Source organism: Callorhinus ursinus, unplaced genomic scaffold, assembly GCF_003265705.2.
Source record: "Callorhinus ursinus isolate GAN/ISIS: 27379988/994484 unplaced genomic scaffold, GSC_fseal_2.0 scaffold57, whole genome shotgun sequence".
NCBI lineage: Eukaryota > Metazoa > Chordata > Mammalia > Carnivora > Otariidae > Callorhinus > Callorhinus ursinus.
Window position 1 is genome coordinate 6,512,006 of NW_027397119.1, and position 70,013 is coordinate 6,582,018.

The 70,013-nt window shown below is 50.5% G+C and overlaps 2 protein-coding genes across 13 annotated transcripts in view; one reads left to right on the forward strand and one right to left on the reverse strand.

The window, feature by feature from the left end:
- Positions 1 to 5,980: 5,980 nt before the first annotated feature.
- On the reverse strand, positions 5,981 to 24,402 carry CHIT1 (chitinase 1). Of its 12 annotated transcripts, none has more exons than XM_073884545.1 (12): positions 24,204 to 24,399; positions 21,497 to 21,607; positions 18,107 to 18,136; positions 14,889 to 14,973; positions 14,183 to 14,239; positions 12,482 to 12,647; positions 12,124 to 12,248; positions 11,275 to 11,398; positions 8,953 to 9,138; positions 8,539 to 8,652; positions 6,950 to 7,076; positions 5,981 to 6,435 (listed from the first exon to the last, which is right to left on the reverse strand). In XM_073884545.1, exons 1-12 carry the CDS (start codon positions 24,358 to 24,360, stop codon positions 6,191 to 6,193), a joined length of 1,527 nt encoding a protein of 508 aa, XP_073740646.1. In that variant the 5' UTR covers positions 24,361 to 24,399; the 3' UTR covers positions 5,981 to 6,190. The 12 variants fall into 12 exon arrangements, with proteins under 12 accessions (XP_073740646.1, XP_073740644.1, XP_073740643.1 ...); XM_073884543.1 differs by lacking the exon at positions 14,889 to 14,973 and adding an exon at positions 15,047 to 15,248 and having other exon boundaries at positions 21,497 to 21,583; positions 24,204 to 24,398; XM_073884542.1 differs by lacking the exon at positions 14,889 to 14,973 and adding an exon at positions 15,047 to 15,248 and having other exon boundaries at positions 24,204 to 24,398.
- Positions 24,403 to 69,006: 44,604 nt separating this feature from the next.
- BTG2 (BTG anti-proliferation factor 2) overlaps positions 69,007 to 70,013 on the forward strand; it is a 2,069-nt gene continuing 1,062 nt past the window's right edge. Inside the window, exon 1 of the mRNA XM_025855134.2 lies at positions 69,007 to 69,289. Coding sequence (XP_025710919.1) covers positions 69,136 to 69,289 — 154 coding nt within the window. The 5' untranslated portion in view covers positions 69,007 to 69,135. The remainder of the gene's footprint in view (positions 69,290 to 70,013) is intronic.

Genomic DNA, 70,013 nt, shown 5'->3' on the forward strand with positions numbered 1-70,013 from the left:
AGGGTCCACTCAGTTTCCCCCAATACTCAGTGGCAGCCGGCCCTGGAGTGAAGGGAGATGCAGGGCTCTCCCAGGTGCGGGCCTTACAGTGTAGGGAGAAGGGCATTTCTAGGCTTTCGCCTTTTATGTGTGTGCGGGGTGACAGGGTGGTCAGTGCGGAGGAAGGAAGCTGAGAGGAAGGAGGAAGATGCTGCACTGAACTTGGATCCCCCGGGGGGAAATCTGTGGACTCCCTCAGTGGCTTCTTGATGAACAACATTTCCAGGAGATGACTGTCCACAGACCTTCAACAATGTAGGTCCTGAGACCTCTGGGAAAATGGCAGGTTTACAGCCTGATCCAACCCCCTGCAGGGCCACTTGGGAGGGACAGATGGAAGGGAGAGATGGCCAGCAACCTCCCTGACTTTCTCTCAAATAAGGGCTCTTCTCCGGGGAACACAGAGATACTGAGTTCTGAGTAAAACAAAAGGAAGTCTCATGCCACCAACTATCACCCATAGGCCCCTTAGATCCTTAGTAAGTTCAGCTCTCAGCCTACTCAAGGGAAAATTGGAAATGCGGTGGCTCTGTGACCACTAAAAGACACTGAATCAGCAGTTACAAATTATCTTCGAGGAAGCATGGAGCCAAGATGGCTTTCCCTTGGTGACAGCTGCCAAACATTCAAGGAACAGATAAGTTCTGTGACACAACTCTTCCAGAGAGTTTTATGAGGCTAGCAAAACACGGACACCCTAAATCAGTTTATTATTAGCCTGGATGGCAGTGGTGATGACCACAGCATCCTAGAGTGTAAGAAAGAAAACACGCAGGCCCATCTTACTCGTTAATATATAAACAAAAAATGTGACACACAAGATCAGCCAGATCCAGCAATGTACAGAAAAGATAACCTGTCATGACTGAGTTGGATTAATCCTAGGAATGCAACATGAACTTAACGGGAAAACTGATGAATATAATTTACTTCATTAATAGAATAAAAGCAAAAATTTATTATAAATAAAAGCCACTTGACAAAATTCACAGTCCTTCTTATGGAAACTCTCAGGAAACCAGGAATAGAAGCAAACTTCCTTAATCTTATGAAAGACATCTGTGAAAAACCTACATAAATAGCATACGTAACATTGAGATGTTGCAAACATCTCTTTACAGGCCAAAAATGAGATAAAATACCCATTACCCCTGCTTTTATTCACCACTGTATTGGAGATCTTAACTGCCACAGTCAACCAGAAAAATAAATGAAGGCATCAGGTTTGGAATGGAAGAAGCAAACTTATTTGTGTAGATAGTATGATCGTCTATATAGAACATGGCAGAACAATCATTACAATTAATAAGACAGTCTGAAAGTTTTCTGGAAACAACACCAATAACCAAATGCCAATGATATTATTATAAGTTAGCAACAATTAGCTAGAAAATTTAGTTTTAGAAAAGAGAAATTTATAACAGTAATCAAAAACTTAAAAAATATAGGATAAATATAATAATAGATGTATGAGATTTTAAAGAAGAAAATCATAAACTTTTATTAAGATATATTTTAGAAGTATAAGCCAATAAAGAGATATACCATGTTTTTAGATGGGGAGACTCAATATCATAAAGATGTCAATTCTCCCCAAATTGACCTATAGGTCAATGAGACTAATCAAAACCTGAACAGAATTTTTAATTGAACTTAGCAAGACAATTCTAATATGTACATGGAAAAGTAAGGGCCAGGAATAGCCAAAATGTCCCTAAAACAGAGAGCATAGTACATAGAAGGATTTGCTCAACTGGATTTCAAGACTGATCATAAAGCTTTAGTAATTAAGTCAGTCAGGTACTGGGGCAGGGATAGAAACATAGATCAAGGAACAGAAAAATGACCATGCATATTTAGAAATCTATTTGTATGAAAAGAATAGATTATTCAGTAAATAATGCCAGGAATTTCCATATGGAAAAAAAATAGGAATAGTATCCCACCTCATAGCACACTTGAATGTCACTTTCAGAAGGATTAAAGACCTAATGATAAAGAACTATAAAACTTTTAGATGGCAATTTAGGAAAATAATCTTTTTGGTCTTAGACTAGAAAAGGATATCTTTTTTTTTTAAGTTTTTTTTTTCCTCACCCAGCATGGAGCTTGAACTCACAACCTTGAGATCAAGAATCACATGCTCTTTTGACTGAGCCAGCCAGTCACCCCTAGAAGATTTCTCAAACAAGATGCAGGAAGCACAAACCATAAAGGATAAACTTTGTGAATTTAACTACATTAAGCAACACTCAAAGAATGAAAAGCCAAACCTCAAACTGGGAAAAGATACAGCAAAACCTGTAACTATCAAGGACCTGAGTTCAGAATATGTATAGAACCCCTACATTTCAACAAGAAAGAGACAAACAACATGAACATGGGCAAGCGACACAACAGATTATTCACAAAAGAACAAACGCAAATAGCTTGCAGACATAGAAAGATACTGAAATAACAAGTAAGTAAGGCAATGGGATCTTAAACCGAAGTGAGATGCCATTTATCACCTCTTAGAATGGCATAGAGTAGGGGGTAGGAATGGTGAGGATGGGGTGCACTAGGAACTCTGCAATGGTAGGTACATACACTTTGGGAAAACATCTGCCCGCACCTAATAAAGTTGACCTTACATGTGTCCCAAATTCTACACATATGTACCAACTGACATGCTCAAAAGTGTTCATAGCAATGTTGTCCACATGAGCCTCAAACTGGAAACAACACCAATGCCTACTGACAGCAGAAGGTATAAGTCATGGTTTAGGCACACAGTGGAATACTATACAGCAGTGAAAAGGAGTGGGTTCCAGCTAAGTGAAGATAAAATTGAGCCACAACAAACACCACACAGTATGTTTCTACATAGGTCAAAGACAGTCTAGACTAAACAATATCTTGTTTAGGAATATGTACACAGTCGGTAAATAAGAAAATGAGGGACTGAATAACCAAAATCTAGCTAGGCGTGTATAGGATCAGGGAGGGGCGCATCAGGAGCTTGGAAAGTACTGGTAATGTTGTGTTTCCTTACTTGGGTAATGGATTCATGGGAAATATGGAACATACATATTTTATTTTTTTATTTTTTTAAAGATTTTATTGATTTATTTGACAGAGAGAGACACACAGCGGGAGAGGGAACACAAGGAGGGGAAGTGGGAGAGGGAGAAGCAGGCTTCCCACTGAGCAGGGAGCCCGATGCGGGGCTCGATCCCAGGACCCTGGGATCATGACCTGAACCGAAGGCAGACGCTTAACGACTGAGCCGCCCAGGCGCCCCGGAACATACGTATTTTAAACACTCTTTTGTCTACATGGTAGATTTCATAATTAAAACAAAATAAAAACAATAGAGTTTCAGCTCTCACTGCTTAGGTAGGGTGTGGCACGTTTGGAAGTGGGTGCAGGTGGGGGCAGGGGGCTGTGGGCCCACCAGGAGAGCTGGGTCCCGGTTGGGAGAAGGGATGAGGGTTAAGTATTTGTCTGGGGTTCTGGCAGGTGTATTAGTCATGGTGGTAAATGCTATGAACGTGCTCAGAGAGAAGGCCAGAGGGACCTGTCCTTTATAGGGCTGAGTGGTCATCCCTGTTAGGTAGAGTGGCCAGACATTCATGGGTTAAGTCACATGAGGGATACAAAAATTCCTTTCAAACGATATTGCTCAAAGCTGATCCCACCAATAATCGAGGGGCATTTGCACCTGACTCAAAGGCCTGCTCCACACAGGGGCGCATCACCTAGTCTATAAGTAAGTGTTGGGGGGCTGGTGGGGCAGGCTGATGGGTAAAGGGAAAAAGTTTAGTTTAAAAAATTGTATTTGCTGGGGAGCCCAGGTGGCTCAGTCGGTTGAGTGACCGACTCCTGATTTCAGCTCAGGTCATGATCCCTGGGTCATGCGATCGAGACCCACATTGGGCTCCTTGCTCAGGGGAGAGCCTGCTTGAGATTCTCTCTCTCCCTCTCCCTCTGTCCATCCTCCCCTCTCAAATAAATAAATAAATCTTTAAAAAAAATTTTGTTTTAAGCAATATTTGCTTTGGGGCTGGGGTTCAAGGCTAATGGGGTGATGACAGAAGTCTGGGGGTTTCTTGTGAGAAGCTGGCATGGCTGAGGTTAAACGCGGGCGTCTGGGGACCTGACCACCAAACTGGGATGGGATGAAAGGAAATGAGACCAGGAGACCAGGGGCCTGATAAAGCGTTTTGACTCTGTGTTCATGATGGAGACTGGGTTCTCTGGCCAGTGGAAGTGGTTGGTAGTTACTAAGCACAGGGAATGCTAGGATTCGATCCAAAATTTAGAAAGATCGAGCTGGTGGCTGTGTGGAGGTTGGCCAGGACAGGGGAGGGACGGGAAGCAGGGAGACCAGTGAGAAGACCAGTGACAGGTGGCGCTGGCCTCAGCTGACACGAGGACCACGGGTTTGGAGAAGACCAGAGAGAGGCCGCGGTTAATACTGTCCTGAGAATGAAGCTAGCACCAATGTAATACTGCGTATTTAGGTGGACTTGGGCTTTAGACACACGTGCAAGAGCTCATTCTGCCAAAAGGAGACTCTGATAAATTCTTTTTTTAAAAGATGTATTTATTTAGTAGAGAGAGGGGGAGGGGCAAAGGGAGAGAAGCAGATTCCCTGCTGAGCGCGGAGCCCCTCACGGGGCTTGATCTCAGGACCCTGAGATCATGACTTGAGCTGAAATCAGGAGCCGGATGCTTAACCGACTGAGCCACGCAGGCACCCCTCTCTGCTAAATTATTGACTTATCCGGCCCCCAGGAGGTAAAGAAAGGACAGAGAAAGGAGGAGGAAGGGAAGGCCTGAGTGCTGATCACGAAGAGGAGGGCTTAACACCACCTGACGGATGAGTTGATGAGGTTCTGTTTCTTTGCCTAAAGTCAAACAACCAGTAGGTGGTGGAGCCAGAAGTCAGTCTGCACTACCCAAAAGGAAACTGCCACCCAGGCCCCCATTCTGACCACTTAGGAGGCTCATGTCAGGCACGGATGTGGCATATTTCCTTGGAGTTGAGACCTCAAAGGAAGGGAATGTGTGTAAGAGCAGACCGGCGCCCTGGGCTGAAGAAGAACAGACTTGAGAAGGCTTGAGGATGGGCGGGGCATAGGCCTGAGGATGGGCGGGGCATAGGCCTGAGGATGGGCGGGGCGGAGAAGTGCGAAAGTCATTTTTCTGGGGATCTGATACTGGCTGTACTCAGGTAGAGGGTTAGGCCAAGTCCTCTCTCCCACCCAGCCCCAACTCCAGCTGCCTGCCTGAGTCCCCCCGCAAAACCCAGCTCGGGTGAGTGCAAGGCCAGATGGGCCATCAGGTGACGTGCAGATTTTCTTCAACCAGAATGATCAAGCTTCGACCCAAAGCCGCAAGGACCATTGGGATAGCTCAGTTATCCAAGGGGCTGCATGTGTGTACTCTCCTGGCCCATCCTGACCTCGGTAGGCCTCAGTTCTCACCCAGAACTGGGTGAGAATCAGTCTTTGGTTTAAATTCCTGTAAAAAGGATAATATCGTCCCTGCCTCATCTGCCAAATAGGAGCAGTAGGTGACATAAGGCAGGGGAGGGGCCTGAAACAGGATTTATCTCAAAGTGAGCCCTCAACTCCTACCTACCTGGGGTCTGGATTCCCGTTTTCTTGCTGAGCCAAGAAAAAGCTCTTCTCTGCTGCCATCTAGTGTGAATCTTGGGAATGACACCTGAGGGGAGGTGAGTGGGGGGGAAAAGCTCTCCGGTGAGGTCACCTGGGCCCTAAAAGCTGCTGGTTGGAAGGTGGTGAGACGTGACGCAAGGCCTGTCACGCCCGGAATGGGCCACCTTCTCACCTCTGCATGCCTTATGCTACCCTCTCCTCTTGGCTTCCCCACCTCCCCAGTTTTGAACTAACAGTGTGCTTAGAGAGGCGCTGTAAGTCACCACACCCAGGGCTAGTGGGGTGCAAACCACAGATTTATTTTGCAAGTAAAAGAGGCATCCCAGCAGGGCCAGAACAAAAGGAACCATGGCTGAGAGCAGAACGCTTGGATACGGAAAGACCAGAGAGGTCCACGGGATTGCAGCCCCTGGGGAGAGCTGGGGAGGCAGGCCGTGGAGTGACCCCAGGGGCCTGGTGGCTGGGGCTCCAGGGGCCTCGGGCGCTCAGCTCCACGTGCAGCATTTGCAGGAGGAGCTGAACACCAGGCTCTGAGGGCAGCTCTGCTGGAACAGCCTCCCCGCTACACAGCTGTAGTAGCTGCTCTGGTCCCAAGGGTTAGGGTAGAGCCCGTCGGCTTTGCCTTGGCAGAAGGTGCCCTGTTCAAGGCTGGGGCCATGCTCAGGTTCAGAAGGACGGGGTGGTGTGGGGACTTCCGGTTCTGGGGTGCCTAAAGGCATATAGGGAAGACCTGGGGAAAGAGGGAAGATTCAGCCAAGTCTCCCCCAAGGGATCCCCACCCACAGGCAGAGAACAGTCCGACAACGCTATGCCCACGGCTGCGGCACAGCTCAATGGGCCACACGGGGACCACACGTGTAAGAGGCAGTCGATGGCCACCCACCCTCTGCGCAGACCAGCCACGCACTGGCGAGGGCCCCCGGGGGTCTCGCACTGCGGGCGGAGCGCAAGCTTTCCCTTTGAAGAGAGGAGCAAGCTGCGGTTCCCAGGCTGAGGGCCCCCAGAGAGAAGCCCCGGTTACCGACACCCCCCATGGGCATTGCCACAGTTAGAAAGGGGAAGAATAGCCTGGAAAGAGAATGGTTTCAACAGTTTCCTTAGCCCTCAGGGGTGCATGATATTTGGGAAATCGCAGTATTGGGACAAGGTTATTTCCTCAGAAGGAGCCAGGACCTGCAGCTCAGGGCGGGGGTGTTGGTACCCTAGCCCCGAATTCTGCCTCTGGTCCCGCACCCCTTACTCACTCAGCTCCAGCTGCAGTGCCTTGATGAGGGGGTAGAGGCCCTGCTTACAGAAGAAGCCGGCGAAGTCGTCCATGTCCAGTGCCCAGACCATGGCCCCGCCCAGGCCCTTCTGCTTCAGGTAGCTGGCCTGTGAGGGGAGTGAGACCACAGGAGGAGTCTGGGGCAGCCCGGCCAGGCCCGCCCCAGCGCCCATCCTCTGGCTTCTTCATCAGAGACAGGGCTCTTGTTTCCAGCACCCCCAGGCCATGAGTGGTCTGGGCTTCTGGACACAGCCTTGGGCTAGAAGCCCAGGTAACCGAGTCCTGATCCCTACTGGGCATAAGTCATTCTAGAATCCTCCTGCCTCAACAGGAGCATGGCCTGGGGTGGGCATGAGGGTGGAGGTGTGAGGAGTAGATGCGTGTGAACTTCCGTAGGTTGGAAGCTTTAACATCTCTGTCTTTTCTGGGCTGAGCTGCTGTGTTTGCGGGCACTGCCTGCTGGTTGTGATTAATCCAGTTACCAAAGGGATGACGAAACTTCCCCAGAGATCTGAACAATTTCCTGTCTTTAGGTCTTTGTCCTCCCTCGAGGGCCTTCTCTCCTCCACTAGATCCCCAAGTCGTCCCCCGGAAAGGGTTGTGTGTTCCCTTAAGGGGGCTTCCCTGTCCCCTAAGCCTGCCAGGGGGCCCTGGCATGAGGCAGGGTGTTGGAAGGTAGGGCCGGTCTGGGGCCTGCCCACCTTCTCTGCTTTCAGACTTTCTCAAAGACCTTTTTCCACCATGACCCCTTCTCCCATCTGTCTCCTCCAGCCAGGATCACTCTCCCTGCTCAATTCTCCCAGAGCCCTTGATCTACCCCTCTAGGAAGACCTGCCATTGTCTGCCCTGCATCATAAGGGATGTGACTTGTCCAGATGAACAGGCGCGGGTGCCTCTGCAGGAGGTCACAGTCTCATGGGGGACAGAGGCATGGAAATACATAAATGCAGGGGAGGGGGTGGAGAGATGGGGTAACTGGGTGATAGACATTGGGGAGGGTATGCGATGTAATGAGCACTGGGTATTATATAAGACTGATGAATCACAGACCTATGCCTCTGAAACCAATAACACATTATATGTTAATTAACTGAATTTGAATTAAAAACTGTAAAAGAAAAAGAAATACATAAATGCACTTGTTTTGAACCACCAACATTGGGCAAGAGTTGATGGGGGGATGGTCATATAAGTAAATCAAAAGGTCTATAATTTGAACATGCACCAAATATTGTCAATGAGCTGAATAAAAGGATACACCTCACTGTATGTCTCCTCTTCATATGTCTGTAGAATCTGCATTTTGTTAAAAACAAATACAAGTATGTAATAAAATGCAAATTCTTCCAAGAGTGGTACTCAATGTAGAGCAACTTTTGGTGATCATGTCTTTTCTTAATCAATAGGTGGTAAAAATACAAAATACTATCACCAGAAGATCTGTGACATGTTGAGATATTTTAAAGGAGACTCCTCTCTGAAGAGGTTCTGAATGTTATCATTCAGTGTTATTGACAGGCTCGGGCCCACCCAGGACCACCCGCCACTCCCAGCAGGGCTGGGCCTCACCTTGGTTTTGAAGCTCTCCACATCATCGAAACCTACCCACTGGTTGCCTTGGAAGGCATAGGGTACCTTCTGGTCCTTGATTCTGTGCTCAACGGCCCCCTTCCAGGAGCAGACCTGTAGGAGCAGAGGGCAGAGCTGGGGAGGAGGCACCTGTGCCCCCTTGCCAAGAGGAGACTAGAGAGTGGAAAACTCCTGCCTGAAGGAGTCTGCAGGACCCGGGAGGTTCTAGATTGAGTGACCTAGGACCCTGGATTCAATGAGGCACTGGGGCTTAACGATAATCCAAGATGACAGATAATGGATAGGATTCACCAAGCCGGAATTCGCTATGCCTGACATCCTCATTCAGAAACTATGGGAGAAGCAGCAGCCCCCACCCCACCCCATATTAGGGGTGGCTGTGGGTTCTCCTACCTCGTAGTAAGCCAGCAGCCCTCCCTGTTTGGTAAAGGGGCCAGGGGCTCCAGGCCCCGTGGCTGGGGCCCCTACTCCGGTGTCTGATGGGGAGGCCAGGGTGAAGGATCGTCCATAGGTGGGCATGCCAAGGATCAGTTTGTTGGCAGGGGTCCCCCTCTGCAGCCACAGCTGCACAGCAGAGTCCTGGTGAGAGGCAAGGAGGGGCAGGGTTAATTCACCTTGCCTCTGGCCTGGTTCTGGTCTTCCAAAGCTGGGGGCCTCAGAGAAGCTTCACAGTGTTCCAGCCTTACTAGTGTTCCAACCCTGGCCTGTCTTCTTTAGGTCCTGTCTTAGATTCTTGACCCCAGAGAAAGAGAAGCTGCATGGCAATCTAGCCAAGAGCGTGAGCTTTGGAGTCAGACAACCATTCACGGAGCCAATATTTATTCACGGCCCATTGTGCGCCTGGCTAGATGCTTGGGATACGTCAGGGAGCAAAGCAGCCGAGATCGCTGCCTGTCTCAGCAACTTACTACTTAACCTTGCTGAGCCTTGGGCTTCCGGTCGGTTACATAGAAACAACTAAAATTGCAAGAATTACAAGCTATGACGCAGGTATAAGGTCCAGCAAAACGCGGTAACGAATTGCTGTGATCATGCTTGTGCTCTTTGCGGTCTGCTTCATTTATCTCTGTGTTCCTCATGCCTAGAACAATGCTCAACACTTAGATGCTCAGACAGAAAGAATAAATGAGTACATGGTGTCCTCATGTGTACCTGACCAGGGCCTTCCCCCTCATGTATGACTTGACGTGACATCCCCAGCCTGTGACATGCGGACGTACCCAATCTAAGGATGTGGAACAAATAAATAATGACGACTCCTCCCTCAAGCCAGGATTACGGGGTTCCCCCAGGAAGCTTTCTGTTCAAATCTAAGTCCTCCTGTTACTCCATACTCTCTTAGCACTTAAGTAAGGAACACTTTTCACCTAATATATCCATATTTATTTCTTTTTGCTGGTCTACATGATTTATCTCTGATCAGACTGGACCTTTCCGAAGGCAGAGGGCAGGGCCCCCTGCTGAGGTCTATAGCACTTTGTGCAAGTTTGGACAAGTCACCTTCTGGCCAGAAGCAGTCCTGGGCACACAGTGCAGAGAGTAGAAGGCCTCTTTGTAAGAGGAGAAAGGCCTCCCTTCCCCATGTGGATCCAGGGCACACAACCTGGAGAACATAGTGCTGCTGGTGGGCTTTAGGGCCCTCGCCTCTCAGCTGAACGTCTCTGGGTATTTCCTGGCTGGGCTGGGCTGGCTTCCCCGGGACCCACAGTTTTCCAGATAGGGGTGCAGGGGCTGGGCTCAGTGTGAACTACGGATGCCTGACTCAAGTGCTCAAAGATGTGTCCCTTATTTGTGAAAGAGCCCCAGAAGTCTAAGATGTTCTACCCAAGCTGGTACACTTAAGATTCAGGCTCCTCAAAATTAAAAAGCATTTTTATTTAAGGTTTTTTGTTGTTGTTGTTTACTTTTTAAAAAGAAAGAATAAGACTGTTCTTAATTTTTAAAATGCAGAGTGGGCTTATAAAAACCCTCTGGGCGGCTCCACCCGGGTGAGCCAGGCAGGAAACCTCCACTCACCTCAGCCTGAAAACCACACCAGCCCTTCGCAGGGGCTGGGACTGGGGTGGAGGGGCGCTGCCCCGAGGGACATTTCCTGATGTGTTATCAGCTTAGGAAAGTTTCCACCTCCGAAAGCACCTTCAGAAGGTCAATCGGAGTGACCAGGAGGGAAAGTTTACCCATTGTCTTGAAGGAAATGGGGTGGGGGGTAGGGAGGAAGCAAGAAGCTATTTTCGCTGGACATTCAAGCTCAAAGGCAGCCTCCTAATGAGTCACTGCTTTGTTTGATGTCGTTAAATTGGTTTGTTGTGTCTAATATCAACCAGGATGCTACACAGAAGTAAGGTTTCCCCTCAGAACTGGCATAGGAGAAGAAAAGAAACAAGCAAAGAAACAAAAAGTCCTGGCTACTCTGTGTCCTGCTTTGTTACGCTGCTTTTCCCTTCCAGTAGGGCCTCAAGGCTCAAAAGAGGCCACCTGGGGGCGCCTGGCTGGCTCAGTTGGTTAAGTGTCTGCCTTCGGCTCAGGTCATGATCCCAGGGGCCTGGGATCAGGCTCCCAGCTCAGTGGGGAGTCTGCTTCTCCCTCTCCCTCTGCCCCCACCCCCACCCCCGGCTCTTGCTCTCTCTCAAATAAATAAATAACATCTTAAAAAAAAATGGCCACCTGACAGGGCTTGTGGATGGGGAGTCCTGCCTCGCCCCTGCAGCCACTCACCACGTTCAATTTGGCTGCTGCCCTGCTCTCCCCCTGCCTCTTGTAGAGGGGGCTATTATGTCCTGTGGTCTTCTCATAAGAGCCATGGAAGTCGTATGCCATGAGGCTTATGAAGTCCAGGCTCCTGCAGGAGGGGTGGAGAGAGGGGTGAGGGACTAGTGAGCAGCCCCTCCTTGCTCCTTCCTGCCCTCACTGTGGGGCCGAGAACAGGACCTCATGGTAAGAGACAGGGGTGCAGGCTCACCCCTGGTCTGTAAGAGGTGATCAAACAGCACTCCCTAGTTCCCCTCCAAGTCCCCAATATTGAGGTCATTGTCATTCCGACTGTGGGGTTGGCGGCTCCCGTCTTTGGCATCCTTCCCACAGCAACCTCAGGACACCTCGTGCCCTTACCATTTTGGAGGCAACTCTAGCTCAGTGTTGCTCAAACTTTCGTGTGCACATGAATCACCTGGGAACCTCATTCAAATACAGGCTCTCATTCAGGAGGCCTGTGGTAGGGCCTGAGATCCCGCCTCTCTAACAAGCACGCAGGTGCACCCTCAACACTTTGGGGTGCCAGAATCCAGATGACTCATCCTCTGGCCTTCACTCTTGCCCTCCCAGGGTGCTTGATGTTAAGACTGAGTTCCCAAGGAAAAGAGCAAGGATTCCAAAAGAGAGGATCTGGAACATTGGAGTAGCTGACACAGTGAGCAGATGCTGCCTGGGTCTGCTGCTGGATGGTCGGCCTTTCCCAAAACGATACCTCGCAGGTGAGCTCCTGCTCTACTCCCGGGGCAGCTCAGCCTGCTGTGGCCTCTCCCACCTCGGAGAACACGGCTTCCCTATCATCTGCCTGAGACTCACTGAGCGATTTTGTCCACCTCATATCCAGCATCTATGTCCTTTCTCCTGGCCGGCGCGGCTACACTCAGAAGGAGGCGTTCCTTCCCCGAAGTCTGGGCTTCCTGCTGGAAGGCGCTGGCCAGGTCCTGCAGGGGCAACTCAGAGTAAGCACAGAAACAGGGACCAGACAGGCCCTTGGGGGCTCCAAGCAGATGCTCACTCTCAGGAGTCTGAAAACCGACCACAGGGCTGGTCTGTGCTATGCTAACACATGAAGCAGTGGGCCCCGGGGACATAGCAGCACCCACATGTCCTGTGAGGCCACCGGTCCGGGCCCCCCCTGGCCAGTGGGGTGACACTCTCCCCCGCCCAGTCATACCTGCACCAGGGCTGTGAAGCGCTGCTTGTCTGAAGGAGGGCTCCCCCGGCTTCCTGGGTACTCCCAGTCAAGGTCAAGCCCATCAAAACCATAATTGCGCAGAAACTTAATGGCTGAGTTGACAAAGGTCTGACGGTTGTTGGCTGTCGCCACCATATCTGTGAACCTGTGGGGTGATGAAGGACAGTGTGGGCCTGCCTTGCTGACAGGGGGCCACTCTCTCCCTCAGACACAAGCGAGAAACTCCTCAGGCTATAGGTGGCCGGCCGTTTGGGCCGGGAGGATGCTGGGAGGGCTGCTTCAGAGGCTGCTGAGATATTTGCCGTGGAGTTACCAGCCTGGCCTCAGAAAGAGACAACCCAGAAGTGTGTCCTGTCCCCAGGGCACATTGCCTTGCCTGGAGCTCTGCCTCCTCGAATGCCCCCCACCAGCCTACTGCCATGTCCCTGCTCAGAGAACTGTCCTACCCTGAGTCAGAGCTGGCTGTCACCCCAGCGTGGAGGTTTAGAAAAGAAGAGCAATCAGTTTCTAAAACGAACAGAGAGAAGTACAGCAAGGTTAGTGAGGATCTGGGTAACCCGAGAGCCTGCGGTCCTCACTCCCCGGTGGGTTAACACGGTCATTTTCTTCAAACTCACATTCGTAAAATGCTTGTGCTATTACTAGTCCAGAGCTCCTTGAAATCCTGAGCTGCCCGAAGAACCCCCTCCCCACATCGTCCTGATGCCCAGGATCCCTCCAAGAAGTGTCTCAAGGTTTCTGATCCTATTTTAATTGGTTTTCTATTGACTCATTAATTTGATTAATAGCAGCAGTTCTTAAGTGGGTCCACGTGCTGGGATCCCCAGACGAGAAACCCCTGAATTCCAGGAAAAAATCTGCGTATAAACAGTATTTGGGGAAGGTGGGTCATAAATTTCATCAGGTTTTCAAAAGGGCTCATGATCCAAAAAATTTTAGAAATGGGACGCCTGGGTGGCTCAGTCGGTTAGGCGTCTGCCTTCGGCTCAGGTCATGATCCCGGGGTCCTGGGATCGAGCCCCGCGTCGGGCTCCCTGCTCCGCGGGGAGCCTGCTTCTCCCTCTGCCTGCTGCTCTCCCTGCTTGTGCTCTCTCTCCGTCAAATAAAGAAATAAAATCTTGGGGAAAAAAAACCAAAATGTTTTAGAAAGAGTGGTTTAGAACTTTGGGAACCTTATATTCTGGACTTTCTAGGAAAAGTCTAGGTTCAAATATCTCATTCCATTATCTCCATAATTCCTCAAAAATGTCCTAGAAATGCCAATATTTTGGGCAGCCAAGCTCACTCTCAGAGGTGGAACAAAAATTCTCAGATAAGATATCCTGTTTCAGAGCTCCGGAAATATAGACACTACATGTTGTCTGGGATTAGCTGGGACTCTCCCTCTACCCATTTCTTGGAGGAAGAGACTGAGACCTGGAAAGAGGCCAGAATCTCTCCTGCACTCCTGGCAAGACTGGATGTGTAACAGTCTGGAGCTAAGCCCCCTCCACAGCCCTCCGAATGAGGTACCAAGAGCCCAAGAAGAAGGTCAGCCCTCAGAGTCCAGCCTCCCCTCCCGACTCCCTCACCCTGACTACACTTCAGCCTGGCCTGATTCCCTGACCAGGGCTCTCCCTTGCCAGTAAGTCGGGTCTCCACCCACTGGCTCTGCCGTACAGGTGCCCACGGCCAACTCACTTCCGGGTGCCGAAGTTCCAGCCCCCAATGGCAAGCAGCGTCTTCAGCTTGGGATTCCTAGGAAAGACAACACAAATGCTGGAATTGACAGAATTTAATGCCTAGCCAGCTCCCGGGGCTCACCTCACTGATGGGGAAAGCAAGGGGTGGTGGGTGCCCTGATGGGCGGCTGATGGGGTGGGGGTTGTGTAAGTCCCTATGCATAGAGCCTGGATGGGGGAGCTCTAGATTGGGAAAGAAAAGGCATGTTCCTGCCTTCAAGGGCCTCCCATCTGGCTAGGGAGATATACAGACAAAGAACTCAGGAAGCAGAGATAAGGGCGGATCCATAGAGAGGTTTTGTCAAGGTGGCGATAACACTTGACCTAAAGGATGGATAAACTTTAAGAAGAAGAAGGGCATGCATACCCAGCAGAGGGAAACAGTTTCCCAACCCAGACCCCACTTAGACCTAAACTAGAATGGCCCTTAAGGAGTCCCTCTCGGGTGCCTGGGTGGCTCAGTTGGTTGGGCGACTGCCTTCGGCTCAGGTCATGATCCTGGAGTCGCGGGATCGAGTCCCGCATCAGGCTCCCTGCTCAGCGGGGAGTCTGCTTCTCCCTCTGACCCTCCCCTCCTCGTGCTCTCTCTATCTCATTCTCTCTCTCAAATAAATAAATAAATAAATAAAATATTAAAAAAAAAAGGAGTCCCTCTCTACCCCTACCTCTTCCATATAAGCACAGGAAAGCCCAGAGAGGTGATGCAACTTGCCCAAAGCCACATAGCAGGTCTGTAGCTGAATTGCAGCCCTGGGGAAGATTTCTGACTCTGAGAAGAGGTACCTGCCTTCTCTACCTCCCATCCCCCTCCAGAGCAGCTCACATCTTCTTCAGGCCATTGAACTCCTGGTATAAGGCCTCATCGTCCCACTCTGTAGAGCTGAGCTGGTGGTTGTTCATGCCCGCAAAGGCATAGACGAGGTGGGTGCACAGGTTCGGCTCCACATCCTTGGGCAAGAAGCAAGTGACCCCCTGTCTATACTGGGCCCAGTTGGTGAAGTAGCAGACCAGCTTTGCGGCAGAGCCTGGCCATTGGGGACAAAGAAAAGAAATGGCAGTCATAAGGGTCTGCTGAGGACTGTCATCCTCTGCCCAGGAGCAGAACCTACGTAATGCCAGAGAGTGTTAACGATGACTCTTGACCTGCTGAAGGCAGGTCGGCAGAACTTTCAAAATGCAGCTTGGAATACTTCAGAAGATTCATTAAAATGCAAATACGTGAAGTAGCAGAGAAGAGACCTCAGTTACATGCCTGCGTTTATGTTTTAAGTCTTGCTTTAAAAAAGCTTTATTTCAGGGCGCCTGGGTGGCTCAGTTGTTAAGTGTCTGTCTTCGGCTCAGGTCATGATCCCAGGGTCCTGGGATGAAGCCCCTCATCGGGCTCCCTGCTCCGCAGGAAGCCTGCTTCTCCCTCTCCGACTCCCCCTGCTTATGTTCCCTCTCTCGCTGTCTCTCTCTCTGTCAAATAAATAAATAAAATTTTTAAAAAATAAAATAAAATAAATAAATAAAATAAAAAAGTTTTATTTCTTGCAGAAAATCTATGTTAATATCGCTGATAAGGTTCTAATGAAGAGTTTGTTTTATCTAGGAAAAGGCAGGTTGTTTCTGGAATCCCCAGAAAGTTTGGGAATTTTGGGGGGGTGGGGCGTCTTGTTCCTAGAAGTTTGATCTAGCAGTGATGGCCCCCACAGAGGTCAGTGCTATGCTAGGTTGACCAGATAACCAGACAGCAAGAAGGCTGACTTTTATTCCTGCATCTGTCAGAAATGCACTTTGGGCCGATTGCTTCTTCAGCTCTGGCCCAGGGTCCCCAGCTGAAAATGACGGGTTGGTCGCTGAGGTTTCTTCCAGAACTTGCGGTCTATGAGGGTGTGGTCTGCATGAGCCAACATTTTATGCCAGGGACTTGCCAGAATCGTGGGTTTGTACTGGAGTACATCTATGGCCAGTGTCTAGACCTGAGGACTTCCTTTAGCCCCGACAGGGTCTCTCTGCAATCGCCTCTGCCTTCCATGTGGCCAGTAAGAGGTCAGGGGAGAGGGAAGGGGGTGCAAAGTGTCTACAGGAGGCTGTGTGGAAACCCAGAGCATGAGGAGCTGTCTGAGACTCCCCTGGGAGAAGCTGGAGTCCTTGGGTCATCACTGGCTCTAGCCAGAGGCCACTCAGGAGTAGAACTTGCCAGTGGGGGCTGGGAATGTAGCCTGCAGTGATATAGGAGGAGGAGGATTGGTGAACTCCCCAAAGCAAAGGGTTAACCCGGGGAACAATACATCCTAGGACCTACCATCTAGGAGGAAGCCTGGAGGCTCTTCTTACATCATACCCTGTTATATCAAATATTGTCCATGGATTTTTGTACTAGAGAGGCAATAAAATGTGGTGGTTAAGAGCAGGGTCTCTGGAATTTTAATGCCTGGGTTGAAATCCCAACTCTGCTGCTTTTCAGCCAGGTTACTCAGTTTTTTGCTCCATATCATGAGAACGATCATCATTTCTACCTCAAAGTACTGTTGTATGGATAGTTAAGATATTAAATACTCAGAACGGGGGCGCCTGGGTGGCTCAGTCTTTAAGCGTCTGCCTTTGGCTCAGGTCATGATCCCAGGGTCCTGGGATCGAGCCCCGCATCGGGCTCCCTGCTCGGCGGGAAGCCTGCTTCTCCCTCTCCCACTCCCTCTGCTTGTGTTCCCTCTCTCGCTGTGTCTCTCTCTGTCAAATAAATAAATAAAATCTTTAAAAAATAAATAAATAAATAAATAAATAAATAAATACTCAGAACGTTGCTAGCAGACAGCAAGCTCTGTTCTAAGTGCTTTACATATATGAACCCTTGATTCACACAAGACTCTGTTAATATATATACCATATATATACCAATATATATACCATACCATAAACCCAGAAGTAGCTTGGACTTCAGCTTTTGGGGAAATCTTCAACCTTTCTTCCCCATGTTTGTTATTTCTGTGGCCTCAGGCTGTTGCCTCCTGGGAGACCAAGAGGAGAACTATTTGTCTAATGTCACAGCCCCGCCTCAAGATGAGGGTCTGAGGAGCCAGCATTCCTGGGGCCACGGACACACAGGGAGTGGGGTGGGGTGGGAAGGGAACCCCAGAATCCAAGTTGCTGAGCATCCCCCAGAGATCTCTCTCCTGTCTGACACGGGAAGTAGCCCTTCTTGGCTCCCCTGAGCCCTACATGCCATCAGTCCAGCAGAAACGGGAGTATGTTGTCTAGGTGGAGCTAAGGGGCTGGGATGTGGAGCTGGGTAAGACTTGAGCTCCTTCCCTCCAGGAGCTCACCGCCTGGTCGGGGAGACATCTATGCCAATAATTAGCAACACTGACATACATACTGGGAAATGTGTTCAGCTCTGTGAGAGCACAGAGGTTGGAGCAAGTGACCTCAGGAAAGACCTGAGAGAGCTTGACAGTGAAGCTGGCCCCATGGACATGCAGTTGGGCTAGTAGGTAAGGCGGCAAGAACTTTCCCTGAAGGAACGGCAGGGCTGTTTGCGGCACAAGGACACTTGCAGGGGCCTGAGCTTTGGAGGAGAAGCCCCACGGAAATCTGGCAAGAGCTCTTGATGTGGGGGGTGGGGGTCGGGGTCAGGGTTGGGGAGCGAGTGGGGAAGGCAGCAGAGCCCAGGGAAGGGGCTGAGGGGATCCAGGGCTGGCCTCAAGAAGGTACCACTTACCCTCCCTGCCTCCAAAAAAAGAGAGCATCCAACTCTTGATCTCAGCTCAGGTCTTGATCTCAGGGTCATGAGTTCAAGCCCCGCGTTGGGCTCCACACTGGGTGTGGAGGCTACTTCAAACAAACAAACAAACAAACAAACACAAAACAAAACAACAAAACAAAAAAGAAAGGCTCCACTTACCCCACTGGATTGTCAGCAGAACTATCAAACCTAAAGCAGCACAAGAGAGAAGGCAGAGGTTAAGAGGTCATTCGTATTTTCCCCGGACCCTATCTGCCTCTTGAAGCCCAGGAGGTAGAGATGGTCAGAGAGGGGTAGGCCCAGGGTGGTTTCCTCCAAATCAAACTTCTTCTGTCCAAAAGGGACCCAGGAGGGCACTGTGTCCATCCTTTCACCCCGGCCAGACATCAGGGACCCTCCCTGGCCTGAACTAGTCCCAGAGCTGATGGGTTTCTGAGAACAGAGGCTGCCCCTCCCTAGAACATCAATATTTAGGAAGATTCTAGGAAAACCCGTGAGGAGAGAATGTTTCTTTTGGAACAAGCAGAAAAACTGTCCTGGGGCTGGTGAGAGCCAGTGTGGAAGGGCTAGGTCAGAGATGCCATCTCTCGGTGAGCCCTCTGCACCTCTGTTCACCCCCACTAGTTCCCTACTTCCTGCTGCTTTCCCACTGCACCTCATTAAGAGCTTGGTTGAGTTACCAGCATCCTTGGAGACCTAGGGCCCAGCAGGACTCCTTTAGAAAGATTTATTTCAGCTTTTTGGTGACCTTGGATTTTCCTGTTAACCTAATGGAACCTGTGTGAACACTTTTTAAGGACACCCAAAGTCATGGCCTCCAGGCTGCCCTCTTTCTTGCAGGACAACCAGCACAGAATTAGGGAAGAATTCTTTGGCAGTGGGCATCCCTTGGAAAAGGCCAAAGGCAGAAGACTAAGAACATGGGAAAGATAAAACCACCCACTGCAGTGGTGTTTGCTGACTCTGGGCTTGCAGAACAGGAGGAAAAGTCCATTTCAGCCTGTTGAGAAAAGCCTCTCCTTGCAGCACGAAGTCTCTTGGATTAAAAGAGTCCAGGGGGACCCCACAGGAACGGAATGACCCTCTGAAGTTCTCCCGCTTCCTTGCAGACAGCACCAAGAAGCCACCTAATAACCACATGCTCACCTCCTCACAGCTCCCTGGGCCCAGCCCACTCTCCCAGACAGTGCCCACGCACCTGCCCAGGCCATGGACCGTGCCATGGTGCTGGCTCGGCACCAGACTCCAGCCTGTGCCACCAGCTCTCTAGACCTGCTCTCCTTTTATCAGGCTGCCCTGATCCACCGTAGCCTGAAGTGTTGAAATCAGACGGTGGCGGTGCGGGAAGAGAGGGTCTGGGGTGTGGCATGAAGCTAGGGTGTCACATAGCATGGATTGGGCAAACCTAACTCAATGGCCTTTAGCAATTCTTGGTTTTCTGGAACAATCACAGAGTGTAAACTGGGCCCTTGGCATGACCAAAACTGGGAGGCAGAGAGAGGGAAGCAGGAAATGTTTCTAAGCCTCCTGCTGGACAAGCACGGTTCTCATTTCCTTGGTGGGAGTTGGTGAAGACTGTGAGTGACCTATAACTTAATGGGCTTGGGAGGAAAAGGGATGACTCACAAGTCGGGGGAACTGGGCTCCTGACCAGCCTGCTTGCTTGCTTCTCCACTGCCCCCTCTGGAATTCACTTGCCCTCTCTGTAAGATGATAGGGTTGCAAATATAATATGTATTTCATGAAAGTTCTATTTTATTACCCTCTACATGATACTAATATATTTTATAGTCATTGATTGAGAAAAATACCTAATGGCAAATGACAACTATGAGCTTGTTAGTAGATTTAAGTGCCTTGGTTTTCTTTGTCTTTTATTTATTTATTTTTTAAATAAGCTCTATGCCCAACGCGGGCTTGAACACAGAACCCCGAGATCAAGAGTCACATGCTCCACTGACTGAGCCAGCCAGGTGCCCCTTGAATGCCTTGTTTCCTATAAATTATATATATATTAATTTCCTATGGCTGTTGTAACATATTCCCACAAATCTGGGAGGCTTAAAACAACAGAAATTCATTCTCTCTCAGTTCCAGAGGCCGGATGTCTGAAACCAAGGTGTTGGCAGGGCCATCTGTCCTCTGAAGTTTCTAAGGAAGAATCTTCCCTTGCACCTTCCAGCTTCTGATGGCTTCTGGTATTCCTTGGCTGGTGGTGGCATCACTTTGATCTCTGTCTCATGGCCTTTCCCCTGTGTCTCTGTGTATCTTCTGTTACCTCTTACTAAGACACTTGTCATTGGATTTGGGGCCCACCTTAATCCAGGATGATCTCCTCTTGACATTCTTGCCTTAATTACATCTGCAAAGACCCTTATGCCAAATAAGGTCACATTCTGAGGTCCTTTTTCAGGGGCGGGTGGCATGGGGAGGAGTACCGTTCAACCCACCATAGGACCTAACTGTGTTCGTGTTACTGATTCTGTCTGCAGACAATGTCTGGTGCGTGCATGAACTCCAGGGTCCCAGGCGAATGGCAGCTCTTAGGTGATCAGATCTTTGATCCTTGACCTTAATATGAGTGGCCTGGATGGCTGAGTGGGAATGTCCAGTGGCAGCAGGTTCTGGGGTCAGGTTGCCTAGATTTTAATCCCAGCTCTGCCATTTACTCTCTGCACAACTTTGAGCCAGTTCCTTAACTTCTCTGAGCTCCAGTTTCTTCATTTGTGAAGTGAAATCCTCAGAGGATTATTGGGAAGGCATTACACATTGGCAGCTCTTACTCCTGGTTCTGCCGTGTGTGTGTGTCAGAGCTCAGGGTCCTGGTAACCTCTGTGAGGTCCCTAAGAGGGTGGGAACTTGGTACCCAGATGGGCAGGCCCTGTGTTCTCGCCTTCCCTGCGGCAGCCGTGGCCTTTTTTTTTTTTAAGATTTTTTATTTATTTATTTGACAGAGAGAGACACAATGAGAGAGGGAACACAAGCAGGGGGAGTGGGAGAGGGAGAAGCAGGCTTCCCGCGGAGCAGGGAGCCCGATGTGGGGCTCGGTCCCAGGACTCCGGGATCCTGACCTGAGCCGAAGGCAGACGCTTAACGACGGAGCCACCCAGGCGCCCCAGCCATGGCCTCTTTTTTGATCATTTCTGTTCCCTTCCCTTAGGGATCCTTCAAAGGAGCCTGCTCAGGGTCCCCTGAGATCTGCAGCTCCTGGGATGTGAGCGAGAAGGGGAGGGTGAAGTGGTGCCTGCCTCTCAAGTCGCTCTTTGTTCTGTTCTGCTGATTTGTTTTCTGTCAAGTACTTCCAGTCATGCAGGGTGAATGCATGAGTGAAGATCGCTTCTCCAGAGAAGCCAGGGGCCTCCTTCACCTTCTGGCCACCCCCACAAACACAACTGAGCTGTCAGCTTGGAGCTTCTCTGACTCAGCTTCCTGTCCCCAAGAGGACGCTGAACAGCAGGGCCCAGCATTCTGAGTTGCTCCAAATACCCATCTGGCCCAACTCACGTAGGGTTTCCACTATACCCAGTAGCCCACCATTAGCATTGCTACCTTGGTTAATGCAGCTGATTCTTCTTCTTCTTCTTCTTCTTCTTCTTCTTCTTCTTCTATTGTTTTCTTTTTTGTTCCAGACCATTTCTTCAAGGGAAAATAAGTAGGAACCTATTATATGAAACAAGCTCCTCTAAGTTCCTCGGGGAAAAATCTGATGAGGGTCAGGGGCTCTGACTCTTGCCCCCTCGACACTAAGATCAACATGTCCTCCACATCAGCTCCATGGCACCTCTGCGGGGGAAGGATTTGCCTTCAGTTGGGGACACTGGCAAATGCAGCTATGTGCCCTATCTCCTAAAAACCAACAATACATGTCATAAACTTTGAAATGCTAAAGGCATTTCCATTAAAATAAGTAATAAAGAAAGCTTGAAGGCTACGACCACAGTTGCTCAGCATTGTTTTAAAATTTTGCCTATTATAGGGGCACCTGGGTGGCTCAGTCAGTTGAGTGTCTGACTCTTGATTTCGGCTCAGGTCATGATCTCAGGGTCGTGGGAGCGAGCCGCATGTGGGGCTCCACACTCAGTGGGGAGTCTGCTTTGGATTCTCTCTCTCCCTCTCCATCTGCCCTTCCTCCCGTTCCCACTCTCTCTCTCTCAAATAAATAAAAATAAATAAATCTTTAAAAAAATTTTTTGGCTATTATACTAAGAAAAGGGGAAAATATATATAGTATACGAATGATATAACTGCCAATAGTTGTAGATATGTTTGGATATCTACAAAACCCTTCTGTTTTCTAGACTCTCAAAAAAATAGACCAGGAATAAAACAGAATTTGCTGGATTTAAGGTGAATTAATAGCTTTTCTCTATATTAGCAGAAACCAATTAGAAATAGAAACGGGGGCAAATGTCTGATCTACAGAAGTGTCAAAAGCTATAAAACACTTAGGACTAAATTTAATAACAATAAATTTGATAGTAAAATCTATACAACTTATTGCAGGACATAAACAAGATCCAAACATGTGTCTGCACAGGGAAACTATATCATTAAAAAAGTGTCAGTTCTCCGTAGGGCGCCCAGGTGGCTCCGTCCGTTAAAGCGTCTGCCTTTGGCTCAGGTCATGACCCCGGGGTCCTGGGATTGAGCTCTGCCTCGGGCTCCCAGCTCAGTGGGGAGTCTGCTTCTCTCTCTCCCTCTGCCCCTCCTTCCCGCTTATGCACTTTCTCTCTCTCTCAAATGAATAAATAAAATCTTTAAAAAAAAATGTTAAGTCTCCTCAAGTTAAAAAAAAAAAAAAAGATAGTAATGATGAGGGACATACTATACAAAACTTACTATAAATCCATTGGGATCAAAACATGGAATAGGCGCCAGAGCAGACAAACAGGGGTAGATCTGAGCATATATGGAAAACATATGTCCAACAAAGGCAATGTTTCAACTGGGCAGGAAAAAGATGTTTCATAAATGCCAATGACTTAATTGTCTACCAAACTAGAAAGAATCAAGGTTGGGCCCCCCACACCATATATAGTAGTGAGGACGGGGTAGGATGAAAGGGTGTCCTGGAAGTAAAGGGGGGTGGCCAGAACCCAGCCAGAGAGGGCGAGGGGAGGCCGGGGGAGTGGTGCTTGAACAGAGCTTTGAGAACTAGTAGTGTGGCAGGCAAAGAGAGAAAGGCAGGATGGTTTGGGCAAGCATACCAGATATTCAGTGATAGGTCGTCTCAGACAAAACCGCCCATCATACTGCAGGGACAGTGAGACAGCATCCCATCAGTTGAGAAGCACCGATTGAGGAAAGCAGACTGGGGGTGAGCTCTGCTAAGGGGCTCTGCGGGGGAGGGCACTGGACATGCCAGCAGGGGAGGAAGGGGCTGCGTTGCTTTATCAACCTGGAATTCTTCGGCAATTGTGTCTCAGACTAGGTAGGGTATATCTGAGGCTGACCTGATAGGCCTGACCCAAACTGCAAAATATCAAGGAATAGAAAGCTACAGCCTGGGGTCGAGGCCTGAGAAGCAGAAGACAGGCCCATGTCCGGCGAAGCCCAGGGAGTGACCCAGAATACCCACCCGTGAATTTCTAACTCAAGTAAGCAGGTCTCGGCCTCCAGTGCAGGTGGCCCATGTCTAAGCTGAAAGATCCCTGGTACCTTCAGCAAGCGCTAATCAACAGCATGCCATGCCTCTGCTCCTTGGCCTTCTGCCTCCCGGGGCAGACTTCCTGGCCCCTCACATCTTACAGGGATCCATCTGAGTCAAGCCTTGCCTCTTCCCCAGTCATGCTGGTCCACACCAACTCCTGCCATGTGGGAGCCATTCCTTCTACCCAGAGCAGGAAGACACTCCGCTTGAAGACCGAAAGGCCTGGGTGTGCCTCAGTGGATCTCCCAAGAGATGACATCAGGGGGCTTTATACCCTTTCTTCCATCCCCATTGGCTTCTCTCACCCTCTCTCAGCCACACCTCCCCCCCAAAAAAACAAATTCAGGTAAGGCCAGTGCGCTTGATACACAATAAAACTTCAAGATAAACCCCCAGCCTGCCCCACCCCAGAGCAGACTCTTCTCCAGAAATTCTGGAGCCTGCTCTGGTTCACACACATCCTAGTTGTCTGAGCCGGGGCGAGTTACAATGTCTCCAAGCCTCTGTTTCCTCATCTGCAGAATGGACACAACGCTACCTATCTTCCTGGTGAAGTGAATCGAGTAGAGAATGTGTGGAAGGGCTTGTAAGTGACCGAGCACCAACCGGATCTCAGCATGAGACCCCGATCACAATGGGTGGCGTCACGCTGTTCTGCCCTTGCCGCCGGCCGGCGTCCCATCTGCACTGTGGCACCGTCCCCAGCCAGGCGGGCCCGGGCCTCTCCCCGCGACGCCGCTCTGTGCCTCCCCACGCTGAGCATGTGAGGAGCCTTCACATAAGTCCGTTAACTGCTCCTTCCCACATTCCAGTTCTTCCCCACCACCCAGCCGGTTCCTCCAGGCACCCAGGAAGTACCCCTGACCCCCCCTTTTCCCCCACCCTCACATGACCGGGTGCTACGAAGAGCCCTCCCTCCTGTTCCATCTCCTCCGCCATCCCCAAGCCCCGTCAGCTCTCGCCCTGTCCCCTGGAAGCCTCGTAACTGCCCCCCCTCCTTCCTTCTCTCGTCCCCTGCCCTCCATTCTCCACACGGCAGCCAGGGCAGGCTTTGAGAACCTGCAATCGCATCCTGTCACCCTCCTGCTAAGACCCCTCCGGGGTTGCCACTGAACTCAGAATAAAATACAACCTCCTTAACTGTGTCTCTTGAAAATTCCAAGACTGCTCTTTCATTAAGGCCTTTGCACCTGTCATTGCTTCTGCCTGGAATGTTCTTCCCTGTGATCTTCACATGGCCGGCTCCTTGTCCCCATTCAGTCTTCTCCTAAACGTCCATATAAAGTGGTGCCTGCCTCTCAAGTCGCTCTTTGTTCTGTTCTGCTGATTTGTTTTCTGTCAAGTACTTCCACAAGCTGATTCTACCCATGGAGCATCTATCTATCTATGCACACGTGCCGTCTGTTGCCTATCCCTGGAGCGCGGGCTTTGTGAGAGGAGGGGCTTCGTCCTGCTTATTCCTTTAGCTCTACTGCCTAGAACATATCCCAGCACACAGTAAGTGCTTCATCCTTGTCTATTGAAAAAAAAGAAAGAGGGGCCCCTGGGTGGCTCAGTCGGTTAAGCCTCCGACTCTTGATTTCGGTTGCGATCATGATCTCAGGGTCGTGAGATGCAGCCCCACGTCATTGGGCTCCGTGCTCAGTGAGGAGCTGGCTTAAGATTCTCTCTCTGCCTCTCCCCCCTCCCCTGCTTGTGCTCTCTCTATCTCGAAAGAAAGAAAGAAAGACAGGAAGGAAGGGAGGGAAGGAGGAAGGGAGAGAAGGACGCAGGAAGGGAGGGAGGGAGGGAGGGTAAAGGAAGAGAGAGAGAGAGAGAGAGAGAGAGAGAGAGAGAGAGAGAGAGAGAAAGAAAGAAACAGAGAGAGAATATGGCCTCCAGGGTGCTGCATGATCTGGCCCCAGCTTTCAGGCTCACACTGATCACCATACCCCAAGTGCTCTGGTGCTACTTCATGAACACAAACATGACCAGCTCTCTCCCACCTCAGGGCCTTGGCACATCCTGTTCCCTTTGCCTGGAATGTCCCTTCTTCCCTCTTCTTGTCCTCTAAGTGTTGTCTCAACTGTCACCTGTTCTAAAGGCCTTGACTACCTGATTCCTGATACTCTCTCCTGAAGCAGCATGCTCTTTCCTTTCCAACCCCTTATCCTAATTTGCAATTATATACTTATTTTGTGAGTTTGTGTATTTAATGTGTATGTGTGTGTATCTCACTAGGCCAGAGGCTCCAAGAGAAGGGACCGTGTCTGTTTGTCCACTACTATGCATCAACAGCCCCAGGGGCTGGCACATAGAACAGGAGGCCTCAAGAAAATATCTGTTGAGTGAGCTAATTATTGAATGTTATTTCCCAGGCTCCTTTAATACTCAATGTCAAGTGCTCATGAAGTAGCCACTTGATGTGAGAAACGCAAACCTCCCCCTCAATATACAAATATACATATATGGTCTAAATATACAAATCAAAACCTCTTAATGTATTAGCAGAAGCCGTTCTCCCCAAAGTGTGGGTACCCAAAGCTGGATAAAAGAGGATCCAGAGTAGAGTGGAAACTCCTGAGCTCTTCCCTTTCCTATCTGGGCACCTTTGGATGAGCCTGAGTCCTGGACAAGGGTGAAGTTCATGGCTGCTGGCTGATGTGGCCTTCAGTCATGCTGACACTCAGGTCTGGGAGTCAGGGCACCCTCTGGGGACAAAGGACATACTGAGTCCACTCTGGTCATGTGGACTGTGGCATTGCCCATCCAAATGTCAGCTTATTTTCGGATCCTGGTGGACCACATCCCAGGGGAAGCTGCTTCTCTTAGCAATAACAGGTTTGAGCCTGAGGCAGTTGGCATGCAGTGGGTACCAGAACTGAGAGAGAAGGATCCGGTCCAGCTAGAGTGGGTCAACATGGGAAATACAGTCTATTCACCCCCCAAGGCTCTCCCCTACCTGTCTGCTTCAGATGCTCGGAGACACCAGCTCCTTTCCTTCTCTTTCCTTTTCCTGTTCTTTCTCTCTCTCCCTCTCTTCTTCCCTCCCTTGTATATTTCTACACATAATTTTTGATATACAATAATGTCCACTGCATTCCTTGCAACATTCAAAAACATAACATAAACCCAAAACAGGCTTAGGTGTTGCCTCTTGGAGCTTGGAATTCTATGTCAAATTAAAAAAAGATAAAGGGGGCAGCTGGCTGGCTCAGTCAGTGGAGCATGAGACTCTTGATCTCGGGATTGTGAGTTCAGGCCCCACGCTGGGGGTAGAGATTACTTAAAAATAAAATCTTGAGAGAAAGAAAGAGAAAGAAAGAAAGGAAGGAAGAACGATTTCCTCAATATATTATTAAAGAGAAAAAGCAAGGTGTACCCATAGCACATGGCAGATTGAACAAAGGTATTTATTTATCTCCACTCTCCTGAAAACCCCAAAAATAGCAGTTAAAGGAATGAAATGGTATAAATCAACTAAAACAAAGCAAGTGGGAGAGGGGACCAAAATTGATGAGACATAGCAACAAATGTTTGAGCATTTGTTCAAATACTCACATTTGATAATGAACACAGAGTGAACAAGCGGGACCAGCTTAGCAGACCTGAAGAGGCAGAGACCTCAGACTGCAGGTGGGGAGCCCACGGGAAGCAAGGGACTCATGCCAAGGCACCCTGGAAAGCCACAGGAGTTGGTAGAACGTTGCGAAGTGGAGTGAGGCTGACAGTAAGTGTGGGTGAATTGTTAGACCCCCAGATCCTCTTCTTCTTGGAGCCCTGCCTGTCCAAATGGGTTCTGCCCAGCTTCTGGGGAGCCAGTCATAAAATTTGGAAGGACCAGAGTGACTGTAGACTTGGGAACACCTTGCCCAGCACAGAGGGGAGTGGGGATGAGGGTGTGGGTGCCTGACTGAAGACAGAGACCGGCTGCCAGGAGGGTGGCGCGCCGTGATCGTATAGTGGTTAGTACTCTGCGTTGTGAAGACAGAGACTGATGATTGGGGGATTATGTGAAAGTCTGCCCGTGGGATGCTCAGACCCCAACCCTTCCTTCCACAAGAGCCCCAAGCAGGGCATTGGAAAGTTCTTCTCAGGAAAAACTGACCAGCCTGAAAGAAAAGTTATTGAAGCTCAGACCACCAAAACTCAAATGACATCTAGGGGCCCCCAGTGGAATAGCTGTGTCCCTGTCCCATCACCCCAAGGTGGGGCCCTGAGATAAGAAACCACCCAAGCCCGCAGAGCTTCCAACAGTGATGACTCACTATGGCATATGGAAGAAAAGCCAAGATCACCAGACACTTGATGAAAGAGTCCCCACATGAAAGATAGAGCAAAACAAACAGAAAAAAAGGAACGTAAAGAAACCAGAGTGAAGGGTGTCTGGGTGGCTCAGTTGTTAAGCGTTTGCCTTCGGCTCAGGTCATGATCCCAGGTTCCTGGGATTGAGCCCCGCATGGGGCTCCCTGCTCAGCGGGAAGCCTGCTTCTCCCTCTCCCACTCCCCCACTGTGTTTGCTCTTTCGCTGTGTCTCTCTCTGTCAAATAAATAAATAAAATCTTAAAAAAAAGAAAGAAAGAAAGAAAGAAAGAAACCAGAGTGGGTAGCAGGAGAGGCTTCTGATTTTCTAACCTCAAACAATTACATTCTGCCTACTAACAATGAGCATACATTACTTTAATTACTTAAACATTGTTTTAAATGTCCCTGTTTTCTGTACACCTTCTGGATAGTAAGTACTGAGCCAGGCACTGGGGACCCTGAGATGAATTCACAGCCCCTGTCTCTGTGGAGTTTACAGCCTGCAGGGTTAAGCACTGTTTTTTGCTGAGGTCATTTTTCCACATGCAAATCCCCCTGTGAGGTGCAACCCTCTGAGAATTCACACTTCTGCCTCTTGTAGGGAGCATCTTTGGTCCCAACCGCAGCCTCTGAGGCTTTTCTTATCTTCCCCCAAACTTGAAGTTGAGACTCCTTATCATTCAAGGATTTAAACATGTGTGCAATGGTGGTGGCCTTTAGCTTGGGACCTTGGGCCAGAACTTGCTGGTCCCTCTGAGATGGGTTTTACTCAGCCTCTGGGGAGCCAGGCAGTGAGGACTGACCAAAAAAAGCCCCTGTGGGAGCATCTCAGCCCTAAAAGGGTTTCCTCAGCTCCCACTCAGGGGCTGTGCTCAGGCTTCTAATTTGGGGGTTTCCACCCACTCCCTGTCCACTGACTAAGTGACTCTTAAGTGTCTGCTTCCTCTCCTGTGAGCTCCCCAAGATCATCATTGGATACTTTATCACATGGCCTGGGCTGGGCTGGGCAGATCCTGGCAGGACGCCCTTGTATACTTGTTTATAATTCTCAGTCTCAATTCTGGGCATTTGAGTTTTTCCTTTAAAAAAAAAAACAAAACTGGGCGCCTGGGTGGCTCAGTTGGTTAAGCAACTGCCTTCGGCTCAGGTCATGATCCTGGAGTCCCGGGATCGAGTCCCGCATCGGGCTCCCTGCTCAGCGGGGAGCCTGCTTCTCCCTCTAACCCTCCCCCCTCTCATGTGCGCTCTCTCTCTCTCTCTCTCTCTCGTTCTCACTCTCTCAAAATAAATAAATAAATCTTAAAAAAAAACTAACATGTCAAACCTCTGCGTATTTCATTCATCTTTTAAAGGACACAATCTCATATGTTTATTAATTGATTCTACAAGTTTAAGAAACTGGTAGGAACACTTAAATAGCAAATGTAATGAATTGTTGGAGGCTGAGAATAAAAAGCTGCCGGGGGCCCAGTCTACTTAGTGGTGTCACGCTTTATAGATCTTACCTCCAGAAGCCCCACCTGCGTCTCACATTAAAGTTTAGGAAAAAATCTCTTCACATACATTCCCTTCAGGGGGAGGGGAAAAGCAGCTATTTGGAAATATGCCTTGAGCATTGTCCATATAAAGGCTTGTCCTCTAAGGGAAGTTACTCTGCCAGAGCTTTATCTGAGCTTGGGAGAATCAGTGCACTCCAGCCCCTCTAGCCTTGTCTTAAGGGGATAAAACACAAAGGCTAAGAAATTCTTTTGAAGAGCAGAGCCCAGAGACTCAGGTCCACTAAAACCTGAGATTTAATCATAAGATTATAGAATGCTTCACCTCCCCAACAATTTACCCCCCCATCAACAAAGCTCCAGTATAACAACAGTAGATTCCAACTGAGAGAGATGCATGACACAGACTTTATGTAAGACGCAATTCTAAGGGAAATCCAAAGACAACAGGAGAGGCAGAAAAAACAACAACAAGGAAACTAAACTAATAGCCACATGAAACACGAAACTCAGGCCAGCTCCTTGCTTGATATTATGTTAAAAGCCTTATTATTTCAGTTTCTATTACCTCATACATCATCTCTAACTTTCAACAACAACAACAAAAAATGATAAGGCATAATAAAAAGCAAGAAAAGGGATGCCTGGGTGGCTCAGTCGGTTAAGCATCTGCCTTCGGCTCAGGTCATGATCCCGGGGTTCTGGGATCGAGTCCCGCATTGGGCTCCTTGCTCAGCGGGGAGCCTGCTTCTCCCTCTCCCTCTGCCCCTCCCCCTGCTGTGCTCTCTCGCTCTCTCTGACAAATAAATAAATAAAATCCTAAAAAAAATAAAAATTAAAAGCAAGAAAAAACAGTTTGAAAAGAACCAAATTCAGATGGGACACAGATTTTGGAATGATCAGATATGGAAGTTCAAGTTAATATGATTAATATGTTAAACACTCTAATGAAAAAGTAGACAACATGCAAGAACAGGTACATAATGTAAGCAGGAGGTGGAAACTCTAAGAAGCAAAAGGAAATGCTAGAAATCGAAAACACTGTAACAGAAATGAAGAACGCTTTTTATAGGCTCATCAGTAGACTAGACACAGCCAAGAAAAGAATCAGTGAACTTGAAGATATGTCAATAGAAACTACCCAAACTGACAAATTAAGAGAAAAAAAGAATTCTAAGAAATGGAATAGAACACCCAAGAAATGTGGACCAATTACAAAAGATATGCATGGAATGGGAATATCAGAAAGAGAAGAAAGAAAGGAGCAGAAGAAATATAAGTAATAGTGGCTGATAAATTTCCAAGTAATAGTGGCTGAAAAATTCCAAAATTAATGACAGACTCCAAACCACAGATTCAGCAAGCTCAGTGTACACCAAGCAGGATAAATATGGAAAAAAAAATACACCTAGGCATATCATATTCAAACTGTAAAGCATCAAAGACAAAGAGAAAATCTTGAAAGGACGAGAAGAAAAATACACCTTACTTTTAGAGGAAAAAGGATGAGAATTATATCAGACTTTTTTTTAAGACTTTATTTAATTATTTGTCAGAGAGAGATAGCACAAGCAGGGGGAGTGGCAGACAGAGGGAGAAGCAGACTCCCTGCTGAGCAAGGAGCCCGCTGCTGGACTCGATCCCAGGACCCTGGGACCATGACCTGAGCTGAAGGCAGACATCTAACTGACTGAGCCACCCAGGCGTCCCTATATCAGACTTACCAGAAACCATGCAAACAAGGGCACATGGGAATTGGGAATATTGTTATAAGGTGCCTGCACTACTCATGAAGTGGTATAGAGTTAGCTGAAACTGGACTAATGTTAGTTGTAAGTGTATATTGCAAATACTAGGAAAACCACTAAAAAATGTTTGAAGTACACCTGATATGCTGAAAGAAAAGAGAAAATGCAATCTTATGACATGTTCATTAAAACTAGAGAAGGCAGGAAAGAGGGGAAGATTAAAAAAAAAAAGTGTGACTAATAGAAAACAGTGACAAACATGGTAGATATTAATCCAACTATATCAATAATAATTTTAAATGTGAATGGTCTAGGGACACCTGGGTGGCTCAGTGGGTTAAGCGTCTGACTCTTGATTTTGGCTCAGGTCATGGTCTCAGGGTCCTGGGATTGAGCCCCGGGTCAGAGTCCATGCTCAGCAGGGAATCTGGTTGAGGATTCTCTCTCCCTCTCCCTCTGCCCCTCTCCCTACTTGCTCGCACGCACGCTCTCTGTCTCTCTTTCAAATAAATCTTTAAAAAAATAAAATAAATGTGAATGGTCTGATTAATACAAATCAAAAGATATAGACTGTTAGCATGGATTAAAAACCAAGGCCCATCTATGTTATTTATAAGAAATCCACTTTAAATATAAAGACACAGATTAAAAGTAAAAGGATGGAGAAAGATACTGATGAGCTGATACTAATCAAAAGAAATATGAAGTAGATGTTAATTTCAGAAAGCAGACTTCAGAATAAGAAAAATGATCAGAGATAAAGAGGGACATTACGTAATGATAAAAGTGTCAGTTCTCCAAGAATACACAGCAACCTTTAATGTATATACACCTAACAACAGGGCATCAAAATATGTGAGGCAACAACTGAAACCTTCAAGTTGAAACAGACAAATTCACTCTTACAGTTGGAGACTTCAACATCCCATCAAGTACTAATCCCATTCATGAGGGCTTCCACCCTCCTTTCCAAAGTCTTCATTAATTAACCTCCCAAAAGCTCCATCATATTGGAGGTTAGGATTTCAACACATGAACTCGGGAGAAAAGGGACACAAACATTCAGTCCATAGTATCAGGATAAATACATAGGTGTGGAATTACGGGATCATTGAGTAGATATGTGTTTAACTTTATAAGAAAACTCCAAACAGATTTTCAAAGTAGTTGTACCATTTTAAACATCCAAGAGCAATGTGTGAGAGCTCCAATTATGCCAAATGTTTGCCAACATGTGTTGTTGGCAGTTTAAAAAATTTTAAATATTCTGGTGGGAGTGTAGTGACAGCTGACTGTGATTTTTATTTTTTCCTGCTGAGTAATGATGTTGAGCACTTTCTCATGTGTTTACTATCCATTTGTATGTCTTCCTCGGTAAAGTGTCTGTTTGAGTCTGTCATCCACATTTTTATTGAGTTGTTTGGTGTTGTTAGTGAGTTATGGGAGTTCTTAATATATTCTGGATAGAAGTCCATGTTCAGATATATGTATTGTGACTGTTTTATACCAATTTGTGGTTTGGTTTATTCTTTTCTTAGTTGAGCCTTTTGATGGACAGTGGTCTTTAATTTTTAGTAAGTCATATTTAATTCTAATACTTCATAAAAGAAGAATTTCTTCTCTGGCTAATGGTTTTTTATGTACTATGTAGGAGACCTTATGACATATGTGTGTGGGTCTATTTCAGAACTCTGTTCTGTTTCGCTGGGTAACTTTTTTTGACCTGTCTTCAAATCCATAGGCTTCCACAGCTATTGACGTCTCCTACGCTAGATGAAAAATTTAACTTTGCTACTTCCCAGTTTTTGTCAAAGTAAATTGTTATATAAAAACCTCAGTTCATAATGATGCAGTCTTTATTATATATAATTGTAAGAATTATCTTTATCTCATTTTTCTGGAGTTTTGCATCATGCGAATCACAATTACTTAGCTTATATAATGTTATTTAGTTCTACTGATTTAATCGTTCTTTGCCCTTTCTTTTATAACTTCATTTTTTTGAGTTCTTCATTATGATTCGTTTTTCAGCCGGCAGGGATATTTCCTAAAGAAAGATTTTTCAAAAAGGTCATCAGTTATCAATGTACTTTCTGCCTTTCAGCTCCAAATCCCCCCTTCATAGATGCCTGAACAGCTCTCCCTTGCCCGCTTGTACACGTCGGGCGTCGTCAGTAGAGGGCGCTAGAGGGACAGGGCGGGTGGGGAGAGGACACTTCTGCTCCTGGTTCCGTTGCACTTCCCGTCCAGCTTGCTCCCGGACTGGCTTGCTGGGAAGGTGCTATGTAGGGCGAGGTCACTGTAGACACCATAACAGGGCACTCCAACAAGCCAGTTGGAGAAGGTGCTGTCAGTGTCACAAAAACTATGTCCTTCCTGACTTCTGCCCCTGCGCCAGTGGGCGCATTGTTCTCTTATAACCTGTTGGCGGGAATCACAGTCCTGTTTCCCTGGATGAGGTCCTTCACACACTCCCTTAGCTACCCTCGCTGCCACTGCCTGTCCAGGCCCTGATCACCTAGCCTAGGCTGGTGGCTTCCCCTGGGGACGTTATCTTTCATCACTCCGTTTGGTCCAGCTTAAGTTTCACCTCCCAGGAAACTTCCCCACCAGCTCGACTCAGTGTTTCTCCCTATTCTGTCCTCTCCTACTATCTGTGCTGGTCTTAAGTCATTTTCCTAAGTCTGTTTTGCCATATAACTCATCATCTCTGCCAACCTGCTGAAACCTGGTCCAGATTAGCGGAGGAAACGCACGTATTTGCGTGGAAATGGCGCCCTCTGTTGGTAAATGTATATAATGACTGCTTTTTTTTTTTTTTTTTTTTTTTTCATCAACGGCGTAAGGACCTTCACTCAGGGCCCAAAGCAGAGAAAACCAGCGATAGTCAAGAAAATTCAGCTGCCCCTCTCTGCTCATCCCATTCCCTTAGCAGGTGAAATTCAGTACACTGACCAACCCACTAGATTTCCACCCCTTACTATCACACTAAGAGGTTTCTGATACTCACGTCTCCTGGATAACAATCTCTAACATTTATTGAACACTTGCTGTATACCAGGCATGGGACTAACTTCTTTCTCTACATTATATCATTTTATTTTCACAGAAATTTTATGAGGTAGACACTTGGGTCAGGTTTCCTAAAAGCAGATTTCAGCTCATGTGATCTACTGAGGAAAAACCTTCAGGAGAAAAAGAAAGCAGGATAAGGCAGATGATGGAACTAAGCAAGGTTGTGGCCTCAGCTGTGGTCCAGCATCAGCTTGATTCTGTGGGGAACTCTGGAGCATAGATTGCATCAGAGATAATCCTATCTTAAGGTAAGGGGGGCTGGTCTTTCCTACCCCTGTGTCAGGCAGTCATTGGCTGCAGGCTCCCAAGCAAGGCAGCATCCATTAAGCCAAGGGAATTCTCTGGAAAGGGAATAGCTATGAACTGTTAGCACCAGTCCTCATACAGCTGGAGGGTGAGTGCACCAACCCAGGAAAGAGGATCTGGTTGGGTACAAAGTGTCAACAGTAGTATTTTTATTTCCACTATTCAAATGTGGAATCATGATCTTTCACATTTGTAAATGCTTTACGAAATCTGGAGTGTTTTCATACTTAGCATCTCATTCAGTGTTGCAGTAAACTTGAGAGGTAGTGATTATAATTCCCATCATAGGAACCAGGAAAGAGACTTCCTCAAGATCACCCAGCCAGTTAAATGTCCTCTCTGTTTGTGAGTAGCATCTTCTCGGACATACAGCCAGCTCTTGTGGGTCCTACTTCAGACTCTCCTTGGTGATGTGGAGGTTTGGTGGTTTATGGTAAGATCTTAAAGCCCTTTTAACTCAGACTAAGTACTAACACCCCTTCTGAGATTGGGTAAGAGAAAATATACCTCCTTACCAGAAGGGGGCCATGCCTTGCCTATGTGAAATTGTCCTGGGCTTACAAAGCTCCTGCAAAATTCCCCAATGGAAAGAGAATGCTCCTGGGGCATTGCTCACCTGTTTTAGCAGGTCTCCTTAGCAAAGTTTCCTTAGAGGTATCCCAAGTGACCAGAGTCTGTCAGACAAGACTGGGGTGGGGGTGAGGGGGGCTACATGAATGCACCTGTCACAGGAAGAGGCTGTGTGCCAAGTCCAGTGGCAGAAGGATGGAGTTTCCTGGATCTTAGGGGAAATGTTCTCTCCACCACCCTCTCGGGTCCTGGGCTTTGAACCCAAGGTGCCTCTGGATTCATCAAGGGTCCCTGGGCTGTCCTCGAATAAATGAGCATGAAGAGTTACATTAGACAATCCTTTCTCCAACTCCCACACCATCATAGTTCCAAGTAATGCTTCACACTACGAGCTTATGGTGGTACAGTGGGAGCGCATATAGGGGCCCCACAAACATCACATTGTAGCGGGAAAGCATGGTTTAAGACCTCACTGAGGGGCGCCTGGGTGGCTCAGTCGGTTCAAGAGCTGACTCTTGATTTTGGCTCAGGTCATGATCCGGGGGTCGTGGGATCGAGCCCTGCACCGGGTTCTGCGCTGAGCATGGAGCCTGCTTGGGATTCTCTCTCTCCCTCTCCCTCTGCCCCCCACCCCTGCTCTCTCTCTCTCTCTCTCTCTAATTAAAAAAAAAAAAAAAATCTCACTGACAGGCTCAAATTCCCCACTCCATCACTTACTAAGTATCTCAGGATGAGGTACAAATGAAGGTAACAGAAAGCCCACAACAATGTGGCTTTAACAGGTAGATGTTTATTTCCCTCCCACGTAAAAGCCTATAGGTAGGAGTCCGGGGCTGCTACCATGTCCCAGTCTCCTTTCAGCTCTCTCTCCTGCTGTTCCTAGTGGGTGGCCCTCCTCTTCATGGTTCTAGGTGGCACCCACCTACCAAACAGCAAAACAGAAGAAGGAACAAAGAGGAAGGGACAGAAAGCCTAAGCACAAACTGTGCCTTATGGAAGTTTCCTAGAAACTGCCACAAGACACTCCATTTACTTCTTATTGGTCACAACTCAGTCACATGACCACACCTAGCCACACAGGAGGCTGGGAAATGTAGTCTTCTTTCTAGGCAGCTCTGTTTCCGTAACTGAGATAAAGTAGTAGACAATTATTGGGGAACTACTAATAGCTTCTACTACAGTAGGTGTGTGATCTTGGGCAAGTCTCATGACCTCTCCAAGCATGGAGATAATGCTATCTTACCATATACACATTGTTGTATTGCCTGAAACCTCCCATGCAAATCATCTAGCCCAGAGCCTGGAACAAACACACCATGCACAACCGACCTTTTTGTTCCTTTCTGATTCCAGGATTCTGGACTGTGCACTGATAGCTCTCATCCTCTCAGATGTGGCCAGAGCCACTGCAGCCAGTTTCTGAGTGCCATTCCCAACCAAATTCCCAGAGTCAGCCTGAAATTTCCCAGGGCTTCCGCCCTGGGCCTCAGAGTACTAGAGTAAAGCCGTAGTGACTTGCTTTGTCCCCCCGGCCAACAACCCTGGAATCTGTGAAAAGAGATTCTCCCCAGCCACCTTTCTTCATCAGATAGCAATTTTGCACAAGAGAACACCTGCCCCAGTCCCTCACTGGAGCCTCAGACTCTTGTCCCGGTGCTGGTGGCTGAAGCCCAGGGAAGATGTCAGATGCGCAAAAGCCTGTACAAAGGCTGAGACGGCTCCGCTGAAGAGGTCTGTCCTGCTGTGCATGAGCAGGGGCCTCACACATGTCAGACTCTTCTATCAGAAAACTCCCGAAGGCTGAGAGAGTGTTAACCACCAACCCCTGACCCCCAAGTTTAGAGGGTAACCCAAAGCAAGTGACCACAAGTAATAGCATTTCTTTCAGTCTGCTCTTTCTTCTTTATGTCTTCAGACTTTGCATTTTGCTGGCTTACTTCAAGATACATTTCCCTAAACTTTTCTAGTAAAATTAACACTCCAGCAAGATATTCCATGTTTATCCTTTAGCGTCCCCTGTCCTTGGCCCAGTGTCCATGCTCCTTGGAGTCACTGCATAAGCCCCTTTCATTCCTGCCCCCACCTCATGCCATTCAAGCCATGGCTCATTGGCCTTTGAACAACACGGGTTTGAATTGCATGGGTCCACTTAGATACAGATTTCTTTTGATGAATACAGTCTGGTACTATAAATGTATTTTCTCTTCCTTATCACTTTTGTGATAACATTTTCTTTTCTCTAGCTTGCTTTGTTGTAAGAATATAGTATATAATACATACCACAAACAGAATCATTGTTAATCGACTGTCTAGGTTATCAGTAAGACTTCTGGGCCACAGTAGTAGGCTCTTAGTAGTTAAGTTTTGGGGAGTCAAACATTATACTTGAACTTCCGACTGTGTGGGGAGGTTGACATCCCTAGCCCCCAAGCTGTTCAAGGGTCCACTGTATTATCCTCGCTGACAGATTCGTAAACTGAGATTATTCCGAGAAGTAATGCAGATTGCCCAAGGTAACACAGAGAGTAACAGGCTGAACTGGGATTTGGATCCCAGTCTATCTGATTCCAAATCCTTGTCCTGTTGTTATTATGCTACAGTAAGTAGGGGTTACCCGTGGCCCAGTAATGGAATCTGTTGCTAAGGGATCTTGGTCACAGGGGGGAGTGGGTGAGGAGGGACGGCCATGAAAGAAGCCTCTCCCAGGTGAGGAGACTGAGCTTTGGGGACTGCGGGTCATTGACCCCAGTAGTTAGCACCAAATCAACCTAGCAAGATGCCCAGAGGCTGGAGAGGTGCTATGGCTAACAGCATGGGGTCAGCTTGGGGCTTCCTTGCACGCTCCTCATATTGCCCTGGCCTCCAGGGCAGAGAGCCAGGACCCTGTAGGAGCGAGAGCCCCTTGGATCCTGAGCCAGCAACTCTGAAAAGAGAAAGCTCCCTTGTGAGCTGCAGTCAGTCATTAGTCCAGGGGTGTCCAGGACAAGTGACACCAAGAGGGCCTGGGCCCAAAAAAGGCAGGACAGGGACACTGTCTCAACCTGTATGTTCTCTAGAAGACAGAAGAAGGGCCCTTGCTAGAAGGACAAGCGAGGGCGAGGGCCCCCTTATCATCATGGAGATGCTGAGTGTGCAGGAGAGGATGCTACAGGAGACTCCTGACATGGCAGGAATGATGTCTCCCCGCCAGAGACGCCCACCTGGCCTCAGCCTCAGGAGCCCCCAACTTCACCTCCCTGCTTGAGGATGTGACTTCTTGGTAGTTCCATCTGGCCTGCCCTTCCCATGACTGAGAGCTCCCCCCAAGGGAGGGCCATGGCGGGCTCCTTCTCCTGGACCCCCAGTTCCTACACCAGGACCCCCTACATTCTAGGCACTTACTCCACAGCGGTGGGTGCCTCGTCCCACAGCCCCTGTCCGACCGCGTCTCTGTTGAAACATCAGCGATTTCTTCGGCCTAGACACTCACCGAGTGGGCCCAGAATGCAGAAATGGCTCCTCGTCCTCCCCTAAAGAAGGTTTCCGCGTCACACAGCCACCACAGAATATGAAGGGCTGTTGTTCAGACAGGTCGCCTGTAGCTCGATGGGGTCGGTGGTGTGGCGTTAGCCACTGTCCAGCCAGGGAGAATGTGGTAAGGAGGCCTTGGCCGCTGGAGATGAGAAGACACTGTGAGGTCTCCCTGCCAGGTTAGGTGGGCCTAGTGACACTCAATGGGCCCGTCTGCCTCCTCGCTGGTTCCCAAGTAGGAAGCTCCAGCTTGCTGTGTTATCTGGGGAGAGTCACTTGAACTCTCTGAGCCTCATCTTTCCTTCCACACCCCAGGGAGGTGAATCCCGCCTTTGGGAGAATGAATGGAGGTAAGTCCATCTGGTTCCTTGGAAGAAAAGGAGAGGAAGATGGGAACTCTTCTAGCTTACTAGTCTCAGTATCCCCACAAAACCCAGGACAGACGTGTTTTCCTGGGTGTATTTGGGATCGTCCAACCTGGTGTGTGTGTCCAGACTCACCAGCAGGGGGCGCTGGGCCTCTGTTTTGGTCTGGGAGCTGGGCACATCTCAACAGGTGTTGCCCCAGGCAAGGTGTGTCTGGCAGCCCTGAAAAGGCACCTGGTCCCCAGAGGTCTAAAATAGCTGATTGTGTTTATTTAAAACCAGTCACCATTTCTCACTGTCTGACTTCCTCTGGGTGTGTGTGTCGGTGGAAATGCTTGAGTGCAAAGATCTTGACTGGCTGAGTGTGGGGGAAATGCTTGCGTGGGCCTCCGGGCTTTGTCCTGAGTGGGGGGAAGGGGCTTCTCCTGTTCAGCCATGTCCTGGGTTCCAGGCAGTGGCCAGGCAGCATGTCTCCTACAATTGGAGAGGGAGCCCCCCCTAGTGCTGGACAAGAGTCCAGAACCACTGGCCTCTGTGTTAAGCCCAGAAAGGAGTCACTCTGTAGGCCCCGCAATGGGAAGGACCCACTTGAGTGGCCTCCAGAGGAAGCCCCTGGAGGCAGCCCCCCCACCCCACCCCCCCACACACACCCCAACCCTTGCTCCTGCTCTCCAGTCAGTTGGGCCCAGGATGAAGGAAGTCTCCCTTGCTTTCTGGCCAGAGGAAAGGGGCAAGTGGTTGCAAAACAGCTCTTAGGTTCCTGCACAGGAAGGCAAAACAAAACAAAACAAAGCAAAACACAAAATGAAAAGCTCAGCGAGATCACTGTCTTACCGCAAGGGAAGTAATTGCTCAAGTCAAATCAGCCAACCCGGGCTCTGTCACCTGCTAAGCCCCCGGGAGTGGACCCTGCCCAGGCGGGCCAGTCTGTTGGGGGCAGGAGAAGAAGCAGGGCCTCTGCCCCGGAGCTCCTGCCTGAGCGGGAATGCTGTCTGCCCCTCAGGGAACTGCAGGAGAGAGCAGCTTACAGGATGATAGTCTACCAAGGACAAGTCAGGCTGTTTCGAGAAAGGCCTGAGGCCATACGGGGGCAGAGAAGGTGAACTCAACCTGCCAAGTAGACAAAGTGCTAAGGCCCTTCCCACTGCCCAGTCAGCAGCCGGCTCTCCTCTCGCTTCCTGACTCCTCAGAGTGTCCCCTTTTAAACACTCACTGAAGGGCCACTGTGTGACCATCCTCCCCAAGTTGGAGGCAGGGATAAGGAGCTTACAGAACAAGGTGGGTGCTAGACAATCACGACAGAGTGACAAGCCCTGAAGAAGCCTCCTGACGGGAAAGGTACCCAGGAGGGCCAGCTACAAGGAAACCTGGAGGAAGCAGGGACGTTGTCTAGGCAGGTGACAGGGACAAGGCCCCACTGTGATTCCTGTCCTGGAGGGACGTGGGACCAGTGATGACTCGGGGCAGACCACAAAGCACTTTAGTTTCCTGAGTTACTTTACATACCTTTATTCTGTGAGGTAGATCAGACAACGAAGCTAGGATAAGTTAAGTAACTTACCTCAAAAAAAAAAAAAAAAAAAAAGCTAAGTAAATGCCTCAGGATACATCCCAGAGATCTCTGATTGCACACCCCAAGCCTTGACTGGGTCTTTAGGTAGCTCCTGACCCCCCAACCGCCACCCCCACAGCCTGAGGCATGACCTTGGTGAAAACAACAGGGCCTGACTTAGCTTGACAGGTCTAGAGCTTGTTTCTGTTTTATTTCTCAGGTGCGGGATTTGGGGAACGTCAGGAGGCCTGGCTCACATCCCCAGACACACAGGAGGGGGATGGGCAAAGAGAATGCCAGTGTGTCCATTCACAGGGGAGCAGGAGTTTTTGTCAGTAAGGCTGGTGTTGCAATTTGCGGGAGCCACCGCTTCCCCTCTGGTGGTGCCCATGAGTGCAGGACCAGAACAAAGGGAGCTAGCCCACCAGCGTGAAGGACTTCCGGTCAGCCAGACCCAGAGACTGAGACATGCGACAGGCTGAGAAGCATCAAACGGTGGCTCTGGAGCTTACCTGGGTTGCAATCTTAGTGCTACCCGTTCCTGACCGTGTGTCCCTGGCAGGTTACTTAAGCCTGAGCTTCTTCGTCTGCTCGATGTAGATAATCATAGAACAATCCAGAATAGCTGGGTTAGCTTCCCTGTGCCTGCAGAAGGTGTATTTACAGCCGTCCCCACCGCTGGATCCACTCACACACTGTGGCTACCCCATGCCCTCCTCTTACGTGGGGTCCCTCCAGTCAGGCGTCTGAACAGTTTGCTGGGCTGCAGCTTCATCTAGAGATGTTCTGCTCCTGAGGATGCTCTCCACTCAACTTGTTGGAGACATGCTCTGTTTTTCTGGGAGATCTGAAGATGCTGTACCTCACTTCCCTCAACCGTATGGCCTCCCTGGAGAGGTCATTTTCCAAGGACACTGGCTTCCAAGTCTGGGACCCTCATGATGCTACCGTCTGGGACCTTAGCTATGTGACTCCCCCTTGTGGGACCCCAGCTTCCTGGCCCCTCCGTTGGGGCACACCCCCCCCCACAGGGCTGTTGGGAGGATCGGACTCGAGCCGTCAGGTGTCTGATGTCAGGTGTCTGACCCTGAGCAGCGTGTGGACAGGACTCCATAAATGGTAACTGTTTTGTTATCGTAGTGAGGTGGGTTTTATGTGTCAAGTTCAGAGATGTTATTTATATAACTACGGCATAACTAGGGTGTACGATGACAAGAGCTCATAAATGGATGGCTGTGATAGCCCAAGGGTGGGAAAGACCAACATCACAAACAGGGCGATGTGGGAGGCTTCCTACAGGGGCTGGACCCAGGTCTGCTTACACCTCTGCCCGCCTGGGCCCTCCCTCAAATCCTGCTGGTCCGCCTTTCCGAGTGTCCACTCCGGGCGCTCCAGATATGGGAGCTGGGGAATGGGAGAGGGGGAGGACACCCTGCAGAGTGGTCTGCTCCTTGACCCCCCCCAGAGTGCTTCTTGCCTGGAGACCTGAGGGTCCCTGAGGAGTCTGGAGATTTGGGTAGGTAGGAAAGAGGCTGTGGGTAGTTTGGTGAGGCAGGGGGACCCAGGCCTTCCTAAAGAGCCTTTTTTCTCCTCTCCAGCCGCTACCCCTACCCCACATTCTATACACAAACCCCTGAGGGAGACAGGCAGTCCTAGGCAGGTCTTTCTGGGGACACCCGATTCAGTCACACCCTCTAAGAAACCACACTCAGACTAGCTCCCCATCCCTGCTGCGGTTTGGAGCCTGCTGGGCCCAGGGAAGCGTACACCAGCCTGGAGCACATGGGACAGAGCTTACAAAATTCCTCCAATGCTGTCACCATAATCCCTGCTCACAGCAGTCCTGTGGGGTGAGCAGAGCAGAGCAGATGTTTGGCTCTTGTTTTTTTTGCATTCAGAAACTTTTATTAATAGTCCCTAAACCACAAGAATCAGATGGGTCTTTTGAAGGGTGCTAAATGCGTAATGATTTCTATCTTGAGCATTTAATGAAAATTCTGCTGAATTCTGGATTGTATTCCACCATCTCAGTTTGCTAAGGCTGTGGGTTTTACTGCCGTCTTCATTTTCCCAGGTGCAGGGGAAGGGCAGTCCATACCATGGTGGGGACCCTGCACGTAAACATTTGGGCAACCTAAAGATTTGCCCCACACCAGCCTCAACACATACACAACCGCCTTTCAACCCAAAGTCAGTGCAAATGAGGAACTGGAACTCAAGGTTCAAGTCCAAGTGGATGATCCTATTCAGATATTGAAGTCCCCCATTCTTGAATAAAAGCTTTCACTGCGCCTCAGCAGGATGTCAGGGACGCTGGTGATGCAAGGAGCCAGCAAAGAAATGTGGCAAAAGGCATAGGATCTAGAGCCAGACTGCCTGGCCTGAATCCCGGGGAAGGTAGTGTCGTGGACCAGTTAGCTAACTTCTTCGTGTCTCAGCTTCATCATCTGTAAAAGGGGACAGCAGAGTTTTTTAAAATTAAAAAAAAAATTTTATTGAGGTGTAATCGACATAGAACATATTAATGTCAGGTGTATGACATAATGATTTTGATATTTGTATATACTGCAAAATGATCAGCACAATAAATCGAGTTAACATCTGTCACCATATATAGTTGCAAAGAAATTATTTTTCCTGTAATGAGGGCTCTTAAGATCCACTCTCTCAGCAGCTTTCAAATATGCCACACAGTGTCCCTAGCTGTTGTCCCCATGCGGTACCCCCATCTCCATAGCTTATTTAGTGTGTAACTGGAAGCACTTTCTGACTCCCTTCCTCCATTTCGCCCACCCCCACCCCCTTCCCCTCTGGCAACCACCAGTCTGTTCTCTGTATCTGTGAGCTTGGTGTTTTATTGTCGTTATGAGGTCACACAGTAGCAAATGTTTTCTTCCCATTTTCCAGACGAGAAGACTAGGGCCCAAGAGGGAAAGGACCATATCCCTCACCTTAAAGTCAAGTGGAGACGGGACTTAGGTGTGTCCCGAGGGGAGTGAGTCTCCCAAGGTCCCTGTGGCCCCTGATGAACTGGGTGGCTCAGGAGGGTAGCCTGGCGGACACCCGGCTCCACTTAGCTGCCTAGCGAGACTTGCCAAGTCCTAATGCTCCAGAGGAGAGGCGGGTACCTAGTGCCCTCCCTGACCCAGGCCCTGACCACTGGGATGGGGCCCAGCCTCACAAAGAGCTGTCAAAAACGTGCCCTCACCTCCCCCCACCCACCCAGCCCCCCTACCCCCTGCCCAGCCCGGAACAGAAGGAGTTAGTAAGCCCTTGGGGAGGGAGCTTTGCTCTGCAAATTCCTGAGTCTAGGTGTTCCCTGCTTTTGCTTTTTTCCAGAGCTGACAGGAGAGGGAGAAGCTAGTATACATTTCTGAGCCAGGGGTGTGGACGGGGAACCGGGCTGGACTCCATTACATATCAACATCAATTCTGCCTGTTTTAGCAGGTCTGCCCTAGCTGGGGCTTTGAAAATCGTCACGGTTAAAACCCACGTTTGGTCGCCCCATCTCTCTGTCTCTGTCTATCTCTGTCTATCTGTCCCTGTTCCTGTTTCCTGTGTCTACTTTGTCTCTCTCTCCATACATAGACATGTGTGGGTATGTGGGTATACATGTGTATATTTATAGACATATACTTGTGTACACTATCTACAGATAAATGTGTATATCTCTAGATAGACCCACACACATGCATATATATATTGTCTCTGTCTCTGTGTTCTCTCTCTTCACTAATCTAACTTCAAGGTCACGGAGCTGCCCATGGATGGGACAAGGGCCACAGGGCCACCTCATCCACTCACTACCTCTGATCAGGATGGTCCTTGGACCACTGGAGGTGGGTTAGATTTTCAGACAGACTTCTCCTTCTCACTCTTGTCACTGGGGAGTCAAACAGTCTCCCTATCTCCCGCTTTGGCCAAACTCATATCCTTCGTTCTGCAGTTCAGACACTAGGTCTGCTGTCCCAGCAGGGAAAGGATAAGGCCGGTCAGACCCTGGCCCTGCCGGCTGCGTGCTGGAATTTGGTGCTTTACAGGCCTGAGCCTTGCCAGGGGGGGACAGGAGGTGGCAAAGGCAGCTCGGGGAGTGTGGCAAGATGCTGTCACGGTCCCGTGTGAGACTCCAGCCAAGTGCTGCGTACAAGTCTATTTATAGACACACACACAGAACCACGCACACACGAGAAAATACTACTCGTTTCCTGGAAACGCGGACTGGCTCTCACGGTCTTACCAGCTATGACGAGCCGCGTCATCCTCAGGCAGGGAAAGCTACGTCCTCTCCTCCCTGGCGTCCAGCCGCCGCATGAAGAGCCATCTTTGGAAACCAGATCTCATTGACTCTCTCCCCCCTTGGAAGCCTGCAGTGATATCCCCTTGCTCTCTGGAAAAGCTCTTTCCCCGACGTGCCTGAGGCCCTGCTAACTACTGTAGCTCGGCTTCCACCCCTCACGCCTCCCCACAACCCCTCCCAAACCAAAGCGTCGTACATGGTGCGCCAGACCCCTTTCCACCTCTGTGCCGTGGCGCACACGGGGCCTTCGGCCTGCAGTGCTTTCCCATCGCCTGTTCTTTGGGTGGAGCCCCGGCCACACACTGTCTCCTCCGAGCATCTCACCCCCTGGGCAAAGTTACCCGTTCGGCTGGGGGCTTAGGACTGCACACTTAGCTCTTAAAACTGTAGTTATTTCTACTCCTGTCTGTCTCCCTCTCCAAACCATGCACTGTCCAAGGTCAAGAACTGTCTCTTACTCATTTTTTGCATCCCCAGCATCTAGTCCAGTGCCTGATACAAGGGAGAGGTGCACGTGGGCTAGTGTGTCCGATTGTCACTGCGGAGCTGCTGAGGAAGGGCTCGGGGCTGGTGTTCAGTGGAAGACTGGGTTTGAATACCGGCTCTACCACTGGCTAGCCAAGAAATTTTTCAAGTTATTTAGCCTCTCCGCCAGTTTCCTCATTGCATAGAACAATAGAACCTCATGGGGCGCCTGGGTGGCACAGCTGGTTAAACGTCCGACTCTTGATTTTGGCTCTGGTCATGATCTCGGGGTCCTGGGATGGGGCTCCCCTCCCTGACATCGGGCTCCCTGCTTTTGGGGGAGTCTGCTTCTTTCCCTCTCCTTCTGCCCTTCCCCCTGTTTGCACGTTCTCTAAAATAAATAAATCTTAAAACACACACACAATAGAACCTCACTTATATGAATGTTGCAAAATTTGAATGATTTGCATATAAAGGATTTCATGTAGCACCCGGCATATATACACATGTGATTTTTTTCTTACAACCCCTGTTTTGCCTGTCAGCAAATCCGGTAGGGTCTTCCTTTAACATATCCAACCAGTTGTTATCTTCCCATTGCTCACAGTCCGGAGCAAACCACCATTATTTCTCATGAACATGTTTCGATGGGCTCTTACCTGGTCTTGCTTCCACTCTTGCTCCAGATCATCGATTTTCAACACAGCTGCCAGAGGTGATCTCTTAAAAATGTAAATCAAGTCAGGTCACTTTTCTGCCAAAATTCTCCTTTGGCTTTCCTACCTCACTTGAGAGTAAAAGTCCAAGTCCTTGATAGGGCCTCTAGGGCCCTTTATAATTAGTCGACGCTACCTCTGATTCCATCTCCTCGCTTTCCCTCTTTCTCTCCTCACTCCAGCCACACTGGCCAACGCACTGTAACTTAGCCCTACCCCACACAGCCCTGCCCCAGTGCCTTTGCACCTGCCATTTCCTCAGCCTGGAATTCTATTCCCACAGAAATCCTCGTGACTCCCTTGCTTACTTAGAGTCTTCACTCAAGTCACCTTCTCCATGGGTGCTTGCTGACCATCCCATCTAAATTTTTGATATGTTCACTATCAACTCTTTCTAACTCCCCTCTCTCTTTCAGCCTTCATCATGACTAGAAAGATAGATTTTATTTATTATCCTGTTCAGTGTCTGTCTCCCCCAATAGAATATAAGCTCTAAGAGAGCAGGGATTTGCCTATCTTGCCCACTGCTGTATCCTCAGCCGCTAGAACAGGGTCTGACACAAAGTAAGTACTCAGTAAGTACTTTGTGGAATACATAGATCATTCCAGGAAGTTTTGTGAGAGTCCATTTCCCCTCTGGTACCAGAGCTCGGTGTCCTGACCGCACAGATGAGAACTGAGATTACCGTAAAATACTGGGACAGTGGCATCTGGGTTGGGCCAGAGGCCCTCCTCACTGCCCTGGGGTGTCAGAACTGACTCAGGAGGCAGAACCCCAAACTGAGCTTCTGTCCTCAGACTGGATTTTCCCCTTCTTCCAGCCCAACCCAGCTGCGTCTGGTAGAGCGTTTGGCTGGGAACTCCAAACTCATCCTTTTCTCTGGAGAGGCTGAGTGTTGGGCCTTGGACCCAGGAAGAGGGAGTGGCGCGTGAAGATCCCCCACAGATCAAAGCCACGGGGCCTAGGAATGTTGTCGCTGCCTCTGTCCAGTTTTCTTAGGGTCCCCACAGGGCCTTCCTAAGGTAAAACGCAGTGCCATTCTTCTTGGACTCGGTTTCCTAAGGAAGCAACGCTCCCCAGAACAGGTCCATGGCATCACACATCTGGGCCCAACTCCAGGCCTGCTAAATCAGAGCCTCGGAGGTGAGGCCTGGGCATCTGCATTCTACGGCTCCACCAGGAGATTCTTCATTAAATTCAAACTTGAGAGGCGCCCGTCAGATGGTGACCTCCTGGGGTAGGGACCATGACCTTCTCACACTCCAGCCACCCTAGCTCCAATCTCATCCCCTCCCCTGCTTCATTTTCCTCCTTAGCACTTCTCACAATGCAATCTGATATGGTATGAGTATATTCCACTTGCTTATCCTGCTTAGTATCTGACCTTCCCCCACCCCCACTCCCCACCCCCAGAATGGACATTTTGTCTGTTTCAGTCACTGTTGTATCTCCAGTGCCTAGAACAATGCCCAACACATAGTAAGTGCTTCAGCAAATAGCTGTTGAACGAACAAAGCCCTCCTTGATAAGAACTCCCCGTGAGGGAGGGGGAATGCTATAGGAGGGAGATAGTGATCCTCTTAGGATCAGTGAGATTGTCCCTACCCTCAGGGGACTCTCAGAGTCCCCAGGCCGAGCAAGAGCCAGCAATCCCACGTGAGTTCACGTTGAGTCATCTTCTACCAGCCACCTGAAAGTTGAACCACTTTGTTTAGCGCCGGGACACACAGCAATGGGGCTGGAAACAAGCTGTGCGCTTTTCCTCCCCCAAGACTCCCTCCCTTTTGCCTTCACTACTCCCACCCCTCCTGTAGGCCCCTTCCAGCCAGCAGACCTCCTTGGGCTGCTCTGGGACCCTTGTCCTCCATTTGGCCCTAGGAAGCTCCAGGGCCCAGGCCTGTGAGACGAGCAGTCGGCTGCCTTGTCACTGGGCCCCTCCCAGGCCTCCTCCTGGCCTCCGCTCGAGCTTGCTGACAGCACCGACCCTGTCCCTACTGACCTTCCTCGGCCAGCACCAGGAGCACCGTAGGTACTCAGTAAGGCAGGAGACTGTGGCTTTAGGGAAGAAGAGCATATGGAACACAGTTCTGTTCAGGGCTTAGTGGATGCCGGGGCCCAGAGGAGGCTCAACAGAGGGCTTTTCCTTAGTGGGAAGCTCTGTGTATCATACAGGGAACAACTGTGGAGCAAGGGAGTCTGCAGCAACATGCCTCGATGCTGGAGCTAAGTCACCCACCTATTTCCTCTGACCACTACCTCTGGTAATAATAGCTAACATTTATTGAGTATTTACTGCATGCTAAGTGCTGGTCTAAGCATTCCATAAGGATTATCTCATTTAATTCTCATAACATTCTGAGGCAGGGATTATTATTATACATATCACATGCCTGTCAGGGCCTGTGCCATCTTGGGGGTAAGGGCCGTGAAGCGGTTGGTAGGAGCCCCAGCATGTTATGCTGAGGGGGTTAAGGAAGAGATGGGGAGGAGGGACTCTGTCAGCATGGAGGCCCCACTGCACATGAGGTCCCGTGAGCTTTTCAGAGCAGACAGGCCTAGCTCCATCTCTGTCGTGGCTTCGATCCTGATACCACAGGGTCTCTGGAACGTCCTTCGGGGTTCCCCAGTGTTTACAAGCTCAGCCTTCAAAAAACCCAACCCAGGAGGCAAGTGTCTAGGCTTGTGAATGTTTGCCTCATACGCTGGCCATTCTTGATCCCTTCATCCAGTTAGCTTTTTGTTTCAATTAGGAGTGCAAAAATTCGGAAATCTCCCTTCCCTGTCCCTATTCCCTACCGCCCCCCCACAGAGGTCTCCCACAGGGGTCAGGGCTAGGTCAATGCCACTCAGAGGGACCTCTCCACCCTCCCTGCCCAGCCAGCCCCGTGACTAGGAACTTCTCTTGGTGCTTTGGCCCTGGCGGTGGGCCCTCCGCCCTGCTCCCAGGCCCGGCCTCTGTCCTGAGATCACTTTGTCCAGGCTTCCAGATGTGAGCAACATATCACCTACAGGGGCACCAGGCACTCCTGGCTAGAGCGGAGGTGGCAGGGAGAAGGACTGTGACAGGGTGTGAGAAAGTCAGAGGGCAGGAGACATTGGAGAAGGCGGTAAGGCCAGGCCCTCCCTCCCAGCTTGGAGGCTGGGTCATTAGACAAGGTCTGTAAATAACATCGGGACGGTCTCTGGGGCTGTGTCTGAGCCATGACGTTCTACTCCCCAAATAGACCTTGACTCTGTGCCCCAGGCATTCCGTGGGCCCTGGGGAGGCGCGAGAACCTGTCCCTCTCCCTCAGGGTGCTCTAGAGCCAGGACCCAGGGCACGGGGACCCCCCGCTCATGGGTTTACGGCAGGGCTCTGCTGGAGGTATGGGAAGCCTCACCTCTGTCTCATGCCGGTGTCCTGGGAGCACTCAAAGTCCCCGTTTTCACCAGTTCGTAAGAGTGACAAATACTGCTGTGTTTTCCCCTGAACATAAGCAGAGGTTCAGGGGCCCAGGAGCCACTACAGTGGGCTCAAAGGAAGTCCGTGTCTAAGCCCTCCAGACATTCATCCACTCCCGCCCCTATGTTTCAGGTCCCCGTGGAAGGCTCTGAGAGCGTGCCGTGGGCAGACCCCCAGTACTCGCTGCTGGCTGGAGGTGGCGGAGAAGAGGCAGGGTGGAGGAGTTCATGGCCAGAGCCACACAAACACGCAGCGGTTGTCCAGTCCCCAGTGCAGTGTCTCCCCTGCCACCCTCCGTGTCTCCCGCTTTCTTGCCCTTCTCGCTCCAGTAATCTCTCCTCCTCCCTCTGTAGGGCAGAGGGGTGACCCCGAATCTGCCATCTGCCACCTCCCTCGATGCCCAGGTCTCTGCCAGGGTAATCTAAACGACTCGGGTAACCAAGATAAGCGTCTCGCGGCAATTAAACATTGACAGGCCTTAGCGTGGTGCTCAGTTGCAGAGAAACTCCTGGGTTAGTCCACAGGGAGGCAGAGAGAGAGACCACAGCAGCTGGGCCATTAAAAATGGATGGAAACCAGCCCCTTTCAGAAGAGCTGTGTCTCTTAAAGTGGCAGTTCTCCTGTTGGCCAGAGAGGGAGGGACCACCGGGAGGACACAGAAGAGGCCAGCAGGGCCCAGATCCTGAGCCAGTTTCTAAGTCTCGGCTGTTCCTGCCCTTTCCCTTCTGTTGGGTACAAAGAGCGTCGGCTCCAGGGTCAGGCAGCCTTGTTTGTCTCAGCTGCACCCCATAGCACAGCTTTCAGCACCCTGAACCTTCGTTTGTTCATCTGTAAAATGGGCTTAATCCTTACCTAAAGATTGTTATAGGGATGGAATGAAATCGCACGTAGAAGTTATCCAGCACAGTGTTTGGCCAAGAGCGCTGATTACCAAAGCTTAGTCCCCTCGCTCCTTCCTCCTGGAAGGGAGTGGCTTTCTTCCCAGACTTGAGTGTCCTCAGGGAGACCCTGTCTGGCTGGGCGGGATCCTTTCCCTGTAGAGACCCTGGCCTGGTTGTTGGTTTGCTGGTCTGTCTTCCCCCACTAAACAGGAGGAACCTCGCCAACAGCTATCTTGACCACTACTGATCTCCCAGCCGCCAGCTCAGTCTGGCATATACTAGTTGCTTGGAGAATGTGAAATTAAATGATTAGAAAAAAGAAAAACCTTTTAAAAGGATTCACATGAGACCAACAAACTGAAGGTTTGTTGACAAAATGACAGAAGATGGAAGGAACTGAGCCTCTTTTGCACAGAGAAGGTCATTACAGGCTGCCCAGGCTCACGCATAGCCAACACCCCCACTTTATAATGGAGGGGATGGAGGCCCAGCGAGTCGGTGGCAGAGCCCCACATTTCCCTGGGCTCCCGACTCCTGGTTCCTTGCTGGAGAGCTGGGGCTGGGACCAGGAGGCTTTGCACCCATCCCCTGTGAGCAGGGGAGGACCCTGTTCCTCGCCCAGGGACCTAGAGGAGTTACGTGACTGACACAGAATCAGCTCAGGGTGAACCTGGACCCGGGCAGCTCTCCGGCTGTCTAGGCCTGCACCATGGCCCCTGGAGCACCCAGAATTCCTTGTTTGCAGGATAAAAGGGTACTCCGCCCTTCAGTCTTGGTTCTAGCAATTGCACCACATACTCCCTGGACTCTGGGAGGTCAGGGGTTAAGTGGGAGGGTTTGAGGAGGGGAGAGGATGAGCCCTTTCCCTACACATTGCCCCCAAAGAACCCACGGAATCCATCTGTTATTGAGTCACCCTGTTACTGTGGGACCCTGAACTTTACCCCCATGGAGCCACCTCACAGCCTCCTCAGTGGGGTGACCCAGGGGCCGGGCTGGCTGGGCCCCTCCTCGCCCCTGAGTGGCCTGCCAGAGCGGAGGTCGGGAGTGGGAGATCCAGTCCCAGCCAGCTTCTCTGATAAGTTCTTTACAGCTTATCCTGTGGGTTCATCGTGAAGATCATGTAATACCATAAATGTGAAAGTTCTGGGAGATAAATACTATCAATATAAAAAATATTTGGCTAATGAGGAACTGAATCAAGTCAGGGACACTTGGCCAGGCAGATTTCTTTCTTTCTTTCTTTTTTTTTTTTAAGGTTTTATTTATTTATTTGACAGAGAGAGAGGCAGTAAGAGCAGGAACACAAGCGGGGGGAGTGGGAGAGGGAGAAGCAAGCCTCCCGCCGAGCAGGGAGCCCCACACGGGGCTCGATCCCAGGGCCCTGGGATCATGACCCGAGCCAAAGGCAGACACTTAACCAACTGAGCCACCCAGGCGCCCTGGCCAGGCAGATTTCTTACACTGAAAAAATCCTCCGACCTTCTACCTCCCAGGCCCCCAGAGTGGCTGTTATCCCCCCATTGTTGGTGGTGGACATTCCTGTGCTCTCCATAGTCCATAGGAAGGGGCTGAGCATTGTCTTCTTGCTGAGCCTGGAGTTCAGAAGCCAGAAGAAATACCTATGTAAATGCTTGAATCAGTTCAATGGCGTCTGAATTGGGGAGAGAACTTCATTTCATAACAGCAGAGAAATAGATTAGCAGGCCTCTTGAGTAAGGTCCTATAATGACCGTATTTATAGGGCCCTGAGTGTTATTGAGTGCTATCACCTCATTAGTCACAAAGAATCCTACGTGATACTCTTGTAATTCCCACCTTACAGATGAGGAAACCGAGGCACAGAGAATATTAGGTAACTTGTTCAAGCTAAGGTTTGAACCCAGGCAGTTTGACAGAGCAGCCCAAGCCCCTGACTCCTCATCACACAATTTTGATTCTACTCGACAACTCTGGGGAGCCTGCTGGGTGAGGGGCAACACTTGTTACGATGATCAACCCCAAAGAAATTTCTCTGGACCTTTGGAGGGAGATTCAAAACACCTCTCCATCCCACCCAGTTCTACGTTTGCTTGATAAGCTAGGAATGAAGCTATGCTGTGTCTTCTAGAAACTTCTGCTCCCTGGGGCAGTAGGGCATTTATTTGAAAAGGGCTTCTTCCCACCTCAAAGGCTCATCTGCCCCAGCAACATGGGCAGCTCATGGACACAGGCAGTGATAGCTTTCAGACGGGGAGCTGCTGGGGCGCTTGCCCTCTGCCACGCCTCCGAGAGGCAAGACCAGCTGGGCAGGGCAGCCCACTGAGAGCTGAAAACCTGAGACCTTTGTCCTTCTCTAACAGGAGGGATTTCCCCAGCCCCTCTGCTGAAGGCCCGGCTCTTCTTGGTTTTCTGGGCTCCTGGGGCAGGCAGCTGCCTTCTTGAATGCCCAGTGAATCCCAAATTAGCTTAATACATGAGGAAAATAAATACACAAAACCCCTCTACAGCCAGAGAGTGATTTGTCTACAAAGTCCTAAGTGGTAGAAATAAAATTTTGCCCCACGGAGCTGTCTGGCTGTGTGCCCTCTCAAAACGACACACTTCGATTCACTACATTTATTGTGACCCTGTGCTGTGGGGGGCAAAGAGGTACCGGCCGGCTATGGATCAACAAGGAACAAGCTTTTATTCTCCTGACGCTAGGACTGGCAGGAGCAGATAAGACAAGCACAAAGACCATGGAAAAAAACTTGAGGATATTTTCCGCACCCCACAAGCAACAGGTGTACCCGTCGGTGGCAGGATTTGAGTACGTGAGCCCTGAGGAGACGTAGTGAGATGCACTCAGCTGCCCAAGGAGGGGAGACTTGATTTAGGTTTGAGGGAAGGAGGGCCCCTTCTAGAGATGGCGGCTGGCAGTGACCGGGCCTCTGGGTGGCAGGGGGTGAGGTGGGGGGGTGACAGGCAGAAATAAGGCATGTGCCAGCACTGTTCACGAGACGCCTTCACAGCCGCATCTCATCTGATCTGCGGGCCACTGTAAGCAGTAAGCAGGCTTCGTCGCCCCCAGAGGAGGACAGTAGGCTCGGAGAGGCTTCTGAGAGGCAGTGAACCCAGGGCTTCTGACTCACATCCTTTCCCCTACGTGGAGGCCCAGCCCTCCCGCAGCGTGAACTCTTGGCTTCTATAGAAGCAGCTTCCTCCCGGCCTTGGGCAAGGCCCCCTGCAGATGCAAAGTCCTGGTGCTAAGAAGTGAGTGTGCAGGGGGCCACACTGATGAGAGCCGGTGGCCAGACGGCACAGGAACAGCCCGGAGCACTCAGGGCCTGAGCCGGAAGTGATCCGATCACCCAGTGAGGACGGGTCGGGGCGGGCTCAGCGGCAGGCAGAGCACCCCAGGAGAAGGGTGGGGAGACAGCTAGCTCAGGGGGCAATCGACACGCTCTGCCCAGGGCCAGGGTCTAGCCTGAGGGAAGCAGGGCGGTGCCAAGGTCTTTGGTGGCCAGAGGTAAGGGTGAGGTAAAGCCAATCCCACTTTAAACCCATCAGCCGGAGGACAGTTGTTTCCTGTTTCCGGAGCCAGCACCCAGGAACCCGAGGAACCTGGTGACCTGGGGTCGGGGGGGGGGGGGGGTGCGGCTGGGGGAGCGGAGGAGTTTGGGGTAGTGCTGCAGCTGTGAGGAAATGGAACCTGTTGCCCAAGCACTTCCCTTTCAGCCTGATGTCTGCTCTCCTCCCCAAGAGGAATGGAATGCAGGGGGCGAGAGGTTTTCCGCCCTGGGAACCTAGAGTAAAACCAGTCTGCACAACGACATGGCCCTTGGACTGACGGCAGGGACCCTGGGCTTTGGGAAGTGCAGGCAGGAATCCTTGAGTCGGGATGGCGCCTTCCCTCCTCTGTCCTCCTCTCATCCCCGACCCCTGCCTCCCAGAGGACAGAAGCCTGCTCCCCCAAATTCTGCGGGGGCCACCTCCCTTGGCCTCCCTCCCTAGGATTTGCTGATAGACGAAAGGACACTAGCTTTTACTGAGCCCCTACTGTGTGCCCTGCCCTGGGCTTGGCACTGTGTCACCCAGTGAAACAAAGAAGACCTATCTCCTGCCCTGCGGAGGTGTCCACCCGTCAGGTTTAAAGGTCTGAAGGGAAAGCCATCCATCGGGCCGAGCCCAAAATGGCCGAGGCTGTGAAAACAGCGAGACAGGTCTGGAGGAATAGGAATGCAACGGGAGCTGAGGCTAAGGAGGAAGACGTCTCCAGGCGGAGAACTGGTAGGTGGGGACAGTCTTCAAAGTATGTGCACACACTTGGACTCCCTTGACTCTCACAATAAGAGAAGCCAGCCAGAAAGTATACTCCTTATTTCAGGGATAAGGAAATTGAGGCACAGCCGGGATGTGAACACCTATGGTGTTTCCATGCTCGCGGCTCTTTCTTCAAGGCCAGGCTGGGACCCGGATAGAAGAAGAGGTGGTCTGGGTGATGAGGTACTAGAGGTAGAAGGAAGCTGAGGGGCGGGGGACCCCGGAACTCCTGACAACTCAGGCTAGCTTTCCCTGTAGGTGACCTAGAGAGGCCTTCTTCAGTCACTGCTACTGCTACTAATAGTAATAACAGCTACTATTTATTGTTTTCTACATGCCAGATGCATAAATATTACACAAGGGATTCATATGTATGACATGCTTTGTAGGCACGATCACTTTTAAATCCTCAAAAGAACCAATAAGATACTCGTATTCTTATTTTTCAGACAATGCCTTGTCTTGAGGTTTGGGGAGGTTAGGAATGTGCCCAAGACCTCATGGAGAGTGGCAGAGCGAAGACTTGAAAGCCCACCCTCAGGACCAGTGTGCAGGACACCTTGGTATGATCCAGCCGCCCGGGATGCTGGCCCCCCAAGGAAGCAAGACCTCTGCTCTGCAGTCTCTTCCATTCCCAGCCTTAAAACCATTTTCAGCTAATTACCCTGAGCTTAGGTCTGGGCAGTCAAGGCAAACTGGCCGAATCCTGGGCAGATGCCCCAGAGGAGGGCCACTGTCTCTGCCCCTGCCGCGGACTCCCGTTTTCTCTCTGTGCTGGGGGTTTGGAGCCCAGGAGGCTCCACCAGCCACTCTCTATCAGGGGAAGTAAAGAGAGGAAGTAGGCCTTAGATAGGGGAGGGAGAGGGGGTGGGTGAGCACTGGGTGTGAAGGGACAGTTTGGGAGGCCCTGGGGACTTTCCCCTATGCCTGAGCCCCACCCCCAGAAGGGCAAGCCAAGTTGCTCAACCACAGGCTGAGCCTCTGCTCGGTTCTGGCTCTTCCCATCTGCATCTTACTTCTCTTACACCCCCTCTGCAACGCATCCCCCCCTTCGGAATCCTTCCTCATCACTGCCCTCCAAGCCCCCTCACAATTTCAAGTGGCACAGGCAGGACTACAAGGGCCACACTCCAACAGGCTGCACTTGAACACCGCGGGACTTAGAAACGACCCCTCACACCCACACCCACACCCACCAAGGCTCCATAAAGAAGCCTGGCGGAAATGGAGCCCTGAATCTCTGTCCTTTGGTGTCTCTTCCGTTTCCAGTCCTCCGCGTGGCACTAACCATCCCTAAAACTTCCTTTTTAAGGCTTCTTCTCCGTCAGCCCCTAAGCCAGACCTCTTTTTATTTGACTCCGCTCGGGCAGCGGTGGGTGGGAGGCGGCTCGGGAAAAGGGAAGCCCGTCCCTTACAGTGGCGCCCCTAGGGAGACGTTCTGGGGGTCTCCGGGGGCACAAGGGCCGTGAGTCATTTTGTTTGTTTAGCGAGGAAGAAGATGGAGACGCGACGGTCCCCAACCACCCCACTGCAAAGCTCCTCTTCTGGCTCCCAGGGTAAGAATGCGCACCGTCGCGGTCAGTGAAGTGACACTCGGAGACGAAACAGACTGCAGACGCCCTCGGCCGTCCCAAGCCCCGGGCACAGAATGTGCCCACGCGCGCGACCCCCGCGTCGCACCCACGTTGGCCCCGACGGCGGCCCCCTCCCACCCCCCGCCGCCGCCGCCCCCCGCGGCCCGGTCACGCGCGACGTCACTTGTTTTCGGGCCGCGGTGCCCGCCCCTCCCCGCCACCCGCTGACGTGGTTCCCGGCTCGTCACTGCCCGGCCGACGGGAAGCGCTGCCCTTATATGGGCGCGGACTCCGGAGGGGCCGGGCGACAGCTGTCCGCGTCCCCAGCCCCGCGCTCGTTTTCCAGGCCCTTCGCAGGCAGGGGCAAAGGTGAGCCAGTTTGGAGAGAGGATCTGGCTTTTACATGTCGTTTGAGAGCCAAGGCAGGGAGTGCCCAGGCGCGCAGCCTTCCCTCCCAGGCTTTATCTCCCTGCACCCTCCCTCTTTGGGGCTTCTCAAGATGTCATGTGCAGAGCGAGATTGAAATGCGGATGAGGACTTGGCCTGTAAGGGATGCACTCCGTTCCTTAATTCCCCCACATCCCTAAAGTCCAGGGCTGTGATGTGGAGGCCAGTGTGCCCTAGTGGGAAGGACCTCCTTGCCTCCGCTGGCTGACCTTAAGCCTCCTAATGCCTTTGGGCCGCAGTTTCCTTACTCATAAAGTATAGAGGATACTTGTCTTATGGATCAGATGAGCCTTCCACTTGTTGGTGCAAAACAGCTTTGTAAAGGGGGAAGCGTTGTGCAGAATCCTGGGTGGTCACTCTGTGCCCTGGAAGAACCTGTTCGGGTACCCCTTCAGAAGAAGGCAGCAGCAGAGGCCCACATGTTGCCTCAGCCTCCAGAACCTGCCTCTCTGGGGCCTCCCCCAGCTGCTCTGGGAATGCCCTTTGACCCTGCTGAAAAGTGGAAGCTTTGTAAACAGAGTCATCTGGTGTTTGCCTCCTGGCTCCCAAGGCTGTGAACGGCTGTTTTGGGCCTCTGGTCTGTAAGCAAGTGGTGAGCCTGCTCGAGCTGACCCTTCCAGTTAAACCTGGGAGGGAAAGCGGAATGGCCAAGAGCCAGCAGGCCAGCAGTCCTGTGAATGCCTCGTGCAGTACTAGACAGTATACAGGATTGGCTTGTCTGACCTCCAAATCCAGTTCAGGCTCAGAATTCCCAGCTGGTTCCTGCTGGACCCCAGCTGACTGCTGGCACCTCCCCTCCAGCCCCGTCCGTTTAATTGTGGCCTGTGTTTGTGCAATGCTCGTCTGCCCCCATTTCTCTGTCCACTGGCTGGTTGGCACGCAGCGTCCTCCATGTGCACGCTTCCTCCGGGAATTCGGAGTTTCCTGAGGGCAGGAACCGTTTCTCCCCAAACTAGACAGAGGAGCCCCCACTCTCCAGCCTTGAGAGTGGGCACCACGTCTCCTTCCTTTGATCGCTCGCTCTTAGACAAAAAGGACAAAAGGTGTTCGGATCCTGGAGTCAAGTGGCTGATTTATGACCCATAAGTAAATGGCAGTGAGTCATGGTGAGAGCCAGACAGGGCGAATGAATCTCTGCAGTGCTTACTCTCCCTCTCTTACTCGCCAACGACTGACTTCAGGGATCTCCACGGAATCCCCTCCCTGCCAAGGAGGACCAGGCTGGGTTGCTGAGAAGTAGATTGCACAGTAGGCAGGAAGGAACCCTCCTTTGGCAGTGGTTGTCCTCATTAAAGTCAAGGAACTTGGGGGCAACACCTATGGCCATGCTCCCAGCGGGTGAGCCGTGTCAGCTGAGGTCAGATGCTCTTTAGGTGCTGGCTAAGAGTTGTTCAAAGATGCATTCCAAGATCTATGAGAGATCCGATGCTCTTCCTCAAAATATTCCAGATTCCTCTAGGAGTGGGGATGGAGAGTGGGGAAGACTTTTCCTTCTCATCATTGCTTCTGGCTTTGAGCTCCTATTTTTCTCCAGTCAGATCAGGTTAAGAATCATCTTGCTGGTCCATGAGTGTTTTCACTGTTGTGAGCTATAGGTTTCAGCCCTTTTCCTTGCAGATTCCTCCTGTTTTCTTTTGCAGAGTAATTCAGCTGTTCCTAATCCCTACCCACACCTCTGCACCTCTCTATGAATTCAGCAAGATAGGTTCAAAGCCTTTATGTGTTTCAGTTCTTAAGCGGAGCCCCTCCTCCTAAGCCAGGCCAGGCTGGACTGGGGTGGTGGCCTTCCTGGATTTTTACATAAGGATGCTTACTTACCATAGATTCTTTGAATTCAAAACCTGGGGGACAGGGAGTTGTTACCTTGCTAGGAGCTTACCCATTCCCACTAAGATCATCATTCTGCTCAAACTGGGGGCTCCCCCTTCTCAAAACGCTCTTAGCCTTATCTCATAGCATTCCTCTCTCCACTCACCTCGGGAGTTGCTGCCAGGGGACCCACCTCGCTTCCACAGAACTCCAGTGCTGTGGGGAGGCAGCAGAAAGCACCTGCAGGCATCTGGCCACTTGCGTGACTCAGAGGACTCAACCCCTGACCTCAAGGGAGTTTCCTGAACCAAGAGGGAGGGTGGAAGGGAAGCTGAGCATAGAAGGAAACATAGAAAGGATATTGATTGCTATTTTCCCGGCCATTTATCCTGACTCTGATTACTCCCACTGTCATCATGGGCTCTCATTAAAGCCCAATTGAGAAAGATACTAAATGCCAACTGAGAATAACTTCGGATCCTTTGGCTCCAATAGTCCAACATAGGCATTCAAACCATAAATTCTTTCTTTTTTTTAATTTTATTTTAAAGATTTTAATTAATTTATTTATTTGTCAGAGACAAAGGCAGACGCCTAACCGACCGAGCCACCCAGGCATCCCCATAAATTCCTTCTTGAGTTCAGTGTGTGTGTGTGTGTGTGTGTGTGTGTGTGTTGGGAAGGGGTGTTACTTTAACAGGCCAACTTGGATGCTTTCTTACATTTTACGATGAAGACTATATAATGCATGTATTCCTTTCTTGACTTGGCTTCCTGGAATCTCACAGATAATTAAGGGGTCAATAAAGGAACTAATTCAGACACATTAGCAAATACCTAACTTTATCTCTCTCCCTCACACTACTAATTGGTTTCTGATCTTTAATATAATATAAATATATACATATAATTATCCTCTTTTATATGTGTGGTTCAATATTTTAAGGTGTCTCAAATTCTTCAAATTATAAGTAATAATAGTTAACGTATACTGACCACTATCATATGCCAGGCACAAATCTAAGTGCTGTAAACTCATTTAAGTCAACAGCTATATGAGGTAAGAACTGTTAGCCTCATATTATAGATAAAGAAACTGAAAAAAAAAAAGAAAGAAAGAGAAGAAACTGAGCACAGAGAGCTTTAATAACTTGCTTTAGATGGCACAGCTAGGATCTGGGCAGTGTGGCTCCAAGGCATGGGCTCTAACCACCACACTAGAATAAATACAAGCTAGTTCAGAAGTTTAATTATGAACCATCAAGGTCAGTCCTCATCAGAACAGGGCTGGTATCCTAAGTAGCGGAGACCACCCATTCTTAATCTGCAGAGATTCCTCCCCACTGACCTTATTCTTGGTGCTGGGGTTGGGGGTAGGCAGTAAGATTTAGAATCCCTTCCCACCCCTTCCCAGGCCCACGCCGCCCCCCAGCCCCTTTTAGTGTCTTTTCTGACATGTCCATCATCCTGTCCGTGTGTACTTTTTCCTTCACTAATATGGGAAGAATAATGTTCTCTCTCTATCACTTGCATGGAGATATGAATTCAACCAGATTCACCGAGTCCCTACTGTGTGCCGAAGGCCGAGGTGTGTGCCAGGCATTGAAGTACAAAGGTATAAGCCAGACCCCGCCTTCAAGGGACCCCAATCTCACAGGGCTACACAATGAACTATAACACCAGCCTATGAGCTATGGAGTTATAAAGAAAGGAGGAAGTGACTAATTGCAATGGGGAATGGGAGGTTGCGGTGAATCCAGGAAGGCTTCACATAGGAGGTGACACAGAAGCCAGGTCTTGAAGGAGTGAGCAGCCTTTTTGATGGGCAAAGACGTGAGTGAAGAGAATTCTAGGCTGAGCCCATAAAATGAGCAAAGGCACAGTGGGATCAAAGTGCAAGTGTGTGTTTAAGAAACACTGAGAAGGAGGTTAACTGAGCTAAGTGGCTGGCCCAGATTATAAAGGCCTTGAGGGCCAAGCTCCGAATTTGAACTTCCTGTAAGGAGCCTTCAAAGGATTTTAAGCAGAAGAGAAAGATAAATCTGTGGTTAGAAGGAGTTTTTACAGCAGAGGATAGACTGAGAAAAGGGCGTGAAGCGGAGCACTCCAGGCACACAGACCGTGTAGGAAACTGCTGTGATTGTCCAGGCGAGATCTGATGGCAGAAGCTTTAGTGATGTGGAGTAGAAGCTGTTTCAAACGGATCATCAGCAGCGCTGGGTCCCTAACTGGATATGGGGTATCAGCTCAGGCAGTAAGCCCCCTGGAGATATGTCACCGAATCAGGAGATCTGGTGAGCACATATTCTACTGGGCTCCAAGGAGTCAGCAGTGTGGAGCACAGATCACAGATGAAGGAAGAGACAGGGTGGAAATCCTGGCCATGCTTTCTTGCCACAGATAAGCAAACTGAGGCTCAGGGCAGTGGCTCCCAGTCTGGCTACCCGGCCCCTTCCCTGGAACCATATGGATCAAATGGGAACCATATGATCAAGAGCCGGGGCTGAGCCACAGGACAGTTGACAAATACCGTGGGCCCCGAGCCAGGAGGCTAGAGGCAGGATGCTGCAGGCCCTCTTCTGCAGATTCTTCCTTGTGTCCCTCTTTCTTGAGTCTGCCTCTCTCCACACTGGGCTGTCACAGCTGTGAATCCTGCCTGCCCCAGACACCCAGCCCCGGGAGGCCCGGCCCCATTATGGTTCTGCCAAAACAACATCTGGGGAAGCTCCTATCATCTCAGGGCCTCTTGTTTTCTGTCTGGAGATGAAGGAGGTTTATCCTGGGCCCCCAGGAGTGAGGATGAGGAGGGTTTACAACGTGTCTGTCCTCTGAGTTTGGGAAAGAGGCAATAAATTCAGCTTCAGATCTGCCTCTGCCCCCAAGTCCATGTGTTCCCCTGGCGAGTTTCCGGCACTTTCAGTCACACCTTCTAGTACCATTGGAGAAGGCCCAGAGGGTGAAGGTGTGGGAGGTCACATTCTTGGGGGACCTCCAGGATAATAGACTTTTAACAGATAGTTTCCATCCTTTTGCTCGGATGATACACCTAGGGAGTCACAGAAGCAAAAACACATCACTGGGGACCTTTCCAGCCACATACTAGTCTGGCCATCTGTCCACATCTCCCCCCCCACCCCCCCCCCCCCCCCCCCCCCCCCCCTCACGCACTCTCTCTCTCTCACATACCCTCAGCCATCCTTGCCTTGCTTTGCCTTTCCCCTGCTGCCGGCCAGGCTGGCGAAGGAGGGGAGGAAAGCAGAGCGTCCCTTTGCCTGTGGTTGCTAGTGGGTCAGTAGGGTACAGCAGCTGAGAAGCAGCCCTCAGGGACAAAGCTGTCTTTGGGGGAGCAGATTCCCTCCCTCCATGGGGCCTGGCGTACCATCAGCCTCAGTTACAAGTTTGATGAATTAATAACACTTCCCAGCTCTCTCCCAGAGGGAGGAGAGTGAGTCTGCAGGAGACAACGTGATGGTGCACGATGACGTAGAGGGCATGAAGGGGTGAATTTGGGGAGCACAAAGCAGGCCCTAAGAGCCCAAGTCCAAGAACCTGGAGGTCTCAACCCTCCAAGCCATGGAGGTAACCCTGTGGTCTCCCAGGTCCTCTCCCCTCCCCCCAGAGCAGAAGGGGCAGTTCCCTGCCCAGCACTCTGGGTCTCAGGTCTCCTGGCTGAGCCTGGCTCTCCGGGGCCCTGGGTTCGCTTTTCTCCCAAAGCCCAGTCAGGACTAAATCCCCACTCCTCCTGGCGCTGGTTACTGTCCGAAGGGCAAACACTGTCATCCACATACCACTATGTACATGCCCTCCAATACTCTGACTCCCACAGCCTCCCCTCCAGACCCCTTCACCAGGCCGTCTTTGGTCCAGCAAGTTCCCCCATGTCCTCAACCCCTCTGAACATTTTTGTTACATCGTGACCTTAACTGAAGCCAGCTATACCCCGAAGGCCCCCTCAGGGGAGCTTGTCTCTGTGTCACACCCCACACCCCTCAGGCTCGTGCAGGGGGGGCAGAGTCCTCCTCGCTCTGCCTTACCTTTCCCTGGCCATCGTTCCCCATCACCTTCTCTGAGGTCTACTCTGTCCCCCTGTAACATTGTCTTTGCCCTCCTGCTCACTCCTCATTGAGCCAAGATCTTGCACCCACAAGCCCCCCAGCTTTTCTCTCTACCCCAATCTCCTGCCGCTGCCCGAGGAAGCTTCAACATCTGTACGAACAGCTGAACTCACTCTGTCCCTGGGCTCTCACTCTCCCGACTCCATGATGCCAAATGACCATGTCCTGCTGTCAGCCTCCAACACCCACCACTCCCCTGAATCTCCAGAGCCTGGCACCCAGGCGCTGCTGATGGAGAATTAGTAAGCCTGGACAACTGATTATCCAGGGTCGGGTTAAAGATGTCGGCCAGATTGTGAGCCTGGTGACTAGAAAAAGAATCATAATGCCATTGAGAGTTGAGAAAGAAATCGGAAGTGGGGAAGAAGGGAGAAAAGGATCTTTATTTGTTACATGTTGAGATTACAATACTGGAAGAATATTTCAGAGATGTCCAGTTCTCAGTCGGAAAAAAAACCAAACAAACAAACCAGGAGTTGGGAGCTCAGTTGTCAAGTTGGGGTTAGAGATGATGGTTTGGGATTTATTCTATATCGGGAGATAGTATAATTTTTAAAAACCCAGCATATCTCCTTGAGAAATGGTAACCATTGCGTGGCCTCAGAAGGACGTGACAGCGAGGGGAAGGGACCATGGCGAACTGGTCTTAGGTGCCAGTCACCGCTGAGCAGGAACGTGGGACCAGTGTTAACAGATTCAGGTTTTTAAAGAGAAATCATCACGATTCTAGGGTTTAAAAATACAGGACACTTCCGAATAGTTAAATGTTGACAACTAATTTTTAAAACACTTAAAACACTCTACGGGCCAGACAGAATATCTCTGCGTTCAGCTCTGCCTCAGGGGCTACCAGTTTGTGGCTTCTAAGCCACACAGGTGGCATTTGGGAGAGAGAGTTGAGGAAATTGGGAAGAAATCAGGGACTGTGCTGTGGGGAACATGAGCCTCCTGGGCTCCCAAGCTCACCTGTGGGTATGCCCGGGGCTTAGAGAGGCCCTGAGTTTTTTAGCCACTGGGTGTCTGGTGGGCTCCCAGGTTAGTGGCAGCAAATGGAAGCTGGCATCTGCCATGGATGTCTCTGTTCATTATCTGGAAGTTGGGTGGCAGCTGCTGAGGTTCTGATACTTTCCAGCTTAGATGCCACTTTGGGAAGGAGCCCGCAGCCTTCACCCAGCCACCCCCTGTGGCCATCTCATCCCGCCCTGGAAAGATGCCCCGTACCCCAGAACGTCTGAGTCCTGGCCGGAGCAGGCATCTGGGCGAGCACATCCTAGATAAGCCTTACCTTCCTAACAGGAAGTGACTCTGTTGTCGAAGTTAGCTGCTTTTGGTACCATTAAGTCTTCTTTTGCTCCTATCTTTAGAGCAAGTGGAGGAAGCGTTACTTTTTAGCTTTCAGACTCTTCTCCACTTCGCCACAAGTTCTCAGAAATGGTCCTGAGGGACTCGGAAGTTGTTGTGACCCAGGGATTAGGAAGCCCTTCACATATTTATATTTTACCAAGGCTTCCTTCAGTCCAGATGGGTAGTTTTCCACTTAACTCTCAACCCTAATCATCTTTGCATTAGCTATTTCTGTTCCTGTTCTCGGTTCACTTTGGGACAGGTGAAGGGGTTTAAAGACAGAAATTTTTAAAAGAGCTAACATCCTCAGTTTCATACAGTCTTCACGAACAGGTTTGAAGGACAATGTCATTTTCTTCTTTCATTCCTGTTTCTGATTGTAAAGAATAACTCCCAGACGGGCTGGCCTAGGGCTGCTCTTGAGAGGTACAACTTTGTGAGATGACAGGGAACCCAAAAGATGTCCTGGGCATGACCCAGCGATGCTCGCAAACAGTGATGAACATATTTGGCAGTATTTCCAGCCTGATTAGGAAGTGAGGAAGAGGCGTCTGGTCCTCCCTGGGTGGTGTTTCTTATCAGCCCTGGGCAGCAGAGTGAGGTTGTCACCAGTGAGGTCTGAAACGAGGAAAGATCAAATTAGCATCTATACCAGCTACACTCAGACATACCCTGCCAAGTCTACTCTGCCCGCCAAAACACGCACTCCACCAAAACATCCACACTTCACGAAATGACATTCCTCAATATATACTAGTATAAGTACATTTTTAAAAAAAGATTTTATTTATTTACTTGACAGAGAGAGACAGCGAGAGAGGGAACGCAAGCAGGGGGAGAGGGAGAGGGAGAAGCAAGCTCCCCACTGAGCAGGGAGTCTGATGCCCAACGCTGGGCTCGATCCCAGGACTCTGGGATCATGACCTGAGCCGAAGGCAGACGTTTAACAACTGAGCCACCCCGGTGCCGCATAAGTACATTTTAACATCTATAAACACATAGCTATATCCCCTCCTACCCTCAAACATCAGAGCACACAGCACACTGAAGTGTGAACTCACTCAGATATACATATATGCTGCCCTCCCTCCCCACGCTGGTACACACAGAGACCCACAAGAACTACACGCTACACAGTGTGGGAGTGAGCTGACGTCATCTTTCTAGAATACCTCAGTCCAGTCTCTGCCAGCAGATAGGCTTCGCTCAACCTCAGGGTTCCACATGTGGTCAGGAAACTGAGAGGTACCCTTGGCGACCAAGCCAAGGCCTTGGAGGCCTAACAGGACACCGGGAAAGACAAGCGTCACACCCAATGGTCCGGGGAGTAGAGAGCAAGGCCTGTGTGATGACCCCACAGACGAGGCCAGAGCTGAGGCCCAAGGAGAGGGACCCTGTTCTGGGGGTGGGGTTAGGTCTGAGGAGGGCAGCGTGGGATGCTGCATGTCACTCTACAGTGGGCCACATAGGTGGGCCAGACAAATGGGCGAGATGGGCATCCAGGACCAGGGAAGTCAGCGGGTCAGGATCACAAGGCACAGAAATTTCTGGTCCAGATGAGGCACAAGCTGATGTCCACCCCCACCCCCACCACTGCATGCCCCCTTGGCAATGGGTGGGGTCACAGGTCAGCACCTTGTGTCAGGGCAGTGCATGTTCAGAATTCAACTCAGGGTCCCTTGGGCGGAGGGGGTGGGAAATGAATGAGGAGGAAGAGGAGCAGGAAGAAGAGGAGAGCGGGGAGGGGGCGACCCACCATCCTTACCCCGGTGCTCCAACTACACCTTGACAAGGCCAAGGAACGGGAGGCAGCCCGCAACATGCAAAGGGAAGAAGCGAAACTTGGACTTTTGAGCTTCTAAGGATCTGGTCCTAGCAACTGAAGGGCAGTTTCAGGGAATTTCAAAAAATAATTTGGACAACTATCATATATTTGCCCTTATAAGAAATGGATTGAGAATGAAAATCCTGAGTTGGGTACAATTACAGTGACACTGCATAGTGACTTGGGAACTTTGAGTGTGGGATAAATTAAGCCTCTTCTCCCTATAGGCTGGTGAGTAGAAAGGAAAGAGGATGAGAAGTGGGGGGAGCGCCTTCTGGTTCCCACAGATGCCCTATACAAAGTTCAGGAGCTAACCACCAATGAGGAGGCGAAGACACATCGGGGTAATGGAGGAGGGTCAGGGATAAGACCCCCTTCCCCCAGATGCACCCTGTTTGCCCCCAGTTTGTCGCACCATCACCTGGAATAACAGCTCTGTGGGACCACGTGGAACTGTGGGCCATGCCATTGTAACAACAGCACAGAGACGCCATGGGCCAATGAAAAGGGCGCCATATTTGAAGTCGGCAGATGCGGCAGCCATAGTCTGGCTCTATTGAGAAGATACAAATGACATGTGACCTGCTGAGTGATACAAAAATCTACATAATGACAGAGTTCTGCTTCCTAAGGCAAAAAACAGGTGATGGTCTGTCAAAAGACTTTTTTTTTTTTTTTTTTTTAAATCAGTTCTGGACAAAAGCAAGGCCCAGAACCCCCAACCCTTGTCAAAGACACACCCACCCAGATGTTAAGTATTTTCAGATTTAAGTGGTGAACCGCCCTGTATACCGATCTATACTTTGATCTGTTTCTCTGACTTCCTTGGTAGTTGCCCTCAGTTCTGGTCTGGGCGACACCTGGTCTCCCTGGATGATGCACTGTAGGTCTTCCTGTTTCCACTCCCAGGCCTGCTTTCTGTAACAAATCATTTTCCTCTCAGCAAGCAGAGGGAAGAGTCTCATCTGGCCTGATCCAGCTTTGGGGAGGAGCTGGTGAAGAGGCCATCTAAGAGATGCGTTCCAGGGCATCTCAATGAGCTAGATGAAGCCGTGGAGCAAAATATTTGAAATCTAAACTGTCCTGGACAAATGAGCATGGTAACCTGTTTTCAAGCAGCCTGCAGACTGTTGTTGAGATAAGCTGTCAACCTCTAAAAATATCCCTAATAATACCAAACAACAGATTATAAATGCCACATAAAGTGGTACAGATAACATTAATTCTGTAGAGGGAGAATGGTCAGTGCGGGTTTTCAGGGTGGAAGACCCAGCTTCAGCTGTACCTTCAGGAGTGTGGGAGGGAGATTGGGAGAGGTGGGTAGGAGGCAGTGAGGTGTCCAGGACATAATGGCATGAGCCCCTGTGCGGCAGAGCCAGACATCTTCAGGCATACCTGGAATGGGGGTCATGTTACAGAGCAGGGATGGGGATCATGGGCAACATGTTGAGGGCTCTGGGCTGCAGAACTGCTCTGATGCTTGGAGAACAGTGAGGAGAATGACACTGGAGCACAAAGTGGCAGAAACCTAAAAAAGTGGATGGGGCCACATTATGAAAGATCTTAATAGCAGGCAAAGGAGTCCAGACTTAAAGCAGTAGACAAATGGGGGTGGAGGGTGTTTCAGAACAATCTGAGCAAAAGAGCAAGTGAATGCAGACTTTTGGGAATGCAGCTCTCCTAACAGGGGGAAGGGTAACTTGGGGATAGGGTTTGACAAGTCTACTGCAATCATCTAGATATGAAGAAGCAACAGGTCTTGCAGCTGGATCTGAGGAGCAAAGTACAAGGAGAAGTCAAAAGTGAGTGTGAGTTTTCAGGATGGAGTGCCTGGGGAAGTGATGGTATCTCTGACAGAAATGGACACCAGGACATCTCCAGGACAGGCGAAGACAGTGGGCTTGGACTGACACTGAGGAGGTGGCTGGACACCCAAGGGCGGGGCAGAGCGGGTGATGGGAGTGGCAGGGTGAAAGCACACAGACTATGCAGCCGCAAAAGTCAGTTGTGAAACAGTAAACATCAGAGTGGACAATGTGAATAGGGTTTCTCTGAGGAAGGCAAGGGGAGAGAAGAGGGAGAGGAGTGAGGGAACACAGAGAGGGAACAGGGGCAGGAGGGGATCCAGGGCTGACACAGCTGGGAAAGGAGGCTGAGAAGCCTGGCGTCAGGTGCCCAGGAAAAGGAGGAGGGACTGCCTCCGGAGGTGGTCAGCAGGGCCCAGCGTTCAAGAAAAATAAGAATTGACAGAGGCCATTGGGTTTGAATCATTTAACAAATATATATGGAGCACCTACTATGCCAGATGCCTGATGTGGGTCAGAAGTTAGCCCCAGCGAGGGGGACATCTGCTGAGCCCCCGTGATGGTGCCGGGCCCTGAGCACAGTCCTGCCTGTGGACCCTGGAGACTGAGGCTGGGTTCTTTCACCCAGAAGCCCGTGTTTACAAAAGCTTCAATCCACAAGGAGGAAGGACAGGAGAGGGAGGGCTGGGCCCCGAAGGGAGGAGGAGGAACAGGGAGTAGATGGGAAAACGTGCGTAGTTGAGAGCAAACCACTTAGTAAAAAATTTGGGCATTTAAAGGAAAGCGAGAGCTAGGAAAACAACTTGAGGGGACAGAAAAGTCTTACAACACTGCCGTCAAATAGGTAAGACTTGGATGCTACTAGGCAAGAGAAAAGGCATTGGCATAGAGGAAGGGCAGAACTTGTTTGGGGGAGGTGAGATTATTGTCGAAGTAAATAGAAGACTTAGTCCACATTTCCGAAGAGCCTAGAGAAACCTATTTAACAAAGACGGCAAAGTGGTAACATGGTGACAAAACGTCCGGGTGAGTGGTTCTGACAGTGGGGACTGGAAAATGTGGGAGCCGCGAGGGAGAGGTGGTATCAGCAAAGGAAGGCTTCTTGGGGGAGGTGGCCGGTGACCTAAGTCTTGAAGGACTGGCGGAGAGGAGAGGTCCTGGGATTCCCAGCGTGGAGCGAACTGGGCGCAGCTCTCCGTCGCCGAGCGGCTTCGGCCACTCCCCGGCTCCCCTTTTTCTCCCCGCGCCACCTCGGCCCGCAAGCCCGGCTCGGCTTCCTAGCACTGACGTCAGCGGGCGATGACCTCAGCGCCGAGGAGGCGGCGGGGGCGGGGGCGGGGGCGGGGGCTAGCGGCCTGGCCTAGCAGGGGAAGCGCGCGGGGCGGGGCGGGGCGGGGCGGGGCTGGCGGGGGTGTGGCCCCGCCCCCATCCGCTGGCGGTGGCCAATGGGTGCCGCCGCGGGCTCCCCCGCCTCTCGGAACAGTATGAAAGGCGCGTCCCGGCTAAAGTCCCGGCAGAGCCCGAGCAGCGGCCCAGCGAACAGAGGAGCCCTACGAGCCAGCAAGTCCCACCGGAGCCCTCTCACTGCTCCCCGCCGCTGCCACCGCCGCCCGAGCCGCGCAAGACATGAGCCAGGCCCGCTGGACCGGGAAGAGAACAGACATGCTGCCGGAGATCGCCGCCGCCGTGGGCTTCCTCTCCAGCCTCCTGAGGACTCGGGGCTGCGTGAGCGAGCAGAGACTAAAGGTTTTCAGCGGGGCTCTCCAGGAGGCACTAACCGGTGAGCACCCGCCGAGGATCCTGGCTTCCGTCGAGCCCCGCCGCTGGCGCTGGGCCCCTCCTTCCTGCCTGGGCCGTTTTTTCGTCTCCTGTTAGGGCAGGGCTCCCCTCGCGAGCAGCTCCGGGACTCGGTTTCCCTCCAGCCCCAGGGCGGCCCGCATCCCCCCATTCCCCTGGGTCGTGTCTCCCCTGTGCGGCCCCGCGCTCGGGTCTCTGTCCGTGATGGTTCTGGTCGGGCGCGTGCCTCCACACTGTCGCGGACGCAGACCCTTGTCCTGGAGTGCGAGCCCAGGCGCCGGCTTCTGTCCGGGGAGAGGAGGCACCTGCGGGCCCGAGTGCGAGCTCATTCCCCTTACTGAGACGCCGGGGGCGCCGGGGGCGAGGCAGCCCGGCCAGCCAACGGGTCGTCATGGGGGAAGAAGGCGCAATGGAGCCTTCTCAACAACTTGGATCCTTAGCCATGGTTCTTCCGGCGGCGCGGGGCTGCGCTGTGCCCGGGCCCGTTGTTCACTTGTTCGGAGTTGGGATCCCGGCCCCCTTTGTATGCTTTGGCCCCCCTTAGCCATCTGCCACCCATTATGGTACTGAGAAAGCCTTGTAGGTAGTACCTGCGCTCTGCTGGCCTGCGTGCTGGGGGCGGGGGCGGCGTGAAACGGGAGGTTGACAAGAGATAAGCAGCGACTGCCAGGGGAGAGACCTACCTCCCAGCTGTTTCTAGCCGGTTG

Coding starts and splice junctions, on each gene's coding strand:
- CHIT1 (XM_073884542.1), bottom strand. CDS start 24,360: ATGCTCAGCGTGGGGAGGCACAGAGCGGCGTCGCGGGGAGAGGCCCGG. Junction 12,249..12,481: donor GCTTCACAGCCCTGGTGCAG/GTATGACTGGGC, acceptor TTGCCCCTGCAG/GACCTGGCCAGCGCCTTCCA. Junction 8,653..8,952: donor GGCTGCTGGCTTACTACGAG/GTAGGAGAACCC, acceptor CTGCTCCTACAG/GTCTGCTCCTGGAAGGGGGC.